This window comes from Silene latifolia, chromosome Y, assembly GCF_048544455.1.
Source record: "Silene latifolia isolate original U9 population chromosome Y, ASM4854445v1, whole genome shotgun sequence".
NCBI classification, from domain to species: Eukaryota; Viridiplantae; Streptophyta; class Magnoliopsida; order Caryophyllales; family Caryophyllaceae; genus Silene; species Silene latifolia.
This window is the reverse complement of record NC_133538.1, coordinates 484,505,317-484,577,405: the sequence shown is the minus strand read 5'-3', so window position 1 is coordinate 484,577,405 and position 72,089 is coordinate 484,505,317. Positions and strand designations below refer to the sequence as shown.

General features: G+C 40.0%; 1 long non-coding RNA gene and 1 other non-coding gene across 2 annotated transcripts; both read left to right on the top strand.

The window, feature by feature from the left end:
* The first annotated feature begins 36,513 nt into the window (after positions 1-36,513).
* Positions 36,514-36,620, top strand: LOC141634970 (small nucleolar RNA R71). The gene has a single exon (XR_012539684.1). It is a non-coding gene; the product is annotated as a small nucleolar RNA R71 (small nucleolar RNA).
* A 27,715-nt stretch (positions 36,621-64,335) lies between these two features.
* Positions 64,336-65,620, top strand: LOC141627306 (uncharacterized). The gene is made up of 3 exons (XR_012536872.1): positions 64,336-64,534; positions 65,244-65,306; positions 65,431-65,620. It is a non-coding gene; the product is annotated as an uncharacterized LOC141627306 (long non-coding RNA).
* Positions 65,621-72,089: the final 6,469 nt, after the last annotated feature.

Below are 72,089 nucleotides of genomic sequence, written 5' to 3'. Positions count from 1 at the left end.
GTCAGAGAAGATAACCGGGTTGCTCAAATCAGGGACATCCCTTGTCATGTGTGCTACCACTTCTTCCGGGGAGGAGGTAGAGGGCACAATCAGTTTTCCCAAGGCTTGTAGTAGAGCTTGTCGATGCTCGAAGGACGTGGCAATCAGTTGCCAAATTGAAATTTCGGCTTTTGCTTTCTGCAGTTGTTTGAGGATCGATTTCTCGAGAGCCTTGGGTTAAGTGTCCATCTCCGGGACAACTTGGTCATTCGTTGTTGAAGCGACCGTTGAATTGTTCGGGTTTTGGTAGGGGCGTCCGGACCGGATAAGATGAACGATCTCTTTCGCCTGCTTCACTTTCCCTGGAACAATATAGATATCTTCAACATCATCTCTCCAGATACCATTGATTTCGGGATCCTGAGGGTACCTTGGAGGGGTATTCCTCGGTGGGTAGTTTTTGTGAGGGACATGTTTGCGAGGGTAGTTTTTGTGAGGTTGGTTTTTGTGAGGTTGATTATTGTTGGGGTGATTATTGTGAGGTGCGTGCCAGAATAGTCGTGGAAGCAATCCATCCTGGTGAGGGTAGTTTTGGGTGCTTGGGGGACCTTCCCTCGGGCGTGGTGTTGGAGGATTGAAAATCAATTAGCGGTAAGTGATACTGTCGTTTCGTACCAAAAATAAAATACCTAAGTACTACTAACAGAAGTCAGCGGTAAGTAGGGTCGATCTCCACAGGGAGGCGGTGTACTATCTATTTGTCTATTTATCTGTCTAATGTCACTAATGGGGGGGTTGAAAGGTTTGTGTTAACTAAACTAAAGACTAAAGCAAGAGAAATAAAAAAGAGAAATTAACAGAAGAAAAGGGAGTATGCTAGAGTCGGTCCACCGTGGCGCTATCGATCTTATACTATCGGGAATACTAAGGCGATTAGACTATTGATAAGAAGAGCTATGGTCGTCACCTTTCGGTCCTTAAACCGCCCTAGAGCGTAAACAGCTTAACTTTCGCCCTCACTGCAATACCCTATTGTAATTAAGCAAGCCTTCCCTTCCAATCTTTCGATCTAGGTCGGGGTTAACTAGATTTATGGTCTCCTGCATGCATTCATTCGACCGGATAATAGTTAAATTGCCTAATACAATTCTTATCGCAGGGCTAATCTATTTAATACAATTAAAGCATGCTACCACGGCTTCCCTAATCCTAACATACTAGGGGGATTTAGCTAGACATGGAAATAAGGGAAACAAGCATAAAGGAAATAAGAATAGTAAACATTAAATTAAATTAAAGAGAAAAAAGGGAAGAAAGGATTACTGAAATAAATGATCCGGAAAATGAGGAACCAAAGTAACAGTAGCAATGTATCCGAACCAGAGAGAAAAGGAACGAAGTAAAGTGTGTGAGAGAGAGAAGAAGAGAGTTTATAATGACAAACTGACTTCCTATTTATAAGAAAATAGGATTAGGATTAAACCTAATGACGGAATTAAACCTAAAAAGCCCAAACACAAAAAAATCCACTCGATCGACTAACTAAAGAACTCGATCGAGTGATATTCCTTGGCATTCCTTTCGATCGAGAACAATTCCTCTCGATCGAGGACTTCTTTCTCTTAAATCACTCGATCCATAACAGGTGGCTCTCGATCGAATAGAAGTAGTTCTCGATCGAGCACTTCTCAGCGCGTAATTCCTGCTTCGCGCACTGAACTTCAAACGGCTGCCATTTCTTCGTTACTTGGTCAAACAGGGTGATTCCGGTGGCATTGGAAAGATAAAAGGACAAACTTTCATCTCCAATTGGAATCACCTGAATATCTGTTGTAGAACCCGAGATATGGCTCTCCAAAGTAGGCACTAGCAATTTGAAGCACTCTCTTGGCTCGCCTAACTTCCTTACTCCAATGCGCATCTCAAAATAGTACTTTCCAAGCTCCGACTCAACTCATCTCCTAAATGCATGCGTAGGGACATGTTTTAGGCTTGAATCTACTACTTTATGGTCCATTCCTGCAATTAAGACAAAATACACCAAAGTAGCATATTCGGGGCATTTCGTAGCATAAAACCACGATAAAAGCATAGAAATACGTGCATAAAATAGGCTAAAAAGGCTACATAAAATGCACGTATCAAATCTCCCCAAACCAAACCTTTACTCGTCCCCGAGTAAACTAAATGCAACTAAAGGAACGGAAAAGATAACTCAGAGCTAGCTACAAATGCCCACTTAAACCAATTTAATGCAAGCAAACTAACACTTATAGCAAGACAGTCAAATGCAAACGAGTTATAAGATGTTTATAAAAGTAGCTGAACCGTCGACCTTGCAAGACCTTTAATAATGGACTCTCACGGGTCACTCTTCTCTCATGAAGCAAAGGGTAAGCAAATGAATGTAAGAGAGAAGAAGAAAAATAGTCGCTCACCTAGACTACGACCCACATAAACATGCATGCAACTAATATGATAGACAATTCTAGCTACCGTTCATACATTCCAACCAAACAAGGTCCGTCACAGCCGAGGGCTTACAAAGATATGGTAAAGTGAGGCAATGGGTAAGAAAAGGCAAAACATTTATGGGAATGTGGAGGTATAGGTGATCAAGCTAGTACCTAAACAGAACCATATGACAACATCCAATTCTCAACTCAATTATGGAATAAGCACATGCCCTTCACTTGGCATAAAACTCACCAAACCGAACCAAACATACTCCTCATATGAAATAAGATAGAACATAGGAGTAGAAACCGTCAACCAAACAACATCTTTTTTTTTTCTTTTCTTTTCTTTCTATTTCTTTCGGTTTCTTCTTTTTCATTCCTTTTTTTTTTCATTTTTCTTTTTTTTTCGATTCTTTTTTTCTTTCTTTTTCACGTTTTTTCAACTCCTTTTCTTCATAAATACCAACTCCAAAACAATAGATACAAGCCAAACTTGATACAATGAAATATATACCGCAAAACAACAATCTAGACTAGCTTGACAAGGCAGGCTAAATTTGGATGTAGCTAAAGGGTCAACTGGCAAATTTGGCTAATGTGGAGTTAAATGGGTAAAAATGAAAGAAAAGGGAAATGTAAGCACCTCCCTGCATGTGACACCAACCACTAACCCGAATGTATGACGGCAAAAAGCAATTGAATTTCATATATGTGCAAATTAATGATACATGTTATGCAAGGAGTAACTACTCACAATCCTACATGAAACTGGTCACAAATGACACCAGTTTATACGGCTCTAAATCTTAGAATTTATAAGTAGGTTGCCAAAGTTTCAGGTCAAGTCTATTCGTTCAGCGAAATTAAACATAAACTCGTAGATATGCAATAAGACAATGCTAGAAGATAACAGTTTAAATGCAAGGCTTAAGCAGAAAGACAAATGCAGTGCAATTTCATCACGGAAATCGACCGTTCCGACTCAACCTATATGCAAAAATAAACATGAAAATTTTTGAATTTTAACAATTTTTTTGATTTTTATTGGAATTTTAAATTTTTATGAAATAAATAACAATGCAAACAGAAAATTAAACGTGATAACAGAAATGCAATAAAAACAATATGCAGACAGAGATATGGATGCATAACCTCCCCAAACCAAACCGTACAATGCCCCCATTGTACCAAAACATGGAAAGGAAAATGCAAACTAAAGGAGGAAGAGAGTAAAAGCGGAAAACTTACAAGACGCGCGAATAAGGGACCTCCCCAAACCGACCATGAAATGGGAGGTTGCTAAGGGCCCGGAAAACCGTCTCAGTAAGCTAATCCAAGTCAAAAGCGTGAAAGGGCATCCAAAAACTGCTCGATCGACTGGAATAGTGGTCGATCGAGTGGGTTTCTTCCTGCAGGTGGTCGATCGAGTAGATGAAATGCTCGATCGAATGGATTTGGCAGCAAAAGTGCTCGATCGAGTAGAAAACTACTCGATCGAGTGATCCTCATCGTATTCCTGCAAAAACGCAATAAGAACAGCCCGCAACTAACAAAGACAAGCTTAACCGAGATAGTCTGTGGTATAAAAACCATTTATTACAACTGAAGTGAAATAAAAACAAAAATAAAATCGCCGGGTTGCCTCCCGGGTAGCGCTAGCTTCAGTCAGGTCCCAGCTCGACCTTCTTTTTCTTCGAGCCTCTCTAATTAATCACAATCAAAACAAATCAAAGCGCGACATCTGTCAAATAGGCTGCGCATGTGCTACACAACAAAGATAAGTAGCACCATAGTGGAATAGCAAAGTAGGAAATAAAGATATGTAAACATTTAAGTCTAACAAATTTCCTATGGGCGCTCCTAAATTTATCCACAAAATATAGGAGCGCGGGGGCAATTGACGATAATATAGGGCTCCAATTCAGATTAACAATTTTATAATGATAAGGACGGTGAAAAATCGTTAATTTGTGCGTCCACATATGAGGGGGTATAGCTCTGAAAGAAACAGCGCGAGTCAAACGAGGCAAAATACTATTAGGGCAAACAATAATAAAATTATCGTTTACTACCTCAGATTTGTTGCTCTTGACCACGGAATCATAGGTAAAAGAGTTTATTACCTCTTCCGTGCTAGGAGCAATTACCGTCTCAATCGCTTCTTCATCAACCTCCTCGGTGGAATCCATCCCGTAAATCGCAGCTTCTTCAAGTGTATCCGACTCGGCCGTGAATAGGGAGGTTTACCGTAACCTTCATCATCGTCAGACTCGTCATCCAAATCAAACCAAAATGACGAACCAAAGCTCCCAATGGCCATTTCGATCGATCGAGCGAGAATAATCACTCGATCGGCCAACTTCCTCCCGCATCTCACTCGATCGAGTAACAACATCACTCGATCGAGAACTATCCTCCTGTATGTCACTCGATCGAGAAGGGATATTACTCGATCGAGGATCGTCTTCTGAAATTCACTCGATCGACCATTATAAGTCACTCGATCGAGTGATTCTTCCCGCATAGAGCTGAAATCTTCATGTGGGGCGTTGAAATATGAAAGGAACTCGTCGTCCGAGTCATAGAAGTCATCCTCATCATTGGGCAACATGGTTTCCTCGGAGAAAAACCGCTCTCGGAAGGTAAACCTCTTCTTCTTGCATCTCACCGGTAAATCGAGCTATTTGTGACTCCGATTCGGGGATTCGAGCGTCCATATATCTATCACTCTCTTGCATTTGTGATACAAGCATTCTCATTAAATATGTCACTCTGCGATCTCTTCTCTCTCCATCTCAGTGCTAATTGAGCAATCTGCACTCGAGCTCATCAAATCGCGAGACATATTCTTGCACTTGGAATGCAAGTGCCTCCATCAAGGATTTCAGCTCCGCAATGTCTTCTCCTTGTATATCAGGGGAATCTTGTTGCGGTGGCCATTGATAGGGCGGATGTGGCGGCACAACTACGGCTGCATTGTGCTCGGCCAGAACCACATCTCCCGCAGCGGATCACCGGCTGTTCCATATAATGGGACATCGGTGATGGGTCAAAGGTACTCAAGCCTTCCCTTTGATCTGTCTTTCACCTAGAACTGTCTAGGTAGTACTGTAAGGCCTATCAAAACAAAGACTAAACAAAAGATTAAAACGGCCTCAAGGAAAAAATCCCCGAGGCTAAAAACAGATAAAATTAAACAAATAAATAAATAGATTGCCTCCCCGGCAACGGCGCCAAAATTTGATACTGTCGTTTCGTACCAAAAATAAAATACCTAAGTACTACTAACAGAAGTCAGCGGTAAGTAGGGTCGATCTCCACAGGGAGGCGGTGTACTATCTATTTGTCTATTTATCTGTCTAATGTCACTAATGGGGGTTGAAAGGTTTGTGTTAACTAAACTAAAGACTAAAGCAAGAAATAAAAAGAGAAATTAACGGAAGAAAAGGGAGTATGCTAGAGTCGGTCCACCGTGGCGCTATCGATCTTATACTATCGGGAATACTAAGGCGATTAGACTATTGATAAGAAGAGCTATGGTCGTCACCTTTCGGTCCTTAAACCGCCCTAGAGCGTAAACAGCTTAACTTTCGCCCTCACTGCAATACCCTATTGTAATTAAGCAAGCCTTCCCTTCCAATCTTTCGATCTAGGTCGGGGTTAACTAGATTTATGGTCTCCTGCATGCATTCATTCGACCGGATAACAGTTAAATTGCCTAATACAATTCTTATCGCAGGGCTAATCTATTTAATACAATTAAAGCATGCTACCACGGCTTCCCTAATCCTAACATACTAGGGGGATTTAGCTAGACATGGAAATAAGGGAAACAAGCATAAAGGAAATAAGAATAGTAAACATTAAATTAAATTAAAGAGAAAAAAGGGAAGAAAGGATTACTGAAATAAATGATCCGGAAAATGAGGAACCAAAGTAACAGTAGCAATGTATCCGAACCAGAGAGAAAAGGAACGAAGTAAAGTGTGTGAGAGAGAGAAGAAGAGAGTTTATAATGACAAACTGACTTCCTATTTATAAGAAAATAGGATTAGGATTAAACCTAATGACGGAATTAAACCTAAAAAGCCCAGCCCGAAGCAAAAATCCACTCGATCGACTAACTAAAGAACTCGATCGAGTGATATTCCGTGGCATTCCTTTCGATCGAGAACAATTCCTCTCGATCGAGGACTTCTTTCTCTTAAATCACTCGATCCAGAACAGGTGGCTCTCGATCGAATAGAAGTAGTTCTCGATCGAGCACTTCTCAGCGCGTAATTCCTGCTTCGCGCACTGAACTTCAAACGGCTGCCATTTCTTCGTTACTTGGTCAAACAGGGTGATTCCGGTGGCATTGGAAAGATAAAAGGACAAACTTTCATCTCCAATTGGAATAACCTGAATATCTGTTGTAGAACCCGAGATATGGCTCTCCAAAGTAGGCACTAGCAATTTGAAGCACTCTCTTGGCTCGCCTAACTTCCTTACTCCAATGCGCATCTCAAAATAGTACTTTCCAAGCTCCGACTCAACTCATCTCCTAAATGCATGCGTAGGGACATGTTTTAGGCTTGAATCTACTACTTTATGGTCCATTCCTGCAATTAAGACAAAATACACCAAAGTAGCATATTCGGGGCATTTCGTAGCATAAAACCACGATAAAAGCATAGAAATACGTGCATAAAATAGGCTAAAAAGGCTACATAAAATGCACGTATCAGTAAGCATCGTCAAGTCGGGTAATCCTTTCGGAGAGAATAGTTATAGCTTCCTCGACTTGTTGGAGCATGGCAAGCATAGTCGCGACACTAAACACAAATACCCCGTCCGAGGCATCCTTCCTTAAGGCATTCACCTCGTCATTAATTGGCAGGATGAGGTGTGAGCAGTCCAAGGTTGGCTCATCATCGGAGATAACATGGATTCCTAAAGGGTTCATTTTGTTGTTCGGTTTAGTCGGTGGAGGCAAAGGTAATTCCGCTTTCTCGATCATATCTTGGACTATGTGTTTGAGCTTGAAGCAGGTTTCCGTGTCATGCCCTTCCCTTGGTGGTACTGAAAGTAGGCATTAGGGTTCCAGAAGCGGGATTTATTAGCATCAGATGGATCCGGGGTGGGTCCGATCGGTTGTAATTTCCCTTGGTCCATAAGCCTTTTTAGGGCGCTTGCATAAGTCGACCCTATGTTGGTGAACACTCTCTGGGGACGCTCAGCTCTCTTGGCGGTTGGTTCAAGGAGGTTGACCTCATCAATCTTGTTCGTCTGACCATAAGGGCGAGATCTTGTTGATGTGGATCCCTGGTAGCCTCTATCGGTGGTTTTGGCTAGGACGCCCTTTCCGAGGTCGTCTCCAATGCGTGTCTCGAGGATTTGCAGATCCTGGAAGGTCTTAATGTTTTGGTACCTCAGTAAGTTAGCATACACCGGGCGGAGATTGTTGACAAACCTTTCCACCAAATTCGACTCACTCGGCTTGCTGACCAACTGAGTGCTTACCCTCCTCCAACAGGTCATGAATTCGGTGAATCCCTCCTTGTTATTCTGGTTTAGGACCTCAAGAGTACGGGTATTGGGTTAGATTTCGACATTGTCGGCATATTACTTAGCAAATTAAACTGCGACCTCATCCCAGGTAGTGAGGTTTTTCGGGTCAAGGGAGTAGTACCATTGGCGAGGGATTGGTTCCAAGGATGATGGAAAGATCCGGGTGAAAAGTTCCTGTTAAACCCCTTTAATGGCCATGTAGTCTTTGAAGGCTCAAATATGATTGAGTGGGTCCTCCACTCCCTTGAATTTGGGCACATCAGTCAAGGTAAATTTGTTAGGTAGTTGATCCCCAACAGGTTCAAACCTTCGATTGTTCTCAAGATAGATATTGTTACCCCGGGCTAGGAGTTGTTATTCCAAGAGCTTGAGCCTTTTCTCAGTTTCAGTCAAAGGTGGAGTGTTGTGCTCTCTAGTTTCCTTGTTTTCCAGGGTGTCGATACGGGTCTTGACACGGTCCAGAGTGACCTTAAGAGCAGTGAGTAGACTGGCTAGCTGAGCAGTTGTGACATCTTTGTTGTTATCATTGTTGTTGTTGGACGAAGTTGAAGACGGGGCTATAATTCTGAGGCAGATAAAACGGCTCACATTACAACTCAATCCGACACGGTTCAAAGACTGAACGCAGACAACATAAAGGACGGGACAAAGATCAGACTCAATCAGACGAGGGTGACCGTGTGTGGTACCTCGGTGCTGACTCGATTTAGGACGTGACGGTGTTGACCGAACTTTTGACACGCGTCCAACGTAGCAGCGTGACGCCATTGGACGAGTCTCGTGGTGACACGACTCATAAGTAAAGACCCATAAGTACGTTTACTTCGACTCGATAGACACGAGGTGGAATTGGAGTAGTGGACTCAAGTTTTCGAAAATAAAAATTTTCAAAAAGATTCGTTTGTCCCTTTATGGACGGCTTCCAAAGATTGGGATTTCCGCAAGTCGGCCAGTTGAAAGGGTTGTCTTAAGTTTGCTTGCAAAAGACGGTTTGAGTTTGAGTCGGCTCGAAAAACAATGTACTGTTTCCCAAGACGGTATTTTGAAATTCAAAATTGCATGTTTTGAAAATCGAGTTTGAAATGTTTGAAAAGGTCTCGGGGACGGTGTATGGTCCTCGGGATCTCGAAAGTGTCTCGAGAAAAGGGTGTTTACTTTTGACTCGCACCGACAATGGCTCTTTTAAAACCCGAGAAAGGCACACACCCCTTTCTTGAGACATTTTCAAAGTCTCGAGGACCATACACCGTCCCCGAGACCTTTTCAAACATTTCAAAACTCAATTTTCAAAACATACAATTTTGAATTTCAAAAACCGTCTCTGGAAACAATACATTGTTTTCCGAGCCGACTTAAACTCAAACCGTCTTTCGAAAACAAACTTAAGACAACTCTTCAACTGACCGACTTTCGGAGATCCCTATTCTTCGAAAGCCGTCCATAAAGCGACAAACGAATTTTTATTAAAATCTCTATTTTCGAAAACTTCAATCCATCATTCCAATTCCGCCTCATGTCTATCAAGTCGAAGCAAGCGTAGTTATGGGTCTTTACTTATGAGTCGTCTCCCCACGAGACTCGTCCAATGGCGTCCGGCCAAAACCGTCGCGTTATAAATCGAGTCAGCACCGAGGTACAACACACGGTCATCCTCGTCTTGTTGAGTCTGATCTTTGTTCCGTCCTTCATGTTCTCTGCGTTCAGTTTTTGGACTGTGTCAGATTGAGATGTAATGTGAGCCGTTTTTCTACCTCAGAACCATGGCCCCGTCTTCAACTTCGTCCATCAACAATAACGACGACAACAGAGATGTTACAACTGCCCAACTAGCCAGCTTACTCACTGCTATCAAGGTCACCCTGGACTCTGTCGAGACCTGTATCGACACCCTGGAAAACAAGGAAACTGGAGAACACAACACTCCGCATTTTACTGAAACTGAGAAAAGGCTCAAACTCTTGGAAGAATAACTCCTAGCCCGGGGTAACAACATCCACCTCAAAAACAACCGAAGATTTGAACCCGTTGGAGATCAACTACCCGACAAGTTTACATTCACTGATGTACCCAAATTCATGGGAGTGGAGGACCCACTCAATCACATCCGATCCTTTAAAGACTACATGGCCATAAAAGGGGTCAAACAGGAACTCTTCACCCAGATCTTTCCATCATCCTTGGAACCGATCCCTCGCCAATGGTACTACTCCGTCGACCCGAAGAACCTCACTACCTGGGATGAGGTCGCAGTTGAGTTTGCTAAGCAATATGCCGAAAATGTCGAGATTCAGGGCAACACCATGGCACCACCCACCAGATGTGAGCACCACCCACCTCCACCAATCTCGAGGTCCAATAGGCCTCGGTGGATGCAAAGCTAATCGAGTACAATTGCTTTCTCATAGTAAGGTGACAGAAGGAATAAAAAGAAGAATCGGCCGGAGGCTCTACATACCTTAGCCTCTCCAATAGCCACACTTGGAGGATCCTTGGAGATCCAAACGAGGGGTCTTATCCATAAGAGCCCTTCTTGTCCAAGCTTGGACGATCTCCCCAAGCACCAACCATGACGGATCTCTACCATGCTCCATTTGCTCAACCACATGCACAAGGGTCATGCTACCATAGCATTTCGACCCCTCCTTCAAGGCATCAACAAAGAGGTATGCATGTACAAGGCAAAAGGCAAGAGCCCTTCTCCTAGCCACCTCCGAGACATTGGCATCCAACCGGTTTGAGAAAATGTTGATAAGAACCAACATATCCACATCATGAGGAGCAAGGAGAAAGTTGACTTGAGTTGTTGACAAGCTCAACATTGAACGGAACTTCTCCTTATAACACAACCAAATCGGGGGAAGCACCGAAACACAACCCGGCCACCCACCAATGGCACCTACGTCTTCGGCAAGAGGACAAATTTCGCCTTTCGGGAAAACGAAAACACGATGTTTCGAATCCCAAAACCGAGAGGATGCTTCAAGAAACGAGGATTGCACCTTGACTTGATGAAGTACCAACAATTAACCAACTCCCATGACAACGAGATGATATTTTTCGGGAGGTGACAAATCCCGATACCAATGCCGCAACCTATTTTCGAAAGCATCCATGAATAGTTTTGTGGAAGAACAAGAAAGGTATTTGTAGAGATGTTTTACGTGTTTCGGATGATGAAACAATGAAGCACAAACGTCCCTATTTATACAAAACAATCAGCGCCTTTTTTCCGAAAAAAGGGGAAGCTCCTTTTTATCGCCGATGGACTCCCGCCTCTTTGGGTTGTTGCTCAGGATTCCCACCTTGAATTGTCCCTTTCAAGTTGTGTTTCTTCCGGACACCTCAAACCTCCCACCACAGGATTCACGCCTCTTTGGGCCTACCAAGGATGTTTTGTGTTTTTCTCACACTCACATTCCCTTGTTTTCGCGTTTTACTAAATCCGACACGGTTTCCATAACGTAGCTTTAAACATACGAGTTTTTTTTATCTTTTTTAAAGGGGGAAGGGCTAGTCGCCCTGATCCGCGATGGATCGTTTCCATGTCAGTCGAAATTTCGAAAAATTTTCGCTTTTTCCACAAAAATCGAAAATCGATAACACGACGTTAGTTTTCTTCAAATTTGCAAGCTCTCTCAAATTCAAGACACGAGTTAATTGCTCAAATTTCAATTTCTTTTGAAAAATCCAAAAGTGATGACTTGTCGCGAATTTTCAAAATATCATTTCAAATTTCAATTTTAACTTCGAGTCATCGTGGTTAATTTTGATTCTATCAAATTCTTTTACGTGTTTACGTTTACGCGTACGTGCTACCTGTTGCCTGTTGTCTACACTAATGAAGCAGGAACTTGAACGAAGCAAAGGGGAACTAACAACCGACATCGCTTCTCCGAAACACAACACAAAAAAGACATATATACAAACCGCCTCACGCAAAATTTAAATATGTACAAATAAGAATCCAAAACACAGACAAACAACTACAACTACTCAGCGCCTCCCGTCGGACCACTCTCGGTCTGACGAGGAGTCGCGGGCAGGGCAGACACCACCTCCTACTCGGGCCCCCTCTCTAGAGAACTTTCCAACGTCTCGTACTCCATCGTGACGCGAAGCTCCTCCGCCGCAGCCAACTGAGCCCTTAGAGAGGCGATCTCCGTAACTCGGCCCAGCAAGCCGTCCTCGCGACGCTTCAACATTTCGTCTCGACTGGTGATCCCTAGCTCCTGGGCCTGAATCGTCGGCCTGGCTGTGTCCAACTCAGCACGGACCCGAGCAAGCTCTGCCGGATCCGCAGCACCCTGCAAAACACAATACAGATCATTGATATATAAAACCGTGAAATGCAACAGAAAAATACACAAAAACAACCTACAAAAAGTACCTGAGCGAGCCTAGACTCCCTCGCAGCCAAGTCACCAGCAAGTGTCGCCACCGGTTAGGCATCCGCCACAAAGCCTGATGACTAGCGGTCGACACCTACAAGCAGAGAGGTCCTTCAATATAACGCAAGGCAAAACACAAATGAGGAGGAGTATTCAGATCAGAAACTCACCCTCAAAACAGTCAACCTCCATTCCATGCCAGCGCCGGTCACCTCAACTACCGCAGGATCTGGCAGGTGCACCTGTAGCTCTTCGCCCCCTGGCCCATGAAAGGTGGTCTATGCCGGGAAAACTGGGGGCTGGGCCCTCATCAACGCATCGACCCCTTACAATTTGGGTCCACATCGAAGGTAACAAACCCTTCTATCGAAGGAGGAAATGAAAACAAAGAACAGAGGAAAACATACGTCGATCGGGTACCGGGCAAGCCTCGACAACCGGAAGGTGTCGTAGTTAGCCGCCCGTAACAACAGCTCCTCACGTACCTGACCATGAAGGTGCTCCTCAACCTCGTCAGGTGTCGATTCCTGGAACAACACCTTAGGCGGATCGACCGGTACCACGAAGGTCTCAGTAAAACACTGACGAGCTAAACGCTCGCCCAGGTACCAAACCGAATCGAGCGCCGTCTCAAGGTACAAACCTTGGGAGCTGCGAGTTCGCAAACGCTCCCTGACAGAGGCCGGCACGTCTGTGTAGTGTTCCCAAGGCTACCCGACAAACTGCGCTCGAAAAAGGGCTAATCAATTAATTGGGTGCTTTCAAAGCTACATAGTCATCTTATCTCTATCTGTTTCTACAAAACAAAAGGGGTAAGAGACAACAACTTACATCAGCAACTCGAAGGGCGTTCACCCGACGCCTGCAGTCCTCGTAAGTCGACTTAGTCGACTTTCTCCGAGCCACCGTCCAGGCCTTCACGGCAGAGTAGGTCGAAGGAACGCCACCAGTAGTCCCCGGGCGCAGATGGATGAAGTAAGCGTACAACCAAGCTTGTAACAAAACACAGCAAACCCAAATCAGCGAATTTTTCAAAAATTACCAAAATCAAACCACAAATCAAAATCAAAATCAAAATCAAAATCAAACTCAACAAAAACAGCAAAATGCTCGTACTTCCAAGATGAGGCCGGGACCGACCAAAGCGGGAGAACTGCCATCCCCCATCACCTCCGGACGTACCGCGGCGTGCATGTACCGGGTAAAACTCGCCAAAGCCGGCGTAAACCAGTCAATCTGACCCAAAGTGTCGAGGTCAGCAAGAAGAGGAAGTACCTTGGTCGACAAGCGCTCACCCTTGTCACCAAAGTACGTGGTACCCAAGAAGTACCACAACCACAACCGCGCCTCCTACGCGTCAGCTCTAGCCTCAGCCTCCGAACTCACCAACGGCGCTGGAGCGTAGCCCACCGCTCTCCCCCTGAAGTAATCCCTCATATATGAGTTCGCGATCAAGTAAGGAGTGATGTCAGAGGGTTCGGGCATAACACTGCCGATCAAACGCGTAACCGCATAGGAAGACACTCTCTCCGTCGTCGCCGAGAACTCAACGGGCGTCTCGCCACAGGGGAGGCCCGATACCATGGCAAAGTCCTCTAGGGTCACACCAACCCCCCCCCCCCCCCCCAAACTCCATGTGGAACGACGACGTCGTGTCCCAGTAACGGTCCAACATGGTGCGAATAAGGCACAGGTTCGACCTAATCAAAGCCCAGTGAATATCCCACCAAGCAGCCACCAATGACCCCAAAGCAGACCTCTCTATTAACACCGTCGTACCGGCTCGGACAATGTCGTAGAAACCCAGACAAGTGGAGAAGCCTGAAAAAGTCCTCATGGTACCAATCTCCTGGAATGGGTAAACAAACAACGTCAGAACACCTATTCAGGTCTGAAATGTCAAAAACAACAAAAACTCGACAAAACGGTAAAACTTGCAAGGCCCTCGTGTTCACGGTAGGAGAGGTGAGTGTCTAGCCAGAGTAACAGCTGGCTACCGTCAAAACCCTCAGCCCAACCAGGGGCCGCCCGCAGGTTCAGCCCCCGCGGGGCCGTAACCCGACTAGCCTCCCAACCCACGACGTGAGCGTCGCCTCAACCATCTCCGCTCTCTAACTCTTCAACCCGCGAGACTCCACACGATGGGGAGGCGACCTCTCAACGATCCTAATGACGTTCTGCAACTCCCGTCTTGTTGGCCGAGGACCCCTCCTCCCGGAGGTACCAGCCTCAGACCCTGTCTGAGCTCTCCCCACACCAGAAGCCTCAACAACGGGCTCCTTCCGAGCCCTAGTGGCTCCCTTAGCACCAACAACCCCAGCAACGGGCCCCTCACGAACCAAAAGGGCTCCCTCAGCCCTAGTAACCTCCTCGGCGGGCCCGTCCTCCTCGGAAGCGTCCTCTACTACCACCTCAGGTGCGCTAGCCGGAGTACAAGCCAGCCCAGTCCCAAACAGGTTATCCAAAGTCTCAGCAATAGACCTGGTGGGCCCCGAACACTCCCTAGCGATCAAAGGCAAGACAAGAACGTCGGCCGAAATTTCGTCATTACGACGGCAAAAAATGGACAAATCCTTAAAAAAATCTGCAAAATAAAATAAGGGCAATCCCGCCTAAATCCAACCAAGGACAAAACAATCCACAAAAACCACAAAAAAACGACTCGCCCTTCTTTTTCAGCAAAAGACGAGTCAAAACCACAACAACAAAACGGCACCTCGAGACCCACACAAGGTCCGCCAACAACCAAAAATATATTCCCGACACAATGGGGTATTTTCCACGGCTCGAAAAACGCAGTCTTGCCCTAATTCAAGCGCAAACAGGTCAAATTTTTAAAATACGACCACAAAAAAACAACGTGATTTATCACGTCTCAAAGCAGCCTAAACTACCAATAAGGTCCATTTCAAAACAAACTGACTCAATTGAGCTCAAAATGACGCTCCTTTTGACAGACATAAGACCGCTTCAAAGGCAAAAATTCCAATTTTGCCCACAATACCCCAACAAAGGTTCGATATGGCATACACGTTCTTCCCCGACTACAATACAACCTAGTGGGGCACACAACTCAAGCAAACAAACTTGACTTTGTGAAATAAGATGATTTTACCGTCTCATTCACGTTTTTCGAACATAGGGAGTGGGAACGGGGACCAAAATGCAATCCAAAAGCACCCCTATACTCCTAAACAGGTTTCAAACCTAATGTAATCACCAATTTCACTCGAAAATGGCTTAATCACAAATTCAAATGGATTCAAGAGGTGTTACATACCTTGAGATGACATGATGATAAGGGCATGAAAACAAGCCAAATGAGGTGGAAAATGGCGTCTTTTTTCGGTTTTTGTGTTTAAAACGAAGACATTGAAGAGAATGGGGAGCTTCCCATTCTCGCGTCTTTTCTAGAAAAAAGAGGGAAGCTCCCTTCGTTCGCAGATATGCTCGCGCCTCAAGATGTTCCATTGCTTTGTTCACCGAAATTTTGGGCTTTGGCCCAATTTCCCACACAAACTCTCAAATTTCAACGATGGCAATAAATACCGTCATTTCACAAACAATAATAGTGAAATTCAAAATTCACTATTTATTCAAATTTCAACGACGACAATAAAAACCGTCATTTCACAAACAATAATAGTGAAATTTAAAATTCACTATTTCTTCAAATTTCAACGACGGCAATAAAAACCGTCATTTCAAAACAATAATAGTGAAATTCAAAATTCACTATTTCTTAAAATTCTTTACGACGGTGATAAAAACAGTCATTTTCAAAAAAAATAATAGTGAAATTCAAAATTCACTATTTCTTCAAAGTTTAACGACGGCAATAAAAACCGTCATTTTCAAAAACAATAATAGTGAAATTTAAAATTCACTATTTCTTCAAATTTCAACGGTGGTAATAAAAACAGTTAGTTCAAACACAAAATAGTGAAACTCAAATTCGTTGTTTTCAAAATTTTGATGGCAGCATTAAAGGCCCCCATCTGTAAAAAAATATAGAATGATTCAAAACCGCTATTCTCACAAATTTTTCAACAAACATTCATCAATCTCAAATCATGGGAAGACGAAATTAAAGTCATACTCCTCAAACACACATAAAACGACAGAGTACGCATCTGCCCTTTCCCCACAAAACCAACGGTAATTAAAACCGCCATCTCTCTTCGATATTCAAAAATCACCTCCGACCACGGGGGCCAGGCTCACAAACATCTCCCTTTCCGGCACCACAAACATTGAATACAAACACCGAGATTCCCCAACAGGATATCAGAGGCTTCCTCACGAAGCCTGCTAATTCGAACGACTTCTCGAAATAAGCCGATCCAACACGGCTATTTCCCACGGTCGTTCAATCGACCTTTGATATGGCTAGCAAGCCTTACAATGCACATTCAATATAGCTGGCAAGCCTTACAACGCGCATTCGATATTGCTGGCGAGCCTTACAACGCACATTCAATATGGCTGGCGAGCCTTACAACGCGCATTCAATATGGATGGTGAGCCCCACAACGCAGCGCGGCTGGCAAACTCCTTTTATATACGCATCGCGGCTGGCGAGCCCTTTTCATATACGCACCGGTGGCGAGCCTCTTTCATATATGCACAGCGGCTGGCGAGCCCCTTTCAAATACGCACCGCGGCTGGCGAGCCCCTTTCATATACGCACCACGGCTGGCGAGCCCCTTTTAAATACGCCCCGCGGCTGGCGAGTCCCTTCATAACCGCAACGCAGCTGGCGAGCCTTTGTCCGCAAATAAGAAACGACTAAATGACATATCCCGAAAATGCCTCAAGTATGACTCCTTCTTATGGCTGGCGAGCCTTTGTACATAGTCTAACGGAGATTAAGCAACCCACACTGACAGGTCCTTGGCCCGAATCCTTTCGAGCCGCCTCGACGTCGCTTCGGTCTCCAGGTTGTAATCTTCGATTGACCTGGGGGCTCTACTTTGACTTTCGCCCTGTCCAAGCCTCAGTTAAAGTGGGAGCTCTGTAGATACCCAGTATTTGTTGAGTCTCCAATAAATACCCGATGATTAAAGGACTACAACATGCTTAGGAATCGAAGCGTTTAATCGACAGTTTGTGTACAATTATACGTCGGAAAACTTAAAACGACTTCGAAAATAAAACTTTTCAAAACTTTTCAAAAGTATCTGGAGTGTTTAATGCATGACGACGGGGTCGTAATGATACTAATTAGAGTCAAAACCGACACCGGATAAAAAACCGACTGAAAATTCAAATCCCTACTCCAACAACGAGTCAATTCAAGTCAAACACAAAAACAAACATTTCAAATACTTCCATGTTAAGGTTTCCCAGAATCCTAAATGGTCAAGTACAAATCAAGTTCTTCCAAATCCTAGGATAGAACAAATCATGATTACACTTGTGTGATAGTGACAAGACAACCGAAGACTCGCGAAATGGCTCGCGCCTCTTTGAGCAGCCATCCGGCCACGTCGCTCAAAACACACACAACCACCAATTTTCCTATAAATACCCCTCAAATGCCATCATTTGAGAGTTACACGAGTGTCCGCCCCCTCATTTCTCCCTTAAAATTCTAGACTCGACTTCTCAAGTCACGAACCGACCCGTGTTTACGACCTACCGATCATAAACACAAGCCTTACACATTGTTTGGTACCGTCATCGTGCATTAAATCACTTGACCGACCATCTCGTCCACTACACCATCACTAAACTAAAACAAAACACTCTTTTACTTGCTAAAACGGTTTTCAAATCGAGTTTTCCGGCCAAACAAGTTGATACACTTTCGTCGGTTTCCCGTCTCAAGCCTAGAATGTAAGTATGAGGGTGTAAAAATCTTCTTTTATTATGTTTTTCATTTGTTTCATGGCTATAACATGCTAAATCATGCATAACATGGTCCAAACATGGGATGAATGAGTCAAAACTTGATATTTGGTTTGAGGTAGGGACTGCTTATGTTGCAGGTAGGCTTGCGCCTAAAGCCCCCCTCACCTTCAATCCAAACCGTGTTTGGTCTCTTCTTCTCTTTTATTTTCATTTCATATTTGTAATCATTTTTATGACAAGTTTTTAACCATGAAACACTTTTCATCCTTGGTTCCTAATACCATGACGGTTTAATCCGTGTTTCGGTGATAATATTTGGTTAATTACATTATAAAAGGTATTTTAAAACCTTTTATTTCATTCTTTACATTTTGAAGGGTATTTTAAAGCCTTTCTCATTTCTTTACATTTCCAAAATAAATGTATTAGTCACCAACACAAAATCATCCTTGGTTCTACATACCATGTCGGATTTTAACCCGAGTACGGTGATGAACGTTGACTAATTACAAACAAATGAACTTAAAACAATTAGTTCATAATCATTTTCAAAACTATTCATGTCAAGCTTGCAAAACCGAACCCGACGTCGAAGATTATCAAAACAATGACGATTATTCAAGTCTCGCTCTTCAAATTAGCACAAAAGCGGCCTAAACGGCCTTTTTAAATCAAGACGGGTTTAAACACCAATATTTCAATACATTTTATAAACATTTTTAATGGTCAAAAGACGTCTTTCATCGTCTCTTGACCCGCACCTAAACAGGCCACTTATTTTTCCATTATCAAACCACGGCAGACCCATTTGCATCACCAATAGGCTCGCACCTCTTATGGCTGCCTGATGCAGGATCAGTTCCCATTGCAGCATTTAATTTGTCCAGGATGATCCGACTTAGGTTAACCCGAATACAGGATGGATCAGATGACAAATCTGCTCATTTTACGTCACATTTGCAAAACTCCCTGCGGAGACAAATGGATCACGTTATGCACCATAAACCTAATTTGGTAAATGGATGTTTAATTTCCGTCGTGCATGCAAATTAACATTAAATCCAACTTGACATCAAATACTTGATACTTGGATTAAACAAACCGACATAGAAAGCTCACATGTTAGGTTCAAACTAGTGGATGCGCATTCATGCATTTACTGGTTTTATCAACTTTTGCATTTCACCTCTTACTCAGAAACTTTGGATAGTGGACGACCTTATCCAGGGCGTACGAGAGTCATTCTAAAGATAGGATGCTCAAGAGGGATGATTCCTGATCTTTAGTACCTATGTTAAACACCGCATTTTGCCTTGGTTGACCTAGGTATAAAGTGGATTCGAAGGGTTCCAAGCATCCCACAAATGGTTGGTGGCGGCTCCGAAAATCTCTTGCATCGCTTCGAGATCCTTGCCGAGACGAAACCGACCGATCTAAAACGATCGAGTCGAAAGCATTTTCTACGCCGCTGAGTGTGGCTTTCAAAAAGGCTGTTGCCGTGTCCACAGATCGGCTGGGCATCCGCAGGTGGGCCATGTCCACAATATCAAGATAGTTTATTTCTAGCATTTTCATTTACATTTCTTATCACTAGCATTTTCACTGCCTCATATGTTATAATTATTTAATTTATTCATAATTCGTAATATTTCATTTAGTTTTATTTCCATTACATTCATGTTTATTAAATCATACTTGTTTAGTTTAATTTTTAATATGAGTGAGTAGTTTCATATGTCTAGGGATTAGTAAAGTCATGCATAATTGGTATTTGTAAAATGTTAAGTTAGAATGACATAATATTCTTTGATAAGTTTTTATCACATGCTTGTTTTATTTACTAATCTTTGTTAATTGATCACTATCGTAGATTAGTTTGTCAATTCACTTTTATAAGTGGTGAGACACGAAAATGAATTAGACTAAGCATCTTATATTTGACCGACCTAGCCATAGTGAGAGCTCGTTAGGACCCGTTCTATGGTTGACAATAAGGCCAAGAGGTGGTTATCATCAGACCTAAACAATTTGACAATATTATCTTTTTTCTAGTTTAACATGAATATCTATATATTTGCATGTGTGACCTGACTACCCTAGACTCTTTTATCATATATAATTTACATCATTTTATTTGCAAGTTATACCAACCAACCAACCAACCAACCAACCAACTGAATCAACCTAGATAGAATTCTACTCATAGCATTTTGTAACGCAATTCCGGTCTCCTTGTGTTCGACCCCTACTTTACCACATTAATTTGTTAGCCAAGTTTAGGGTATCTTTGTTAGGTGTGTGATAGCCTATGACTGCTTCATGCAAACTTGCCTCATCAACCTCTTCGCGAATATGCTGACCATGAACTCCAAGTTTAGGATGAGAATAGATTGAGAAGAATCAAGGGATGACACTCCTGTCAATGCCTCTGAGATGCCACCAAGGGACAATCCATCTAATCAAATGACCTCGTTCATTCTTTAGTTTTTTTTCTCAGTAGTTGCAAACTCGAGTAAAATCTACCATACATAGCCTTGCCCTCATCAGAATCGATCGTGATCGATATCTAGGCACATTAACTACTGACTCGATCAATCGCAACCTCTCCATCAGCCAAATCTGCAAAAGAAGATAAGCGTTAATACTCCTCCATCTCACATATAAAAAAAAAACGAAAAAGGACGGGGGCATTTTACCCATAAAATGATCGGACTTCCTATATGCGGGAGCTCACGATTTGCCTTTCGGTTTTCCAACCCTAAGATAGTCTCTCCTAATACCTATCAACCTCGGCACTTGCGAATTTCCATTTGCTCAATAGAACCCAAAAATCGCGGGTCACCTCTCACTTTCGCATCAACATGGCCATTCAAGACAAAGCAGTGAAGAAGGCAAAATCCAAAGTCTCTGCGCCTCGCAGCATAAGAAATGTACGAGTCTTCCCTATCTATGAAACGGTCTACAAAGTCAACCATTCGCACACCTTTAGAGGTTACATGGTAATCCACCTCATCTTCGGTCAATCCTAGAAGGTCCCTGAATTTATTTCTATATCCTTGGGATTTAGTTGGTAGGGCCGGAAGATTTTCTATATCACCCCCTCCAATGGCTGCAAATTATTCGGGAAAAGAACAAATTTCGCCTCCGGCAAAGGTAAAAACATGATAATCTGGATTCCAATATTCAAGACAAGTATCGAGAAACAGTGTTACCACTTTCACTTGTTTAAAGTTGATGATCAATAAAAAAATGCCCATGTCATGCTTCTCCGAGTTCGAAAAATCATTGGTCCATTCCTTGTGTCGGGATTCATGAAAATCAATTTTAAATATTTTTTTGGAGAGAATTATTATATTTGATAAAGCTACGGCGTCATAGAAGGGAGAATTGCAGAAATAAAAGCTAACCCGAGCTCTCTATTTATACTATTCGGCCTTTCCTAATTTTGCTCAGGAAGAGACCCGTTCCAGAAATAACGTAGCAAACGCTGCGCCCCTTGGAAGCACCGCAGCTCCTACTACGCCTCTTCCCCAACCATGTTTCCTGCTAATTCCACGAGGGTCTTTCCTATTTTGGTTTTAGGTTTTGTTTCCTATTCCTATAGGGTATATATTGGGTAAAAAAACGGAAAATTTCCTTACCAAAGTTTTTTACTTCTATTTTGCCGCGGAAACCGATTCCAACGTGGGTTCCCTTTTCGATACGATATCGACATTTCACATTTCGTCAGAAGCACACTTTCTAATGTTATTTATTTTTCTTATTTTGGGAAATCATTACGCTACCTGACTTTTTTTTTTTTCAACTTTTTTTTTACACTTACTTCCATTTTATTTATTTTTTTGGGGAAGCACTCCCGTTGTCCGTCACGCATAGAGTATTTTCATTTTTGCTCATTACGAAGCATTTTTTTTTCTTTTTCTAATTTCTACGTTGTTTTCGACTTAATCAAATTGCATTTTGTGCTGTTTGGCCAGCTTTACATTGCTACATGTGTTTCTATTTGCGATTTTCATGTGAATTTCGGCAGCATGATGGCGTAAGTTGTCAATATGCCAAACCTATTTCCAAGCTAACATGCATGTATAATGGATTTTACACCCAACAGCAGCAGATGGCTCGCAAGCCATTATATAAATACAACAAAATGTTAATATGTACAACAAAATTCGAGCTCATGTGCGAAAGCAAAACAAAATGTACAAAAATACAAGTCTAGCTACGACGATCAGCCAGACGACCCCTAAACTCTGCAACCATCACCTCAAGAATGGCGATGTCAGCATCTCGAATCTCCAGCTCCCTCAACAGGCGCGTCGTCTCCTCGCGTGACTCGTCCTGCTCACGCTTCCTCTGAACGGAAGAGAATGCTGATAAGTAACAACAAACAAGGCATAGAAAAGCAAATGCTCTGGAAATACAAATGCTCATCACAAAGAATAAAGGGGCGTTCATACCTGCCGACTCATGCCACCTCAAAGAACTTCAACAGCCGTCGCTTGCAGCTGGTTGGCCATCCTCCACAGCTCCGCATGCCTCGATGGTGACACATGCATTTTCACAAAAGTAACAACAACAACAACAACAACAACAAAGGTTAATATCGTGTTCTTACGTGATAATTTCAAGATAGATAAGACAAGTCTAAACTTGGGGCTTACCCTCCTCACGACGTACTGCAAATCGTCGAGTCTAGCCTCCGTCACCGCCTCAGCGAAGGACAAAATTTCCATAGACACTCTCGTATCAGCTGGGCCTGGGTACTCCAGCGTCTCGGGAAAAGCTGGGGGCTCGATGCCCACCACCACGATCTCCTGTGAAGCCAAGTTTGTTATTTCCAAGCTATGGTCAAAATAATTCATCATTTCCATTTCAAGCAGCCATGAAAGAAGTACACTCACCACGATCGGTTAGTACACCAGGCTCCTCCGTATGAACTCCGAGTACTCAAACTCGGGAAGGAAAAGTGTAACACCCCCATACACCAAGGTGCCTTACCAAGACCACCTAATGCATAGAAGTGCTAGTATCTTGGTTATCCAAGGCAATGTATATCAAAATGGACATAAAAGAACATAGTTAAATAAATGAGTTTAAGTGATTCCATAACCAAAATCCCAAAACTGTAAAATGGAATACATTTGTTCCAAAATATCAAAACCAACTAAAAAGAATTGTAAGTTCAACGACACAACGGAATACTCTAATGACATGTGGTGCCTCCATCCCAGATATCTCGTGCGCAATCCATCTCATACCTGCTTAATAACTGCTCACCATCCCCGAATGGATCACCACAGTTTTTAAAACAATTAACAGGGTCAGTTACTGAATACACAAGACAAGATAAGCAAGATAACAATACATACGATCACCCAACTCCATCACATCTCCACACACCTGACTACACACTAACGTATGTAGTCCTGGCAGAATATCCATCACAGCAGATATTCCACACCGCTAGTGGGGGATCGCAGCCGTTCCCACCTAATCCCCGCTCATCAACTCCGAGCGAAAAACCAAGTTCCTTAATGTGCACATCCCCCTTGTGACGGGAACCACAAGGGGAAAATCAAGGGCATGAAGCCAATCCCGCAATTGACTCCACTCAGCCAAGGATGCACATCGTGAACCACAAACAAACACATTCAACCAACTATACAACAGCAATTACCAATTACAATACCAATATGATAATGATCGAAAACATCATAACCATCACCAATCAACTATGAAATACAATTTAATTAATAATCGAGCAGAGAAACCCTACCTGGAAAAGCAATCACCAATATCGTCACAATCAGCTATTCAAAACCGCTCTTCTACGAAATCACCTCCTATAATCACACAATCATATAATTACTATCTAACAATTAAAGTACTCCCAAAACCCCCAAAATACCAAATTAGGGTTTCAACCAAAAACAATGAAACGACATAAAAATCATACTAGAACCTTACCCACGATACGAAGGTCTCAACGGCGTAAAGAACACTACGATCTGACGACTCTAGACCTTAGGATTTGAGAGCAATGAGAGAAGGGGAAGTTACGTAACTTTTCTCTTGTGTAAATAGTTTAGAAACATGGAAAAAGTAAAAAGGAATTGATAAAATAACTTTATATAACATTCTCACGTTGCTACCAAAACCCGGCGAAATAACTTGTAAACCCGACTTACTCGATTGAGTAAGTCACTTACTCGATCGAGTGCCCCCTACTCTATCGAGTGACACCTACTCGATTGAGTATCCATCAGACAGTACACTGTTTCGAAACCAAAACTCACTTACTCGATAGAGTACCCAACCGTATAGAAAACCGTAGTATTACAGTCTTCCCTCCTTAAAAATGAACTTCGTCCCCGAAGTTCAAACCTATACTAAAATACAACATACTAACACAACCATGACATAACCATGACACAACAACGCAACAAAACGCAAAACAAAATCCCAACCATAACACAAACCGACTCAAAACAACTACTAACTTTACAAAGACTAACATAAACCCACACTAAAACCTTATGCGATCATCTCCTACCCCCCTAAAGAAATATGGTTATGTCCCCGTAATAATACATACCTGATAAAAAAGAGACGGATACCGCTCCCTCATATCCTCTTCCGCCTCCCAAGTAGCTTCCTCAACCTCATTATTAGATCATAGAACCTTGAGTAACACCGTTTCCCTGGACCTAATTTTTTTAACCTTGCGATCAAGAATCTGTTTGTCACCTCAGGATAAGACAATGATTCATCCAACTCAATGTTCTCCACCTCTAACACATGGGAAGGATCACTCACATACTTCCGCAACTGAGACACATGGAATATATTATGCACCCGATCCAAAGCTGGTGGTAACACTAATCGATAAGCAACCATTCCCACACGATCCAACATCTCATACGGACTTATGAACTTCTGGCTCAACTTCCCTTTCTTACCAAACCTCATAACCCCATGCATATGAGATACTTTCAGAAGAACCTTATCCCCAACCTGAAACTCTATGTCAGGGTGATGTAAGTCCGCACAACTCTTTTGTCGATCCTGGGCCGCTTTCATCTTTTGTCTAATCACCTTAACTTAGTCTATCATCTCCTATACCATCTGTGGTCCTAAAATCACTGCCTCAGCTCTATCATTCCAGCAAATCGGACTCCTACACCTCCTCCCATACAAAGCCTCAAACGGTGTCATCCCAATACTCGTATGATAGCTGTTGTTATAAGAAAGCTCGATCAAATCCAACCTATCTTCCGAGCTACCACCAAACTCCATCACACAAGCTCGGAACATATCCTCCAAAGTCTTGATAGTTCTCACTGTTTGTCTATCTGTTGTAAGATGAAGAGCAGTACTCATCTTCAAGGTAGTTCCCATTATCTCCTGCAACTCTTGCCAAAACCGAGAAATAAACCTCGCATTTCTATTTGACACACATCGAGCCACGAACTCAGCTGTTTCCCTTTTCATCCCAAGCCACCAGAAAGTCTTCTTCAAATCTCTATGCGGCTTGTCAGCACTTGGATGTACTTAATACGGTGTGCAATGAGCCTCTGTCATGATCACCCTTTTCAACTCCTCATATCTAGGCACACACAATCTCCCATCAAACCGAACGCTCCCGTCTTAATGAGTAGAGAATTGAGACACCGTCCCTTTCTCTACTCCAGCTCTTCACTCCTGAATATTATAATTAAGAGCCTGCTTCTGGCGAATATCATCATAAAGATTTGGCTCCACTGTCAAGTCTTCTCTAGCATCCCCTTTTTGTATCATATGTTTCCCTATCTTTCCCACCTCATCTATCAACCTCATCAAGGACATAGATGTGCATAAGGAATGAACACTCTTCTTGCTCAATGCATCGGCCACAATGTTTGCTTTCCCTTATGGTACATGATATCCATGTTGTAGTCCCCTATAAGCTTCATCTACCTCCTTTGTCTCATGTTCAACTCCTTTTTAGTAAATATGTACTTGAGACTCTTGTGGTCTGAAAACACCTTAAAGGTCATCCAGTAAAGATAGTGTCTCCAAATCTTGAAAGCAAACACAACTACACCCAACTCTAGATCATGTGTCAGATAGTTCTCCTCATAAGGCTTCAATTGCCTAGAAGCATAGGTAATGACTTTCCCATTCTGCATCAACACACAACCCAACCCATTCTTTGAAGCATCTGTATAAACCTCAAAGTTCTCACACCCTTCAGGTAAAGCTAAGACTGAAGTTGTGGTCAAACGCTCCTTTAATGTTTGGAACGCCGTCTCACAACTTTTATCCCATCTAAATATGTTCACTTTCCTCATCAACGTTGTCATAGGTCTGGCGATATTTGAAAAGTCTTTCAAGAACCGACGATATTACCCTGCCAAACCAAAGAATCTCCTAATCTCCGCCACATCTTTGGTGTTTCCCACTTACACACTGCCTCTTTCTTTGTTGGATCAACAGATACACCATCTTTAGAATCACATGCCCCAGAAAGGCAACTTTCTCGAGCCAGAACTCACACTTAGACAACTTTTCATACAGCTGATTATCGCACAATGTTTATAACACCAACCTCAAGTGCTCCTCATGCTCCTCCTTAGTCTTGGAATAGACTAAGATATCATCTATGAAGACTAACACAAACCTATCCAAATCTGACTGAATACCCGGTTCATCAAATACATAAACACTGCTAGTGCATTAGAAAACCCAAACGACATCACCACATACTCATAGTGACCATACCTCGATTGAAAAGTTTTCTTTGGTGTGTCCTCATCCCGAATCCTCACCTGACGGTAACCTGATCTCAAATCAATCTTTGAAAAGACTTCTGGCCCAGTCAACTGGTCAAACAGATCATATATCCTTGGCAAAGGATACTTGTTCTTCACTGTAACCCTGTTCACCGCTGCAATCACTTTGACTTTTGGTTTGACAACAAACCCACGATAAGACACACTAACTCCCTTTGGACCTCTCAAAGAGACACTCTTTTGGTGAATCTATTCTAGCCTTGTACTTACCCAGCCAATCCATACCAACTATCATCTCAAATTCATCCATAGGGAATTCTAACAAATCTACTAGAAGGTGAACCTACCCAACTATAATAGATGCACCCTTATACAACCTCCCACAAGACAGTGACTTACCTGACGGTATAAAAACCTCATCTTTTACAGAATCAAACTCTCTCAAACCCAAAAGCTTAGCATGACTCGACGATACAAAAGTGTGTGACACCCCTGGATCAAACAAAACAAAGGTCGAAACATCATTAACAAGAAAGGTACCCGTGATCACGTGAGCATCATCTTCAGCAGCTTTCGTGTGCATCATGAATAACTTGCCACTGGACTTTTGTCCACCTCCCTTGACTGTACTAGATGAAGTAGATGGCTTGGCAGCCGACCCCTGATTGTTGTAAGCTGCCGGTTTCTGATAAGAGTTACCGCTGTTGCGGTTAGATCCACCGTTGTTGTTACTCTGATCATCTTGGTTAATCCATGACCCAGTCGGCCTGTTGGTAGCATAACTCTGAGATGGGCCCTGCGAAAGCTCCCCTACGATGGCCTCTGAAAACCTCTTCCCACGGCACTCGTACACTCATGTCTCTTGTGGCCCACACCGCTACAGTTGTAGTAAGAGATATTTCAGCTACTACTACTACTACCACAACCACGCCCATACGAAGCTCCACTACTAAAACCCGATCCCGATGAGTAAGCCCTCCCCTGGTTATGGTTCCCCCTCTTGTAACTGGACTGACCACCTGGTCGATCGCTTTCTTAGCTTAGATTTTGGTTGCTTGTCGTTAGGAGTACCTAGACCAAAACAATATTTATAATCTTCATAAATAGCTCTACTATTAGTAAAGAGGCAAGTAAAGGTCGGATCCCAAGGGACGGGTATTGATGTAGGATTTTTGATTGCAAGTAGTGGTATCTAAGGGTGTCACAATTTGGGTTGAGATAAGAAGATCACTAAACTAAATAACAAAAAAAGTAAACAAGCAAGACGATTAAAAAGTGGTGTAAACAATTGATTAAAAGCACTAGGGTGTCATGGGTTCATAGGGGATTCATGGGAATTGATCATACAACCATATTCTCAAATTATAAGCAAACAATTATTATTGTGATAGGATCGAGTTGGTTTATATCTTACAATCCTGGGAAGGTTTGGGTCCAAGAGCCGAATCAATTAGATTGTACAACACCTACAAGTCGACTTAATCCTCCCTACTCAACTATATGCATGGTCTAATGAGACTCGAGTTGGTTTATGTCTTACAAGTCTCATTGAAAAGGTAAGTGATGGGTAAAAATGCAAGGATTCATAGGCTCGCATTTCGTCAAACATAACATGTGCATAAGTTGAGATCACAGCAAGAAAGCAAATAAATTATGTGAACATATTAGATTAAGCATGAATCATCCCCCATGTTGGTTTCCCCTAATTCCCCATTAACCCTAGTTAAGAAAACTACTCACTCATTATTAAGTTTAACATGTTAACAAGGTTGTCAATCATATAAACAAAGCAAAACATGATGAATAAGAAAAGATGATTAACAATAATTAAAAAGGGATTAAGAGAATTATACCTAATGATGATTCCAAAATAATAAGCAAAGAAAAATAGAAGTACTTGATGAATGATTGGAAGGTTGTCAATCCTCCAAATAAACCCAAGTAATCTTCAATTACCCAAAATAAAGGATGAACAATAGAGAAATTAAGGAAATGAGATTTGTATTAATACTTGATTAAAAGTTGATTACAAGATTAAAGAAAAATTAGAATAATATAAACTACACTAAAGATTTATAAGATGAACATGATAATTTAATTAGTATAATGGGGAATTTATAATGGGGTTTAGGTGCACAAATTTGGGTTACTAAGGGCTTAAATGATGATTAAGTCCTTAAGAAAAGTGGAGGAAATGCTCCTCTCGAAGAAAGATGCGAGTGTCCTTTTTGCTAGTCTTTCGAAAATATGTGCATCCCGAGTAGAACAAGAAGAAGCCGGGCTGCACTGGAGAACAATCCGAGCGTTCAAAAGGTCGGGACGAGCGGATTGGGCAAGCGGTGGACGAGCGGCCAGGTAGGTGGGATGCTCGGATTGTGGCTCTTCGACGAGCGGCCAGGCAGGTGGGACGCTCTGATTGTGGCACTTGGACGAGCGTCCCGATGCTGGGACGAGCGGATTCCGGTCCAGTGAGCTTTTTCTTATTTCCTTCTTTTCTTCTTCCAACAATCCTCTAGGATCTTGTCGGAGATACAAGGATCTTCTTCATCATTGCCCATCTACTATATTATTTACAAAGGCCTTCTAGTCTTGTCTTCACTTTGATGCTTGGTCATTAGATTCGATCAATTTAGCTCTATTTTGCCATGAAAATGCAAGGTATGCACTCCTCTCCTACCAAGGGAATAAACCTCAAAGAATATGCAAAACAAAGGACTAAAGATAGTAAATGACCCAAGTATGCACTAAAAAGTATAGGAACGAGGCTAATTCGGGGACTAAATATGCTCAAATATTGGTCATATCAAATATCCCCAAACCGAACCTTTGCTCGTCTCGAGTAAAGAGGTGATAAAACTAGGACCCTTATTTAAACTAACCTACTAATATAGCCGATATGAGACAATGAGCGGGTCTCACTCCGCCCCTTCAACTCATAAGAAGAAAACCATGAGGTAGGATGCCTTCTTGCAAGGCAAGGTGGGTCTTGCCAAAATGGCGACACATCCAATCATTAAAGCACATAAAATCAAGTAATGGATGCATCTAAAAAGGAATAGCCACTTTCCTCATCTAAGTGACAGAAATTATCTAAAGGGGAAGCGATTCAAGGGTACACACTCCTTCATAGATATGGTTTCTTCAAACTACTAAGCCTAGAAGGATACTAATAAATCCCCTCCAAATTGTGTCAAGCTAGGGTACATTTGTCCTCAATCGTTAAATGCCTTTTGTCAAGAGTAGACTCCCTATGGTGTTAGAAACACTGGAGGATCGCGGAATTCCCCCTCTTGCCTAGGCAAGAAAAAGGGTCGTCCCCTCTCTACCATGCACACAGATGGATATGATGGATAAAGGGATCAATAGGATTTGAGTTTCATTTGGGAGTTTGCTTTTGTTGTTGTTTTTCCCCCCAATTTCTTATGGCATATAAAATTTGAGAAAACTTTATTTTTTCAATTTCTTTTGATGTTTGGCATTTCAATACTTTACAACTTTCAACTTTTTGCATTTTCTTTTGAACATTTTCAAAGTCACCCCAATTAGTAATGAGGGTGCCTTATATTTGAAGCATAGGAGTTTTTATTTTTGTTACCCCTCTTTTCTTTTGATGCAATTTGCAAACTTTTTAACTTTTCATTTCAATTCTTGAACTCAATATTTGAACAATTTTTGTGCCCATTCCCTTTGATGACAAAATGTGGTAGAACATGGATGATGGTTGCATGGTTTCAAGGGTCACCTTGGAATAAACGGTAGCCAATGAGTTATCACACCACAAGGTACTCTTGACTAGGCCTTAATTCATGGGTCAAAGGATACTAGTATGACACATCCTCGGGTGTTTTACAAGCATTCTAACAAGCAAAGTCTTAGAAAGAAAAAGCATCTACTAGGGCCTATGTACACTTGTCAAGCTTCCCAAATAGACGGTTTCGCAAAATTTTTCTAACATGCAAACTATATGCCATGATGCAACTAACATTTATACATCCTAATGCATATGCGTCTACCAACTAGTATGCCAAATAATCTAGATGCAATCCTATAATCACATTGTTTATACCGCATCAATCAAAATAAACCCACATAGTCATTAACATAAAGAGGAAAAAGGAGATTGGAAAGATCATACCATGCGGTCTTCTATATCCTCATGGCTCGGATGTGGCGTAGTCAATCAATGTGAGAAAGGATGAACAAACACAATATATACAAAACAATATATATACAAGACTACACTACAAAGGGAAATGAATTTATTTTTGGATTTTCAATTTTTCAATTTTGTTTTTTTTCGAAATATTTTTGATTTTTTTGGATTTTGTATAAAAGTCAAGTTAGAATTTTCCATCCCCACACTAGTATGGGCATTGTCCTCAATGGCCAATACGATAGGAAATTATGCAATGAAAATGCATGATTTTTAAACTAAATGCAAACTACACTAAACTACACTATATGATGCATGTGTTTTTGTTATGGCGGAGAGCATAATTTATATTAGCTCCCAATGCACATGCATGGACTTCCCCAAACCAAAATAGACATTATTTCTAATGTCAAGAATTTTGGGGGAGTTCATGCACATAGAATACAATGCATGAAACTAAAAATTGTCATTTTGGATTTTTCAAGTTGGGAACAATAAAAATGAACACCTTAATGATGCCAGGGTGCTATTCCTCCAATGTTGCTAGGACTCCAAAAATGATCAAGATAAAATAAAAACAAGAGAAGTAGACAAACCATAAGGGAGGTGTAAGAATATAGGAGCCTCCAAAAATTTGCCAGTCCTCACCCATCGTATCATCATTATCATCATCTTCCTTGCTTGAGGCATCATCAACCTCCATAGATGTGGAATCATGTCCAATCTCACTCTCACTTTCTTGAACTTCTTCTTCTTCTCTTTCTTGGTCACCACTATCATCACCAACCATTTCCTCTCCACCCGGTCTACCACCACTAGACGTGCTAGGAAAGAATACTTCCCTATCCGCCCAACTAGGCAAAGGACAAGATGGATCAAGAAGTCCTTGCCTATCTAGATGTAGAAGGGGCGGTTATTGGGCCTTGTAAGCATCAACTCTATCATTGTAAGCTTGTTTATGCATTTCCCTCATGAGTAGAGTCAGGTAATCATTTCCCATCTTGGCATCTTTGGGGTTGAACTCGTGGTACTCAAATGGGTAAGGTGGGGTGATAATGGAGGAGGAGGGCTCGGCAATTTTGTCCCCTTGGTGTTGAATGATGTACTCGGTCTCTTCGGAGACTGGGAGAAGGTAGTTCAGTCAGTGAACATTCAATCGGCAAATTTTGCTAGGCAAAGTGAAGGATCTAGCTTCATTTGTCAACCACCCAAACATATTGTCAAGAGATCGTTCTTGACCCACTTAAACTTTAGAATCATGGTGGGCAAATCGATAAGATGGCCACCTTTTACCGGTACAAAAGTGTTGTTCTTGTTGAAATCCCGGTTAAAATGCTTAGCCAAATAGGTAACTAGTCATCCATTGGCAATAAAGGCCGTGCCTTCCTTGCCACAATCAACATTAAGGCATCGATCAACCAAAAGTCGTAAAGCATTGTATGGCTTGGTAAATTCTCTCCTAATGTTCAAAGCCGGCTCTAGAAGGATAAAATCGAGTTTGGAAAGATGATTTGTGCCATTTCTAGCTATCAAAGTATTCCCAATGACCTTATGCCATACTCTAATGCCCGGATGGTGGACGAAGAGAGCATGACAATCATGAAAACGTGTGAATTTCCTTCCGGAAATTGCCATCCAAAGAGGAGCTGGGTCATACTTGGTAGGCATCTTTGAAAATTTTGCACTATCACTAAGGCCAAATATCTTACCCAATTCGTCATAAGATAAGCATCTATCAACATTTTCATGACGAAACTCAATAATGGTTCGGTTCTCCACCTTTGTGACTTTTAAAGAGCTCAAAAACTCTAAGGTGAGGGAGGGGTGTGTCAATTCTTGCATTGTAAACATTTTACTTAACCCCATAGACTCGAAAAAGGTCTTAGTTTGTTCAAGGACACCCAACTTTGACAATGCATCTTCACAAATAAACTTAGTAGGCATGATGACTTTCTTAGCAAAGAGAATGAATTTCTCCCTATGGGAGTCGGAAGTGAAAATTACCTCTGGATAATTGGATAATTGTTCAATGACCGGAGTTGAAGTAGTAGCTTCCATAGGGGGATTTTGTTCTTGAACCTCAAACCTTGCCTCATGGACTACCAATGCCTTTGATACTTGTTTTGCTTGAAGAGCTAATTGCCTTTTGGAATGTGTCTTCTTTTGGGGTGCCTTGTTTCCACCTTTTGTTCTTGCCATTCTCCTTTGCTTAATTTCACCAATGAAAGATTGAAATCTTCGATTTCTAGTAATGCTTAAATCGATTTAGGATGAATGAATGTTGCTTTGTATCCTAAAAATTGACTCAAAACTTGAAGATTTTGGTGTTTGAATCACTTGTTGTTGCAAAAGGACTATTTAATTTTTGTTGTGAGGAAGTTTGGATTTGATTTGGTTGAAAGAATTTGTTTTTGTTGATGGAGAGGATGAGGGTTTTGGGGTTTTGGGATTTTGGGTAGTGTTTGTGTTTTGAAGAAATGAGAATGAATGGGAGAGGAGGGTTTAAAAAGACCCGTTAGTTTTGAATCTGTATAGGGAGACGAGCGGACCAGGGGTCGGGACGCTCGGATTCTTCAAAAAATGGTTCGTAAAAAGACGCTACAAGACGAGCGGACCGCATGAAAGACGAACGAATTCCTTGAGCTGAGACGAGCGTCTTCTGCTTAGGACGCTCGGATTCCTTTCAAGGGAGAAATCCCAGAATTTGGCAGCAAATAGACGAGCATCTTTCTTGATGGACGACCGTCCAGACTGAGACGAGCGTCTTTCTGGCTGGGACGCTCGTATTAACAGTTAGACCCAAATTTTAATTTTTGCAGCTTCACCAGACGAGCGTCTGATGGCTTGGACGCTCGGGTTTCTTCAGGACGAGCGGATTATCCCTCAGGCCGCTCGGATTCTTCCTTGACCACACGGATTCAGGTCCATCCGTGGGTGCTTCGTAACCCGTGTCATTTCATTATTCAATTCTTGTGTTCTTCATTATAGGGGCACTACAAAGGCATGACTGGCATAGGCAATTGCTATCCCCACACTAAGTCAAGAACTACACATCAATAAATTTATAAGTCCCTCCCTCACTTCTCTCAAAATGATAAATATCTTGATCAAGGCACAAAAATGTAAATCCAAAAATTACAAAAATGCATTAGAAAAATTGAAATGCAAGTTAGGGAGTTAGAATATTTACAAATGGTGGTTTAGAGAGGACTCCACCAAACTCTCATCCAATGTGAGATGTCAAAGGGGCATGTTCAAGGTGTTGTTGATGTTACTCAACACCTTGAAGAAGTAGTCGAAAGCTTGCTCATTATCATGATAAAGATCCTCAATAGATCTTTGCACTTGTTTTTCTCCATGATGGTCTTGAGTCATAGCATTACCAATATAGGGATTGAATATCCCTTCAAACTCATCATCCCAAAGACCGCATACTTCATCAACTTGCTCACTAAAAAAGTCTTAAGTTGATAAAGACAACTCTCCTTCTTTCTTTTCTCGGCTAATGAGGCCTTCTTCTTCACTTGTCATGGGTGAGCTTTTCAAGCTCTCATTGTTGCAATTTACTTGCTCTTTTGATGGGGCGTCATCCACTTTCTTTCTCCATTGAAATTCCAACTTCTTCCTATCATCCTTCCGGCTATAGGGATCAACCATGAAACATTGCTCATGCAATCGGGGAGCTCTCATGGTCTTGTCAAGATTGAAAGTAATGTTTTCATCTCCCACTTCAAGGGTGAGCTCTCCATGCTTCACATCGATCACTGCTCCCGCGGTGTGCAAGAAAGGTCTTCCTAGATAATAGGAATGTTGGATTCTTCTTCCATGTCAACAATAACGAAATCCACCGGGATGAAGAATTTTCCACTTCTCACGAGAACATCTTCCCATACCCCTAAAGGTGTCTTTGTTGATCTATCCGCCATTTGAAGCGTGATGTTGGTGCATTTGAGCTCTCCCATTCCTAGCCTTTTGCTAACTGAATATGGCATGACACAAACACTTGCCCCAAGGTCACATAAAGCTTTGTTGATTGTAGTGTCACCAATAGTGCATGGAATGGAGAAGCTTCCAGGATCCTTGAGCTTTGGAGGTGAACTCCCTTGAAGGATGGCAGTACTCACCTTAGTGAAGGCAATAGTCTCAAGCTTCCGGATTTATTTCTTCTTTGTAAGGATGTCGTTCATGTATTTTGCATAGGCCGGAATGTGATTGATTAATTCCTTGAAAGGAATCGAGACTTCTAAATTCTTCACAATTTCCATGAATTTTCCAAGTTGGTCATCAAACTTAGGCTTAGCTTGACGACTCGGGAATGAAAGTCTAATCACAATGGGCTCCTTCTCTTTGGCCTTTTCTTCATTTTTCTTTAAAACTTTTTGATTGGTGGGTTCTTCTTCCCTAGAGTTTTACACAACTCTTTCCTTGTCACTAGCCTCGACAACTTCATCCTCAACTTGCTTCTTTAGCCCTTCATATCCTGTACCACTCCTCAAGTGGATGGCACTAACCGTTTCATGTCTTGGGGGATTACTTTGAGGTGGTAATTGCCCCTTTTGTCTTTGAGAGTTTGAAGATGCTAGTTGGGTATTTGAGTTTCCAACATATTTGTGTGGGCTAGGATGTTGTTGATGGTGATGTCTTTTGCTTGGCTATCTTTTTGCATTTGAGTGAAAAATTCTTGTTGATTCTTTTGCATTTGCAGGACCGCTTTTTGAACATCAAAACCTTGGTCATTTTGTTGATTGTATGGAGTTTGATTTTGGTAACCTTGGTTTTGGTTGTAAAAGGGTCTTTGATTTTGGTTCCTCATTGGGGGTGGTGTGTATGTTGGTTGAGGGTTTTGAACATTTTGGCTTTTGTATGAGAGATTTGGATGGAATTTGGTGTTTTCATTGTAACAGTTGGAATAAGGGGTACCACTTTTGTATGCTTGAAAAGCATTCACTTGCTCACTTGTTCCCCTACATTTACTTTGGTCATGTCCCAAAGTTCTGCAATTCTCACATACTCCATTTGGAATCGATGAAGATGCTACCATGGCATTAACATGTTGCTTTGGTGATTTTGAGGCTTCTTCAAGCTTAGCCATAACGTTTTCAAACTTCAAGTTGATGGTATCAATATGAGCACTAAGTTGAGCACCCAATTGAGTAATATAGTCCACTTCATGCTTTCCTCCTCTAGTAGCCTTGCGAGGTCTACTATATTGTGAATTATGGACCGCCATTTCCTCAATCTTGTTCCAAGTTTGATTATCGTCAACTTCGGTGAACATACCGTTTGATCCCATGTTGAGAATGTTTCAGGTGTCTTCATAAAGACCATTCCACAATTGTTGTACAAAAAACCACTCGCTAAGTCCATGATGAGGACATGAGCGACAAGTTCCTTTGAATCTCTCCCAAGCTTCATACAAAGATTCTTCGTTCCTTTGCTTAAAACCTATGATTTGGGTTCTTAGCATGTTAGTCTTTTCCAGATGGTAGAACTTTTTGCAGAAAGCTAGAGCCAACTTCTTCCAAGAGTCAATTCCAAGAGTAGCCTTATCAAGGCTCTTTAACCATTTTTTCGCGATATCAATTAGAGAAAAAGGAAATAAGACCCATCGAATTTTGTCTTGAGTCACTCCGGTTTGTGAAATCGCAGCACAATAGACACAAAAATTCTCTATCTGAGAATGAGGGTATTCACTAGGCATCCCCCCAAATTGGCTTCTTTCGACTAATTGGATAAATGCGGATTTTGCAATAAAATTTCCGGTTAAGTGTTGTGGTGTGGGAGTACCATTGGGCAGGTTCTCCTCGGTTGGTACAGAATGTGATGAAAACTTAGGCATTGTGGGTTGATTGTGTGGTTAATTTTGTGTTGGGTTATCCTCACCTTCTCTTGCAAAAGGGTTGATGAACTCAAAAGTAATTGGTTGAATATCTACAACCTCACCAATACCTCTCAAAGTATTCTAGCAAGTCTTCAATTGGTTGTCAAAGTCCTTTCAATTTCGTGTTCAATGGGTAACAAGTTAACTTGTTATCTTCTAGACATGCAAAATATCAAACAACTCGAAAACAATTAGAACAAACCTTGAGGACTTTTACTTCCCCAAGGAAAATAAAGACACAACTAATAACAATCAAAGAAAATCAAATCAAGTTAACACCATCCCCGACAACGGCGCCATTTTTGGTCGGTCGCTTTCTTAGCTTAGATTTCGGTTACTTGTCGTTAGGAGTACCTTTACCAAAAAAATATTTATAATCTTCACAAACAACTCTACTATTAGTAAAGAGGCAAGTAAAGGTCGGATCCCAAGGGACGGGTATTGATGTAGGATTTTCGATTGCAAGTAGTGGTGTCTAATGGTGTCACAATTTGGGTTGAGATAAGAAGATCACTAAACTAAATAACAATAAAGGTAAACAAGCAAGATGATTAAAAAGAGGTGTAAACAATTGATTAAAAGCACTAGGGTGTCATGGGTTCATAGGGATTCATGGGAATTGATCATACAACCATATTCTCAAATTATAAGCAAGCAATTATTGTTGTGATAGGACCGAGTTGGTTTATATTATACAATCCTAGGAAGGTTTGGGTCCCGGAGCCGAATCGATTAGATTGTACAACACCTACAAGTCAACTTAATCCTCCCTACTCAACTATATGCATGGTCTAATGAGACTCGAGTTGGTTTATGTCTTACAAGTCACATTGAAAAGGTAAGTGATGGGTAAAAATGCAAGGATTCATAGGCTCGCATTTCATTAAACATAACATGTGCATAAGTTGAGATCACAACAAGCAAGTAAATAAATTATGTGAACATATTAGATTAAGCATGAATCATCTCCCATGTTGGTTTCTCCTAATTCCTCATTAACCCTAGTTAAGGAAACTACTCACTCATTATCAAGTTTAACATGTTAACAAGGTTGTCAATCATATCAACAAAGCAAAACATGATGAATAAGAAAAGATGATTAACAATAATTAAAAAGAGATTAAGAGAATTATACCTAATGATGATTCCAAAATAATAAGCAAAGAAAAATAGAAGTACTTGATGAATGATTGGAAGGTTGTCAATCCTCCAAATAAACCCAAATAATCTTCAATTACCCAAAATAAAGGATGAACAATAGAGAAATTAAGGAAATGAGATTCGTATTAATACTTGATTAAAAGCTGATTACAAGATTAATAAGAGATTAGAATAATATAAACTACACTAAAGATTGATAAGATGAACATGATAATCTATTTAGTATAATGGAGTATTTATAATGGAGATTAGGTGCACAAATTAGGGTTACTAAAAGCTTAAATCATGATTAAGTCGTTAAGAAAAGTTGAGGAAATGCTCCTCTCAAAGAAAGATGCGAGTCTCCTTTTTGCTAGTCTTTCGAAAATATGCGCATCCCGAGTAGAACAAGAAGAAGCTGGGCTGCACTGGAGAACAATCGGAGCGTCCAAAGGGCCGGGATGATCGGATTGTGCAAGCGGTGGACGAGCGGCCAGGCAGGTGGGACGCTCGGATTGTGGCTCTTGGACGAGCGGCCAGGCAGGTGGGACGCTCGGATTGTGGCTCTTGGACGAGCGTACCAATGCTGGGACGCGCGGATTCCGGTCCAGTGAGCTTTTTCTTCTTTCCTTCTTTTCATATTCCAACAATCCTCCGAGATCTTGTCGGAGATGCGAGGATCTTCTTCATCATTGCCCATCTACTACATTATTTGAAAAGGCCTTCTAGTCTTGTCTTCACTTTGATGCTTGGTCAGCTTTATTTTGCCATGAAAATGCAAGGTATGCACTCCTCTCCTACCAAGGGAACAAAACCTCAAAGAATATGCAAAACAAAGGACTAAAGATAGTAAATGACCCAAATATGCACTAAAAAGCATAGGAACGTGGCTAATTCGGGGACTAAATATGCTCAAATATTGGTCACATCACCACCACCCTTACTCTCAGCCTTTCTCTTCTCAGGACCCCTCTCCTTGTTCTCTTTGACCATTTCGACCAATCTCTCAGCTCTCCCTGCTCGCTCATAAACTTCTTTAACATCTGTAAGGACCCCAACTGGTAACTTCACTATTATCTGGTAAGTCAAGCCCTTCTCAAACCTCAGTTCCAAGTTCTCCTGATTCAGCCCCATGTCCTCTACATATCTCGACTTCTCATTAAATTTATGATAGTAATCAGTTATAGTCATATCCGGAGTCATCTTGAAAGCATCAAACTCCTCCCTCAGCTTACTACGAACATGTTCAGGTACAAACTCGCCGGCGCATAGCTCTCTTAAACTCACTTCATGGTATAGCTGACTTCCCCTTCTTTAGATACAAATTAAAGGCACTCTTCCTTACCTTATCCCATCACTCTCAAAGGCATAGCTTATTCCACCTTAAAGTCATCTGCACAATGAACCACATTCAAGATGTTTTCCATCTCCCTATCCCAATTGTCGAGCAAAATTGGCGCGCCGGTACCCATTTACGCTTTTGGGTTGAAGCGGACTATCGTAGTGCTCATCTTGGAAAAGTCCACCCCGGTATCTTTGTCTTTCCCAAACTTCTTTAGGGCCTCGGTAAGCGCATCTTGATGCTCAATCATCCTTGCTATATCATGTAGACTCATCTTCTGCGCCCTAGTGTACAAAGCAGATCTCATTGGCGGCATATATTTGAGCTATAAAAGGAGAGACAAACGCAAGAACATAGCCAACGGCTAAAAATATATACGACCTATACAGCGCACACTCGATCGAGTATCCCCTAACATAGCTGTCGCAACCCTATCAAAAATAAACCAACCGACTCAACTGATATAGTAGAGGTAAGTCGGGTATCGTACTCCACAGGGAGGCTATTACATCTACTTGCTATCTAAGTCCGTCATGGTAACAACTGGGGTGTTTGGATTTGTTTTCTAACTACTAAATGAGATTAAGGCAGAGAGAAAAGAGCAATATAGATAGTAAAACGAAATAAAGTTGTGATCAAATATAGAGGGGAATGCTAGGAAGTCGGTTCACCATGGTAATTAGTCAATTCTGTCATAACGAGATCAGTCGGTCTGATGTGAGAAGGGTAAAGGAAAGGTCCTCTCGGTCCGCTATCCGCCCTAGAATACTACTAACTTAACTTTCATCCTCATTAGTATAGTCTACTATTCATAATTGGTTTGTTTATTCCAATCTCTCGATCTAGGTCTGAATTTAACTGGATTAACTAGTTTAGAAGCGTGCACTCAACTAAAGGATTACAATTAAATTGTTATTAAGCAGTTCTCACAGACGAAGTCGTCTAATCTAATTACAACAACATTAATTCAGTACCATGGCTCCCCTAATCCTAACATAAAAGGAGTTAACTACTCATGGAGATAATGAATAAAACAATAACAATAATGGATGAATTAAAGGAAGACATGATATAAAGCAAATGATTGATGATAAATAATAGAAACTAACAATAATACTAATTAAGACAAAAATTAATAACAAGAATTAAAGGAATGCAAAGGAGAATTAAAGCTTGAATAAAAGGGAAAGAAAGATTACAAAGTATTGAGATCCGGCAAATAAGAGAACCAAGTGACGTTGCAAAGGGAAATGAATTCTCTACTGAGTAACTAGGAGTAAAGTATCAGATTCTGAAGTGTTAAAAGATAGTTAAACCTAATGACGTCTTCTCTTTATATAGAGAAGATATTTTATTAACCTAAAACGAAACTTAAGATATTAATCCTACAACTAAAGGCAGAAGTTCTCGATCGAGTAAAATAGAACCTCTCGATCGAGTAACTTTCCAGCACAATCCCTCGATCGAACAGAATATGTCTTTGATCGAGTAACCTCAAAATACCACCTTTCGATTGAGTACAGCAGGGACTCGATCGAGCCTTGTTGACCACCCACATTCACTCGATCGAACATAAAAGGCTTTGATCGAGTACTTAACCACTGAACCAGCTTCCTTTCTTCGTTGGTTAGCTTTCGAGACCACTTCACACTTTCTCGGGGCAAAGGAAATTCCGCTTCAATTCTTCCATCTCCATAAATGCACACTACGAGGACTGAAAAAGGTATGAGATCGCTACTTTCGGATCTGTTCCTGCAAATAAAGCAAAGCGAACCAAAGTAGACTATTAGGGGCATTTCATAGCTCAACACTACGAGAATTACATAGAAATATGTGCAATAAAGGCTCAAAAAGATTATATGAAATGCACGTATCAAATCTCCCCAAACCGAACCATTACTCGTCCTCGAGTAAACTAAATGTAAACTAATGGAACGGAATAGAAAACTCAGAGCTAGCTACAAATTTTCCACTTAAACCAATTTAATGCAAACAAAATAACACTTATAACTACAACAGTCAAGTGCTAGCTACTCTCACGGGTCACTGTTCTCTCATGAAGCAAAGGGTAAGCATATGAATGTAAGCGAAGAAGAAAAATAGTCGCTCACCTAAACTACACCCACATAAACAAGATCCATCACAGCCGAGGGCTTACAAAAATATGGTTAAGTGAGGTAATGGGTAAGAAAAGGCAAAACATTTATGGGATTGTAAGCTAATAGTCAAGCTAGCTACCTGACTAAACCATACGAACCAATATCCGATTCTTAATCCATCAAAAATCAAGCACGATGCCTTCAAATTGCCACAACAACTCACTAACCAATAATATACTCCTCATAAGATAGAAATAATGCATAGGAGAAAACCCGTTTCATCCATATAAAACGAGCCAAACTTGGATCAATAGACAAAATACTGCATAAACACACTAAACTAGCTTGACAGGCAGACTAAATTTGGATGTAGTTAAGGGTCAAAAGGAAAATTTGGCTAATGTGGAGTTAAATGGGTAAAAATGAAAGAAAAGGGAAATGTAAGCGCCTTCCTGCATGTAACACCAACCACTAACCAGAATGTATGTAGGCAAAAAACAATTGAATTTCATATACGTGCAAATTAATGAACATGTTATGCAAGAAGCATACTACTCTCAATTTCTACATATGAACTGGTCATAAATGACACCTGTTATAAGGCTCTAACACTTAGAAATTATAAGTAGTTTGCCAAAATTATCAGGTCAAGTCTATTTGTTCAGCTGTATTTTTAACATTAACTCGTAGATTATGCAAATGAAAAGGCTAATAGGATGACAGTTTGTTGCAAGACTTAAGTGAAATGACAAATTATAGTGCAATTTTATCATTTAAATCTACCGTTCCGACTCAACCGGCTGAGGGATAGAGGGTGTGGGAGTAGGGGTAGGGATAGTCGTGGGCGTGGACGTTGACGTGGACGTGGACGTGGGCATGGGCGTCTGCCTAGCCTGTGTAGGTGTGGACCCCTCTCCAGCCTCCCTAACAGTAGTGAGAGGCCTCTTCCGCTTCTTAGAAGCTGGAGGAGCAAGGAGAAGGAGGTAAGAAGGTGGAGGTGGTGGTAACCTACCCGACACAATAGTCATGGGTAAAAGACGGGGTAGGTCAGGTGAAGGTAAAGTCACGGACGTGGATCCGACAACCTTCCACGTCTGTTGGTCTTTTGCTAACCAATGCATGGCAATCATGGCCTGAGTGTCGATGGAAACATCCTTGGCTAAATGCCTAAGACCACGGGGAATGTCGGGAAAAAGGCCACGGGCAATGCGAGTCACTAGCCCGCCACAAGTGATCGTGCCCGACGCTTTCTTCTCGAAAACGTTAAAATGTTGAGCCATCAAGTAAGAAATGTTAAGAACAAAAGGGTCACCGCAATCAATGTTTATGTAGCCCACTAAAATGGAGAGCTCGACATTGTTAACGTTGTTGGGCTCGTGGCATCCAAAAATCATTTCTCTTAGCAGTTAGAGAAAGTAACGGGCTGGGGGAAGGTGGACGTGAAGAACCTGTTGTAGACTGAAGGGAGTCTTTTCAAGTGTGGGCCAAAGCAGCTCAAGGAGCTTCACAGGAGACTCGCGAAGACCGTCACTAGTCAAACACAACCGTCCCCCAAACTCAGCTAAGGTCCAGGTGTAGTTCGTGTTAAACAGTCTAAAGGAAATACACTTGCTCCCTGTGTCAGTCGCATGGGTCGCGGGTGAGAAGGTGAAAGAGCTAAAAAATTCTAAGGTCACTTGTTGATAGGTTAGCTCTCTCATAGTGTTCAAACCCGACATCCCAGTCCCGTTGAGCAACTCAGCAAAGGGCTCAAAAATCCCTAACTTTTCTAAGGGTTGTCGACATAAAAATCGGGCCGACGAGATATCACAAGCCATCAAATGAATAAAACGAGTGTGATGGGGTGAGTTTACAATGCGTACCTGCGAAAACTCAGGGAGAGTTTCTAGGGAGGTGTCAGCGGCGTACCTGGTAGCGGTATGTAAAACGGCAGCTCTGAAACCCGTAGCTTCCACCCGTGAACCCGAAGCAGTTGTAGCAGCTAGAGCAGCAATAAAAAGGCCAGGGGCAGTAGCAGTGACTGGGGTGGGTACAAGGGCAGTGGAAGTGACAATGACAGCTTGTGTTGACACAACAGGGGTCGACACCGGAGTAAGAACAGTAACGACAACGGTGTTGGTAACAGTAGCAGGGGTAGTAACAGCGGCAGTGGTGACGGTAGTGACAGCAGGGACTACCGTCTCAGAAGCAGACGGAACAGTAGCAGAGGTACAGGCGGAAACAGTCGGTAAACTACTATCCATACTACGGTTAGAAGCAAATCCCTAATCAAAATGCAATTGTCAAATTTCGATTTTTCCCCATTTCTACATGTCGAAACCTTAATTTTGCAATTAGGCAGAAAAAATGCAATTAAACATTAAATAGTAGGGGAAGGAACTTACTTGTGACGATTACCCAACAAAGATATCAATTAAAATCAACAAAAAGCACAATTTGATCGAAATAAATCCCGATTTTTCGAACCTTAAACCCGCAAATTGCTTCAAACTAGTCTAAAATTAATGGAGTAATGAAGGGGAATTGATTTAACTGATGATAAGGAGAATATTTGGGCAATTAATTTGGTAATTTTGGGAAGAAAATGGTGGATTTGGGTTTGAGATTGGGGTTTATCGTGGAAATAGGGGGATATAGAAGATGAGAAATGAAATAGAATAAAGGAAGAGATACTCCCTCGTGTTCATATCAGCCAATGATGCTCGATCGAGGGGTTTTACAGTACTCAATCGAGAGCTTTTCTCGTTATGTTGCTTGATCATGAGCTTTGAAGGTGCTCAATCGAGGACTTCCCCCGGGCATTGAATTCTACTCAATCGAGAAATTTTCTTCTTCACTTTTGCTCAATCGAGTACAGGGCAACTCGATCGAGAACCCTTGAAAAATGACCATTCGATCGAGTTGGTAGAATTTCTCGATCGAGAGCTTATACCTGGGCAATGTGCTCGATCGAACGGAAAAAGTATTCGATTGAGGGCTTTCTTTTGGGCACGCTTTCCAATGATCATAAATCTCCCAAGACCTGCATAAAACACAGCAATTCTTCCCACAAAAATACCAAATTTACAGCAGCAGTCTATATTCGGTCTTACAATAATTAAACTAACTAAAACTATTTCTCAAAGAAAATAAAATGTCTAACGAAATCCAAATTACAAATTGTTTTTACAAATGGGATGGCATCCTGTTTCATCTTCTGAAACACAAGAATAACCCAAAAGAGGGCTTCTGACTGGAGGAGGTCGCTTCAGCAACGCGGACTGTTCTTTTTTACTTCCATGAACTTAAACTGATTGAAGAGGAATAATCTGCGTCAACATACGCTTTCACTTTCTTCTTTTCTTTGTTCCGGCCTTTGTCTTTGGCATCTTCTTTGGCAGTGAGCTTAAATTTCATTGTACCTTTATCACCGGGATATCCAATGTCCACTCCGCCTAAACCTGTAACAGTAGAAATGATAGAATGGTCCTCCATATTGCTCCCAATCTGGGCCGGAGGTGTTAATATAGCAGCACATGACTCAATATGATCAATTGGAGGTTTCGTGTCAGGGTCTGTAGAGGGTAGTGCATTGTAGGGATGGACTTGCATAAGAGCCTTGCGAACGCTAGACTGATAAAAAGTCGACTCCTCATCGCCTACCTGAAAAGTTAAAGTCTTTCCCCCGACATCTATTACTGCACGAGCGGTAAATAGAAATGGTCGTCCTAAAATGATAGGAGTATAAGAGGCTTCGGGGATGTCCAAGACTACAAACTCAACAGGAATAAAGAACTTCCCTATCTTAACAGGTATGTCTTCTAAGACACCTAAGCACCGTGATAAAGTACGGTCGGCCATCTACACAGTCATATTAGTACAATGAAATTTGGTCAAACCAAGCCTCTTAGCGAGAGACAACAGTAAGACATTCAGACTAGCTCCCAAATTGCATAATGCATTATCAATGAAATGGGTCCCAATGTGGCATCGTATAGAGAAACTACCCGGGTCAGACAGTTTCGGTGGGGTTTTATTTTGAATTAGGGCAATGGCCACTTCGGTTAAAGCCACCGTCTCATGGTCATTAATGTGCCTCCTACGCGTTAAAATTTCTTTCATAAACTTCATGTAAAAGGGTACATGGGTTAGTAACTCAGCGAATGGTACATTAACATGAAGACTTTTGAAAATTTCGGCAAATTTACCGAATTGTTGCTCGATCTTCTTGTTCTGCATTCGTCGTGGAAATGGGACCGTAATTGGGATAGCTAGTCCATCATTCTTCTTTGACAGTGTATTATCACGTTCATCATCAGATTTACTCGATCGAGTATCAGTTCCCCTCGATCGAGTAACTTTCTCAGCAACTTTGCTCGATCGAGCACTTTCAGTTACTCAATCGAGATCTCCTTCTTCAACAGTGCTCGATCGAGCACCTCTGTCTTCTCGATCGAGCACTTCCTCAGCAATATGCCTCGATCAACCGCCAGAAATCAATCGATCGAGGACCTTTCATGGTGTCAGCACTGTTTCGTCAAAAGATGACTGTTCATGTTCAGAAATTTCAGCTTCTGGGTTAGAAAGTTCAGCATCTTTACTTAGCATTTTGGGTCCTTTATAAGAAAGACCACTCCTCAGATTTATCAGATTTACCATCTCATGATGTTTCTTGTTAAGTTGTAATGGTAAATGACCTGGTTGCCTTGAAGCTTGATTTTCAGCTAGTTGAGCCATTTGGGTTTCGAGTGACTTAATAGAAGCATCATTCACTTGCTCACTCTTCTGCAATTGAATGGTCAGTGATTGCAGCATTGACTTTAACTCGGCCATTTCACTTATGCCACTAGAAGAGGCACCTTGTTGCGGCGGTGGGAAAGATGGAGGCTTTTGAAATCCTTGTTGTTGAGCTTTATGAGGGGGTACGCATGCTTGTTGTTGTTGCGGTGGAGGTGTAGGATGGACTCCAGCTTGGTTATTCTAATAGGAGTCTCCTTGCCTATATTGTTTAAAGGCAAAGACTTGCTTCTTCTCAGCTAACCAATCAATAGCGGTGTGACCATCATTACCACCACATCTTTCACATGAGATAGTCTCTTGTCTAGTCAACAAGTGAACAGTTTGTTGATCTCCCTTGGCCTACAACTCGAACTTATTAAATCTGGCATTCATGGCTTCCAGCTGAGCCACAAGTGCACTACTATCATGAGAAACAGTTCTAATTCCACTTCTAGGATTCCCATACTCAGCACAATGGGTGGCCATCTCTTCTATAATTCCCCAACCTTTGTAATCATCAATGTTCTTCTGGAATCGACCATTGGCTGCAGCATCTAAGAAAGGGCGGTGGTCATCGTACAACCCACTATAGAACTGGTTGCACAAAAACTGTTAGGTTTATATACCTATTACTAGACATTTCTAATAAGTACTAATTAAGATTTTAACTAGGTGATTTAAGATCTAGTACATGCATAACCAAATAAGAGATGAAAAATAATGTTCCTTACATTATATTTGGTTCGAAATTTTTGGGCACAAATAAGGACACCTTCCTTATTTGTTCTTGAGCTTAACTATAATGGATGTTCCTCTAAAAACCTCAAGGGTAGAGATTCTTCTCTTGTTGCACCCAAAACAATTACCCTTAAAACTAATATACTAATTAACTAGATAAATATATTACTGATCCTTAAATATTCTAATAATATTTTTATTACTACACTAGTAATAATATGATGTAGTATTAGAATTTGATGAACAATTTTTATGAGATCTAAAACTAGTTTAGAGAGAGTGAGGAGAAATATGTAAGAATAAAAATGCACGAATGAATAATAAAGAACCATTTTCTCTATGTTATAGGGGAGACCCGGTTTTGGGGGTCTTAGAAGGCCAATGCATGGCCTTCACCCTTTTGCTTTTGTTCTTCACAAGGAACTAGATGTAAGGCTACATACAAATAGGTTATGATTGTGTTTTATTTAACAATTAAATAAAACACCCACTAACTTATAAACCCTCCCCTTTTCGGTGCATACATAAAATGGACATCCATTTTATGTTTGTGATTTTGTCAAATGTTATTTGTTAGGTCATGTGTCACACACCTTGCCCATATCTAATTTTAATGCATATTTATTTAAATAGATATCATTTCTTAATAAATTAATTATATATGACAAATTAGCAAGTAATTCATGATCACATATATAAAATGGGTCATATAACTATAATTCACAACATTTTCTTTTTTTTTTGGGGGAAGGTTAAGTATATATTAATCAAAAAATGAGAATTTACATCAATAGTGTATCACTTACAAAAAAACATCAAGAAAAGAATAGAGCAAACTTAAAGATATTTGAGAAACCACGCTCTATCTCTACTCCTTAATGTCTGACTATTATGTTTCAAAAAACGTGATTTGATATCAGCAACAATCCTCAAGATCACAAACTCAGGTCTCCAAATGCTACCATCTACCATAGCTTCATTTCTGATGCGCCAAATCGAGTAAATCAATGCAACACAGTAGGCACCTATAATCCTCCTCTGCAATTTTGTCATTCTACTATCTGAGAACCAGGAAACCAAATGAAGGATATTGACAGTGAATCCAAGCTTGTCTTGTAACAGACGAAAATAGGCACTAGCATAGCTACACTCATATACCAGATGAGAGTGACTTTCAGGAAAAAGACAACAGATAGGGCAAACTGGGTCTACAACCAGTCCCATTCTAGCCAATCTGTCTCTAGTAGCCCACCTCTGATGTATGAATACCCAGAAAATAAAAGAACTTTTAGGTAAATTGAGGGAATTCCCGCAGCTAAACCTCCAGTCTACTTTTGGCTTATGCAATCTCAACCAATCATAGCCTGCAGCTACACTGTACTCCTTAGAAGAATGCATCCACCTGTTGTTAGTATAGGCTTGCTTAAAAAGGGACATAATATGAGTGATCTTCTTCTAGGACCACCTACAATCAGAAGGGGCCTTGTAGTCAGTCCAATCTTTGACTTTCATATAAACATGGTTGATCCAGCGAACCCAAAGATGGTCCTTTTTATTAGCAAGCCACCAAACGTACTTCCCAAGTAAAGCCGTGTTCCAAGTTTTAGCATCCTTAATCCCAAGGCCTCCCTCTTCCTTTGGTAAGCAACAAGTATCCCAGCTGATGTTAGGGGGACTTTGATAATCAGACTTACCTCTCCAAAGGTAGTTTCTACAAATATCAATAATTTTGTTCATAATCCCACTAGGAATCAGAAAAATAGTGGCCCAGTAAGAATGCAGGTTAGTACGGACAGCATTAACCAACACCAACCTACCAGCATATGACAAATGTTTGGCTCCACATCCTCTAATTCTAGCCACAATCCTATCAAGGAGCTTATGGCCTTCATTCTTAGTTAACCTCTTAGAGGAGATGGGTACTCCTAAGTATTTGAATGGGAGAGAACCCCTCTGAAAGCCAGAAACTTGAAGAATGGCATCCACAGTAGCAGAGGCAACCCCATTAAAATATATATTAGACTTTTCTCTATTCAAGCAAAGACCAGAGGCATCAGAAACAGTGACAAAAGCCCTCAGTAGCTACATAATGGATAAATCATTGCCTTTGCTAAAAAGTAACAAATCATCAGCAAAAAGCAAGTGATTTAACCTAGTATGACCACAGAGAGGATGAAATCTAAAGTCAGCCTGCTAAGCTACCACACCAAGGATACGAGATAAGTATTCCATACACAAGGTAAAAAGAAGGGGAGACAATGGATCACCTTGCCTTAATCCTCTCTTGCCTTTGAAGAAACCAAATTTGTTACCATTGACAGATAATGAGTAAGAGGGACTAGTGACACAAGCCATAAGGAGATCAATGAACTTCTGGGGAAATTTAAGAGCAATAAGCATTTGATATAAGAAATCCCACTCCACTGAGTCATAAGCCTTCCTGAGGTCAATCTTGATTAAGCGTCGAGGGGAGGCAGCTTTCCTATTGTATAATCTCACTAAGTCCTGGCAGATAAGAACATTCTCCACTATGTTCCTATTCTTTATGAACCCCCCTTGACTTACACACACAATGTCAGGGAGAATTTTACTTAATCTGTTGCATAAAACTTTGGCCAAGACTTTGTAGACATTGTTGCAGCACGCAATGGGTCTGAATTCCAAGACACTAGTAGGATTATCAGTCTTAGGGATCAAGGTAATAGAAGTAGTGTTCACCTGCTTTAGAAGCTTCCCAGTCTGAAAAAAGTCCTTAATTACAGCAACAACATCACCCCCCACAATCTCCCAAGAGTCTTTGAAAAACTGGCTACAATAGCCATCAGGCCCAGGGATTTGGTAGCAGGTATAGAGAAAAGACATTGTTTGATCTTAGAGTCAGTTACAGGGGAAAGAAGAATAGAACAGTGATCAAGTGTGACCAGTTTACCTTTCCTAACTGTAGGAACATGAACCTTAGAAGTATGCTTAGCAGTCCCAAGGAGCCCTATATAATATTCCAAGAAAGCTTTCTCAATCTCAGCACAGGAAGTATGAAGGAAACCATCAGCACCTTGAATAGAGAGGACCCTATTATGCACTTGTCTTGCTCTAATTTGGCTATGAAAAAACGAGTATTATCATCACCAAATTGAAGCAACTCCACCTTGGCTTTTTGACTTAAAAAACTGTGCTGAATCTTACAAAGTAACCTGTAGGATACAGCAGCTTCCTGTTCAGCACTGAGCAAAGTAAGATCAGTGGGATTAGCATGCATTTGACATTGGATTTCCTTCAAGAGAGCTTTAGCCACACCCACAGATTTCTCAACATCAGAAAACCCATTCCTTTTCAACAGCTTTAAAGGACATTTTAGATTCCTCAGTTTAGTCACCAGCCTGTACATCAGAGTTCCAGAAATAGAAGTACTCCAGGAGGCTTGTACAATATTTTTGTAATAAGGGTCAAGACTCCACATATTATAATATCTGAAATGTGATTTCCTCTTCTTCCCACTAATTCTCCTGTAACATACACAAGGATTGTGATCAAATAATCCCTCAGGTAGGAAGTGACTATAGGTATCAGGATATAACACCATCCAGTCATCATTCACCATGAACCTATCAATCCTTGAGAAACCTCTAGATGCAGGGACTTGTTTATTGTTCCAGGTAAAAAAAAGCTCCTTGTCCCTTAATATCCATAAGACCACAAAAATCCACACAAGCCCTGAACTCAGCAATGTCAGCCCAGACTCCCTCCCTTCCAATTCTTTCATTAAAGTGCAAGACATTATTAAAATCACCACAGACTCCCCATGGTCCTTGATAATTGCTTTTCATATCCTTCAAATGATTCCAGAGCTCCATTCTCTCCCCATCATCATTGGATCCATAAACAACAGAGAGCATAAAAATGTCACCAGAGTTAACTTCAGTGACCTGAACAGTAATGACCTGAGCATTCTTAGCAATAAGAGTAACTCTAAAAACTTGAGGATCCCAGATAACCCATACACGACCACCATGATGAAATTCATTATTGTTAATACCCTCCTAATGAGGTCCTAACCTACCTAAAACCATATCAAAATCCTGAGTTTTAATTTTAGTCTCAACAAGCCCACAAAGACCAATATTATTATGAAAAAGAAATTTCCTAACATCTAATTGCTTATTGGCCCCATTTATTCCTCTCACATTCCAACACCCCACCATATCCATTCGACATTAACCCAGGTGGTTCCTCCAGTCTCCCTTTTAATGACCCATCACTACTAGGACTTGTGAGGGCAGCAACATAGGTTTTTGCAGGTGATACATTGACAGAGCCACCATGCTCCTACCTGGAAATTTGCTGAACAACAGAAACTGGAACAACCACATCTGAGTTTTGATAAGTAGGACCACCAAAAGGAACTTCAGCATTTGTTGGAACTACTGCAGAACCCTTATTCCTCTGAACAGGCCTCCAAACCTGTTGTGGAGGTTTAGAAGGTTTAGTCACAGGAGCATGCACCTTTTTCTTCTTTCACATATCAGAAGTGTGTCCAATACCTTTACAAAGCCCACACAAAGAAGGTTTCCATTCATACTCAACCAAGATACTTAGTTCTCTTCCCATCTCATCCTTAAAGTAGAGTTTATCAGGCAAATTTTGCCCAATTTCATCGTCAACCAATAGACGAGCATACCCTAGCCTGGTTTTATCCTCTGTAGCACCATCACGCTTAAGAAATTTACCAATTAAACCAGCTAATTTCTCAAGGCAGTTCTTACTCCAGAACTTCAGGGGTAAGCCACAAAGGCGCAGCCAGGTAGGGACAAACTTGACTTTCTCTTTTAGCAAACTACATTCCTCAGTCGATGGTTTGACAACCAAGGGCTTGTTGTCAAACATGGGAAAACCTTGCTGGAGAACTAGGGATTGACATTCCTTAGTAAGGAAACGCACAATGAAGACACCATTAGGAAGGAAGGAGATTTTATCAATTTTATACGCAACCCATATCTTTCTGACAAAACCCTCTAACAGTTCCCATGGTGGATTTCCCCCCAAAACATAACAAACGACTGCTGTATCCCAGAATTGCAGTTCAGACTCAACATCTTCCTTAGGAAATTGTAACATGGGTACAGCCGTAGATGAAGCTTTCTTAGGAGATTTGGATTTCTTACCTGTAACTTCCGTCCATTCAGTAGAGTGCTCGACATCCTCCGGTGTAGGGACTTCCTCCTCAACTAAATTATCAACATCCTCCTGTGTAAGATCTTCCTCCTCGACTATATTGTCAAGATCCAACACCGGAATGCCAACAATTTCATTAACATCTCTCGTCTTATGAGCATCAGCAGATGTAGGAATAACAGGTGAAGATGACGACGAAGGATCCATATCCAATCGCAGATCAGAACAATTAGAGAATGAAAGGAGAAGCTTTGCTTTAGATTTAGTTTTAGTATTTTTTAATTGGGATTTTTTACGATTGATTTTCCTTGCCATTGTGCAAGTTAAAACCCTAGAAAAACTAGAGAGAAGTCAGAGCTTTCTCTCTCTAACCCCATTTTTTTGTGTCCAGAAGTCAGAACAATTAATTCACAACATTTTGCAATTATAATTAATCAATCATTCCAAATTCAATTGTTTCATAAACAACAATTAATTTTAGTAATAAAATCTTTAATTACTAAAGTGAATCTTATTTAATCAAATTACATTAAGATATTTATTCTTACTCACAAATTGTTCAATTTTAAGGAATTGATTAACTTGTATCGATATACAATTAATCAACTTATCTATTAAGGGAATTGTCCTATAGGTGTGACCTTAAGGGATCAACTGATCACCACCGTCAAACGACAGTAAGGTCAAACTCTAGTTAGCCAATCATTACTGATTAATGTTGATCAGTTGATTATATAAATGAATCATCCCTTACATATTCTTATCTTGAGATTTAAACGTGTGATCACACTATTAGTGAGGACACATACTCTAACAATCTCCCACTTGTCCGAGACAAGTGTGCGTCACCAATTCTCTGTCCTATTACAATCTCCAATTCAATGCAAGGTATCTTATAGGTCATACTTGCATTTGATCATAACTTGACTGATTTCCTCGATCTGGAGAGTAATTGTCTGACCGGAATTATCTACCGTATATACCTTCCGAGCGTGGCCACGCTGTAACACCCGCGAATTTCCCATTTTGAGATATAAAATTTATTTAACCGTTTAATTAATTTATTTTATATATTAAAATTATTTAATTTAATAATTCATTTTTAAGCACGAATTTTATAAAAAGAATATTCTAAAACTTAATTTATATAAATATAAAAAATACGTATTTTAGTCAGACAATAATAATAGTGACAATAATGATATTAGTTTCCGTCTTAAGTTAATATAGACTCAAAACATTATTCCGACTAGCTTAGACCGTCACATTTCCTTCTAGCAAAGATCGTCGCATTTCTCTTATAAAACTATTTCAATTCGGACCAACCCGATTCCGACGACACACTCTCTTACCCTCTAACTTAATAATTATTATTATTATTATTATTATTATTATTATTATTATTATTATTATTATTATTATTATTATTATTATTATTATTATTATTATTATTATTATTATTATTATAATTATTATTATTATTATTATTATCTACCGCCCCCACCCCCCCAAACTTCACATCCCCTTCTTTGTTTTCACGCAGCAAAGCAAACAACAACAATGGAACAATCCCCATTTTCATCTCGACCTTAAAACCTCAGATCCCGCCTCTATTCTCGACCAAATTCGATAAATTTTACACCAATAGCTTCCTCATCTCGTCCTCCTCCTCTCAGATGTAAGAAAGAGCCGGACTTTCTTCATGTTTCTTTTCGTCCGTCTTTCAAAGGATGCGGTTTTCGAGCTTTTCTGTACCATTTTTGGGTTTAAGATCATCCTTGGGCGATTCCTTGGACTTTCAGAGATCAAAAACAGGTAACGGTGATAGGTTACTCGACAAAATTGTCGAAATTCCGTCTCTATGTCGTTTTTCATGCCTTTGTATGTTAAAGATTGGTTCTTTATACTTTTTCTCATTTGTATGGTAATTTCCGTCTTAATCTCGCCTTAAAAGTTTTAGAAAGACTCGGTTACACAATGATGAAACATACAAGAACTACGTACTGCAGCGCGATTTCGATACGGGTTATAACTAGTTTCCTACTGCTAAACGGGTTTCGGCAGCTTTTTCATCTACAAACCAGGTCGGCTTGCCCCATCTTGTATCAATTTGTCCACTCTGCAATAAGAATGAAACAGTGAGTATTGAGTAGCGTTTCATTGGAAAGTTTTTTTCTCTAGAATGGTGCTAGGCTAGCTAGAAAAAGTATTTCTGGAAGTCCGCTTTCATGCTGAACCACTTGCTTTTGGTTTTGTCATGTTACACCAGAACATTGCAATAGAGTTGGTTGGTGAATTTGGTGATCAACAAGGTCTAAGAAGTGAAAGTGTTGCTTTTTCTACGGAGTTGACATTACCTTCGTGTTTGTGGTACTGTTTTGGGACGGGAATAGGGTGTGCGTTGTGCTGTTTGGGACTGTTTTAAGATGGGAAAGGGTGGTGCTCTTAGTTGCTTTACTCGGTCTATCTTTGGGCAGCCATGTTAGTGCTACCTTGGGCAGCGTGAGAGGCGTTCGGAAACCCGTGATTGACACGATTTTTGGGTGATTCACCCGATTTGGTACCCCTTTGTTTTCCCTCCTCCCTTTGTTCAAATTTTGTTTGTTTTACATTTGGGCTTGCACATATATTTTGTGTTATTGTGTTATTGGGCCGCACTTATAGTTTGGGTACTTTGGTGTCAAGTTTGCTTTATTTGATTTATTTAAATCCCGACGCGTGTTTAATATTACGTAATTCGTTAAATATCATTCATTATTATATTCTTCTCACATGATTTATAATTATGAAACACATTTATTAATTATTCCATTTGTCAATGAAATGACATGTTTCCATTTTCATATGAGTCCAATATAATTATTCATGTCTTGTGAGTGTTAAATGATTTATCTTACATTTGAGTCGTTTATAATTGAATGCTTGTTTTGCTCATTATAAATGGTCCGTTACTATTTATTTATGTTCTTAATCAAATGACAAGTAGTGAAGAAATGGATTACTTATTTACATTCATGAATATAATTTGGCATGAAATGTCTTATTTAGATTATCATCGGCTAATTTCATTATTAGTCTCATTCCAAGTTGATTCGTATCGCTTGGTTGAGTCGTATTCGTATGATATATTTTTACGCCTTACTTGTGCCGTTCTGCCAAGTATTGGTTTACGCCGCTCTCGTGCCATTCTGCCGGGAGTTGGTTGATTTATGTTTTTCCCGCCTCTTTCGGACTGTTCTGCCGATTGCGGGTTAGCTCATATCGTATTCGGGTGATAATGCCTTTATGCTATACCGTATTGCTTGACTTATCTTTACGCCTCTTTCGGACTGTTCTGCCGATGGTGGGTTTAGCTCATATTTTCCGCCTCTTTCGGACTGTTCTGCCGATTGTGGGTTCTCGACTTCCGTTTTGTCGATCGAGTTATGGATGCGGACTGTTCTGCCGCATGTCGAATCGGGAACCGTTCTGTCCCGAGAGTCTGGCCAGATTCAGACTAGGACTGAGTCTTGGGAGTACCATTGTCGTCCTACCAGGGGAATTATATATTGATATATGAGTAGTAAAGGTCTTGCTTGGTTATAGATATTGGTATTTGTCTGTTGTTTGTCTTGGTCCTATCGGACACTAGGGGTGAGCTATAGGCCCTCTAGTTGCGATATGATCGTCGGGATTGATGTTCCCATCCGTTCTTATGGTGAGATGCAAGACATAAGTATGAATGTGACATTAGTAGCCACGTCCCGTATAATATCTGCCAAGTGGTTTTCCAAATAATGGCTACCATTTTCTATTCTTGTAAATTGCATTGAATGATCCCTTCCTTAACTGCTTCACATGATTCGGATTCTAACCTCACATCTATGTTGTATTTCCTTGAAATGCGTGCTTTGGTATAGATTGCCGTATTCTTGCCTTTCATATTATTTAATTGTCTCACATGAGTAGTTTAACCGTTATCATGCCAATGTTGATCTATCTTGTCCCATCTCATTTAATTACCATGTTTAAACATAAACTTGATATCCATATTTCTATAAGAGTCTTACATGACTTACCTGTTTTAGTTCCTTGTTATGTTCGTTTTGACATTTTGTGGCTGGGAGAACCTTGAGTTACTCCCCACTGACTGTGGCGTTCATGTTTACATGAATGACAAGTATTAGTGATGCATTCATGGGGTGAAGACATGTGTGAGCTAGCGAGCACTTCGGCCTAGTAGTTGGTTTATTAGGATTGTTTGGACCTACCTTTTATTGTATTGTCATTCGAGGGATATATTTTCCCTCACCTCGACTATCACGTTTGTATAATTTAAACCTTCTTTCCGCATTCCTTATTTATGTTTTGGATTTTAATGAACCCGCGCTTTAAATTTTAAAAGTTTTAAAAATTTCCTAATTTCCGCTTGAATTTATAAGTTATGTTTTCCGTTTTATCGCGGGGTGTCACAGTTGGTATCAGAGCCTATGTTGCTCCCGACGCACACACGTGTACCCCAAACTTAAATGTAAACTTGACCTTAAATAATGAATGAGAGATGGGTAGACTTAAGGACCTAAGGTGGTAGTCTGTAGTGTGTTTGCTCTTTGTTAGGTCCTAACATGTTTGTTGATTGTCATTTAATAATTGTTATGCCGTGGATCAATGACCGTGAACTTACCTACACGAGGATCAAGATTTGGTGCTTATTGCCGGGGATTGAAGAATTGTTCAACCTTTGAAGAATGCTTCTACTTCCTCAGAGATATTTCTCTTTCTTTGTATACCTTGCCTTACTCTTTATCTCTTGGTGTTTATCCTTCTTCTAAACTCTCTTTTGTTTTACTTTGAAAACAACTCTTGTATCTCTCACCTTGTCCTTTGTCCCTTGCTTATCCTCCCTTAACGCCTTTTTGAATAGTTCTCTTTCTTTTGTGAGATATTAATTTTGGCTGGATAATTTGGCTTTGTGGAGTTTATTTGTGATTGACCCATAACCCTTAGTTTTGAGAGGTTGTGATGTTAGAAAGACTAGATAGTGTGATGTGACATGCTTAGTGATTCTTATACCTAGTTCCTTGAATATAATTGATCGGTGGAATTCTGTGTGTTAAGTGTGACTTGCCTATGATACTAAGGTTATGGAACTTCGCCATGTTGTTTATACTTGGAAGTTTGAGTTGAGCTCGAGGTTAGCATAGTCGGTATACTTTGTGAGTGTTGCGATGGTTACATAGAAACCTTGTTAGGTGAGAGTTGCAGCTAGTTTTGAAATCTCTTTTGGGTATCCACTTTGCGGTAATGAGGATTAGTCACCAGAGTTCTTGAGAGGTGATTATAAGTTAGGACCGATAGATGTTGAGCTGAGATGAGCCAGATGTTTTGGGTGGTTGTCTCGTAACTTAGAAAATGTCACCATCTATGCTTTAGGTCTCGAGAGTATAACAAGATCTCTTTGGGATGATAGAATGTGCAAAAGAATTTTTGAATTTGGAGTTTGATTAAAGGTTGTGCCATTCAGAGGAACATAGTTGACACTAGTGGGATAGGAGTATAACTTTGTTAGAAGCCTTGAACCTTGATCTTGTGGAAGTTGTTTGTAGATGTTTGAGGATTTGGAATGGTGAAATCGCACTTATGGTGAAGTACCTTGTTACATGGAATAACTTAGGATGAGATAACGTAAATGATTTGAGGAAATCCTTGGTAGTGATGTGGTTATAAATTTTATTGTTAGGAAGTTTTTGGAACCGTTTAGGATGATGTTGTTGTTTGAGGTTTGAGTACCTGGCGTTTCCTTGTTGTCTAATTCCTTTCTTCTTTGACCATAAGTGTTACCATTCATACCTCTATTTCTCGCTTCATCATGCTCCTCTTTTAAGTTTGAAACTCGTAACCTATGAAACTCTATCTTTGACATCCTTGTTGACCTTACTTCAATTCTTACCAGAGGAAATTCATCATAGCTCTTTTGTTAGTTAAGTTTGGATTCTCTTAGTGTACTTGTTTTTATGATGTCTAAGTTACCGTCATTTTTGTACAACTTCTAATCTTTCAAGCTAACAGTTTTGATTCGTTGTTAAAAGTTGATGTTACTTTTGCAAAAACCTTGCCTATTTTAAAAAAAAAATTGAAAATGAAAATTTGATGTAGTTCCCTATTTATTCCATGAGTATAAACTCATTTATCATGATTTTAATTGCTAAACCCGAGATTTCTTTAAAGTTTATCCAATTTCTGTTAATTTTGATCTATTTATGATTTCTTTGTCAAAGTTTAATATTACATTTTCAGGAATTTGATTCCCTTTTTAGTTTAAAAGTGAAACCTTTACCCCTATTTTGGTTTTTGTAAAAGAAAATTTGAGTAAATTTCCTTTTTCTTTTGATTTTAACGTTGATCGGATGTTAGAACTCGTTATTAGAGACGTTTAATAACTTGTTCTACGCTTGTCGGCGAATGATTTTTGTTTTAAATGTGTCTTTGGCTTGGAAAGTTTGCGTTCTTGTGTGCACGACAAGAGCAATTTCGTTCCATGGATGAGACTTATACTTTTGAAAACTCTTTATTAATATTTTGAAAACATTTTGATTTTTGATTTATACCAATGATTTACCTTTCGATCGAGTTCTGTCGGAAAATTTTATTTGAAACTTTTGAAAGAATTTTGATTCTTACGATAAGTAACCTTTTAAATGTTTTGGTTACCGATTCCAAAATTCCAGTTTTATTTTATATAACCTTTGATTTCTACTTTCAAGTTTCGAGGACGAAACTTTTTAAAAGATGGGGTGATTGTAACACCCGCGAATTTCCCATTTTGAGATATAAAATTTATTTAACCGTTTAATTAATTTATTTTATATTTTAAAATTATTTAATTTAATAATTCATTTTTAAGCACGAATTTTATAAAAAGAATATTCTAAAACTTAATTTATATAAATATAAAAAATACGTATTTTAGTCAGACAATAATAATAGTGACAATAATGATATTAGTTTCCGTCTTAAGTTAATATAGACTCAAAACATTATTCCGACTAGCTTAGACCGTCACATTTCCTTCTAGCAAAGATCGTCGCATTTCTCTTATAAAACTATTTCAATTCGGACCAACCCGATTCCGACGACACACTCTCTTACCCTCTAACTTAATTATTATTATTATTATTATTATTATTATTATTATTATTATTATTATTATTATTATTATTATTATTATTATTATTATTATTATTATTATTATTATTATTATTATTATTATTATTATTATTATTATTATTATTATTATTATTATTATTATTATTATTATTATTATTATTATTATTATTATTATTATTATTATTATTATTATTATTATTATTATTATTATTATTATTATTATTATCTACCGTCCCCACCCCCCCAAACTTCACATCCCCTTCTTTGTTTTCACGCAGCAAAGCAAACAACAACAATGGAACAATCCCCATTTTCATCTCGACCTTAAAACCTCAGATCCCGCCTCTATTCTCGACCAAATTCGATAAATTTTACACCAATAGCTTCCTCATCTCGTCCTCCTCCTCTGTATGTAAGAAAGAGCCGGACTTTCTTCATGTTTCTTTTCGTTCGTCTTTCAAAGGATGCGGTTTTCGAGCTTTTCTGTACCATTTTTGGGTTTAAGATCATCCTTGGGCGATTCCTTGGACTTTCAGAGATCAAAAACAGGTAACGGTGATAGGTTACTCGACAAAATTGTCGAAATTCCGTCTCTATGTCGTTTTTCATGCCTTTGTATGTTAAAGATTGGTTCTTTATACTTTTTCTCATTTGTATGGTAATTTCCGTCTTAATCTCGCCTTAAAAGTTTTAGAAAGACTCGGTTACACAATGATGAAACATACAAGAACTACGTACTGCAGCGCGATTTCGATACGGGTTATAACTAGTTTCCTACTGCTAAACGGGTTTCGGCAGCTTTTTCATCTACAAACCAGGTCGGCTTGCCCCATCTTGTATCAATTTGTCCACTCTGCAATAAGAATGAAACAGTGAGTATTGAGTAGCGTTTCATTGGAAAGTTTTTTTCTCTAGAATGGTGCTAGGCTAGCTAGAAAAAGTATTTCTGGAAGTCTGCTTTCATGCTGAACCACTTGCTTTTGGTTTTGTCATGTTACACCAGAACATTGCAATAGAGTTGGTTGGTGAATTTGGTGATCAACAAGGTCTAAGAAGTGAAAGTGTTGCTTTTTCTACGGAGTTGACATTACCTTCGTGTTTGTGGTACTGTTTTGGGACGGGAATAGGGTGTGCGTTGTGCTGTTTGGGACTGTTTTAAGATGGGAAAGGGTGGTGCTCTTAGTTGCTTTACTCGGTCTATCTTTGGGCAGCCATGTTAGTGCTACCTTGGGCAGCGTGAGAGGCGTTCGGAAACCCGTGATTGACACGATTTTTGGGTGATTCACCCGATTTGGTACCCCTTTGTTTTCCCTCCTCCCTTTGTTCAAATTTTGTTTGTTTTACATTTGGGCTTGCACATATATTTTGTGTTATTGTGTTATTGGGCTGCACTTATAGTTTGGGTACTTTGGTGTCAAGTTTGCTTTATTTGATTTATTTAAATCCCGACGCGTGTTTAATATTACGTAATTCGTTAAATATCATTCATTATTATATTCTTCTCACATGATTTATAATTATGAAATACATTTATTAATTATTCCATTTGTCTATGAAATGACATGTTTCCATTTTCATATGAGTCCAATATAATTATTCATGCCTTCTGAGTGTTAAATGGTTTATCTTACATTTGAGTCGTTTATAATTGAATGCTTGTTTTGCTCATTATAAATGGTCTGTTACTATTTATTTATGTTCTTAATCAAATGACAAGTAGTGAAGAAATGGATTACTTATTTACATTCATGAATATAATGTGGCATGAAATGTCTTATTTAGATTATCATCGGCTAATTTCATTATTAGTCTCATTCCAAGTTGATTCGTATCGCTTGGTTGAGTCGTATTCGTATGATATATTTTTACGCCTTACTTGTGCCGTTCTGCCAAGTATTGGTTTACGCCGCTCTCGTGCCATTCTGCCGGGAGTTGGTTGATTTATGTTTTTCCCGCCTCTTTCGGACTGTTCTGCCGATTGCGGGTTAGCTCATATCGTATTCGGGTGATAATTCCTTTATGCTATACCGTATTGCTTGACTTATCTTTACGCCTCTTTCGGACTGTTCTGCCGATGGTGGGTTTAGCTCATATTTTCCGCCTCTTTCGGACTGTTCTGCCGATTGTGGGTTCTCGACTTCCGTTCTGTCGATCGAGTCTTGGATGCGGACTGTTCTGCCGCATGTCGAATCGGGAACCGTTCTGTCCCGAGAGTCTGACCAGATTTAGACTAGGACTGAGTCTTGGGAGTACCATTGTCGTCCTACCAGGGGAATTATATATTGATATATGAGTAGTAAAGGTCTTGCTTGGTTATAGATATTGGTATTTGTCTGTTGTTTGTTATTTGTCTTGGTCCTATCGGACACTAGGGGTGATCTATAGGCCCTCTAGTTGCGATATGATCGTCGGGATTGATGTTACCATCCGTTCTTATGGTGAGATGCAAGCCATAAGTATGAATGTGACATTAGTAGCCACGTCCCGTATAATATCTGCCAAGTGGTTTTCCAAATAATGGCTACCATTTTCTATTCTTGTAAATTGCATTGAATGATCCCTTCCTTAACTGCTTCACATGATTCGGATTCTAACCTCACATCTATGTTGTATTTCCTTGAAATGCGTGCTTTGGTATAGATTGCCGTATTCTTGCCTTTCATATTATTTAATTGTCTCACATGAGTAGTTTAACCATTATCATGCCTATGTTCATCTATCTTGTCCCATCTCATTTAATTACCATGTTTAAACATAAACTTGATATCCATATTTCTATAAGAGTCTTACATGACTTACCTGTTTTAGTTCCTTGTTATGTTCGTTTTGACATTTTGTGGCTGGGAGAACCTTGAGTTACTCCCCACTGACTGTGGCGTTCACGTTTACATGAATGACAGGTATTAGTGATGCATTCATGGGGTGAAGACATGTGTGAGCTAGCGAGCACTTCGGCCTAGTAGTTGGTTTATTAGGATTGTTTGGACCTACCTTTTATTGTATTGTCATTCGAGGGATATATTTTCCCTCACCTCGACTATCACGTTTGTATAATTTAAACCTTCTTTCCGCATTCCTTATTTATGTTTTGGATTTTAATGAACCCGCGCTTTAAATTTTAAAAGTTTTAAAAATTTCCTAATTTCCGCTTGAATTTATAAGTTATGTTTTCCGTTTTATCGCGGGGTGTCACACACGCATTTTCAGTTCACTACTCCTCGAGTGACCCTGAGATTTTAAACAACCCTCACTAGTAGAAAAAGTAGAATAGGCTAGAAGAAAAGGCTACGGTTCCTGTTATTAACCGTAGCCTTTTATAAACGGCTACGGTTGTTAATAAACAGCCGAAGCCGTAACTTTGGGTCAAAGGAAAAGGGTACGGTTCCATTTAAAAATCGAAGCCTAATATGAAGAAAAGGCTACGGTTATTGTGAACCGTTGCCTATAGTTCTTACATACGGAGTAATAAATACGGCCTATTAGCATAACACTCACTGCATCTCTAAATCAAACTTCACATGCCCATTTTTGATATCACCTTGACATCCATTTCTGTACATCCTCTTCCATTAATCAAACCCTTCATTTCTACTTTCAGATTCCTCTTCTTCCTCCGTCTAATTTACCCCAATTTCTCTCATTTTTCTGGTATTTTAAAACAATCTTATCACGATTCCGTTTTCTAGGGTTTTAACGATGTGGAAGCAGTGGAACTGACCAACCCGATGGTGGTGTAACCTTTGGTGCCGCCAGGTTCTGCGATCTCTTTCACTTTATTTGCGATTTTTTGCAGTTTGACGGTGAAATTGAAAGAAAAAGAAAGGAAATTGGAATTGATATTTCTCGATTGTTCCAATTGCTTATGATTTCTGATCCGCAAAGGTAATTGCTTTTCTGATTTCTATCAAATTATGTTAGTTTTGTTTGATTTTTACCTTTTAGGGTTTATGTTGAACGGATTGTCATTTATAGACTGATCTCTTATGTTAGGTTGCTTGAAAGGCTTTGTATTTGTAGTGGGATTGAAATTATTGCTTTGTTGTTGCTTGCGATTATTTCCCATAATCGTCCCACCCCAAACAGATTTGGGACTTTCAGGTACAATTTTTATCTAGCTTTTCGATTTGGCCACACATCTGATGCATACTCTCCTTTCTTGTATCTAGCCTCACTTTTTTTAATAGAATCGCTTATCCATTGATGATAGATAACAATAACTTAGCAAATTATAGAATATGAGGCTGTGTCTTCAATTTTGACACTCTTATTAGCTACTTTGTACAAGTATATAATATTGTTCAATGACGAATAATTTTTTATCTCAGTTAAGTTTTCAAATTGAGATTCAGCCTCGTTGTTCTTGTTTCTTTTATGAAACAAACTATCACTCTCATTACCTTATTTGTACAGAGTACATGATTTGGGTATTTGACCCTTTGTCGAACAATATTTGTATAGTTTATAAGACAATTTAATTTTCTAAAAGTTGAGTGCTATTACAGTTGTTATATTTCCTCACATTTCATGTATGTCTTTTTGAAGAGTCTGGGGTGTATATTGTGTATCCATACTTGTTTGATGCATTCGTTTCATGTCTTACTGATTGACAAGTTTCAAAATATAAATGTTTTCAAGTGGCTGATTTTATTCTTTTTTTAAGTCAATTTCAATACAAACTTGCAAGTGATGGCTTTGGATTTCTAGCTAAAGTGGTTTTGGGTTGAGAAGCATTCATAAGTTATTAAGTTACTCTGATTCTATCAAGGATCAATAAGAATAGGGATCGTGTAGCTAAAGTTTGTAATTTCATAGCTTGGTTTAATATGAATTTGCCAATGCTACTCCGTAGTAGTTTCTTACTTTCATATAGTAGATCTCGTAGAATTAGACGTTCCATTAAGAGATTATATTATCTATATGATTCTGTCCTTTTCCGTGACTTATGATTATTGCGAGATTTGCTAATATGAACGCTTTCTTGTTGCAGTGACAGTTTCTTGTAGAACCAACCATTCCGATGATGGTAACTAATTATCGAAATTGGGTTATTGAGCTACTGAAAGAGTATCCTCCAGCATATCCATGGATCTCGCGCACTTCAGAACTAGGTACCGTCAATATTATCCTCCGAATTAATGGCCGTGTTAGGGTCTTCATGATTGTGGAATTAGGTTCATTTCGAACTTGTCTTGGTCAATGAGCATTAGGGACCAAGTTATGATGCTAGACTTAGAAATAGATGGCGATAATAAACACTTGATAGTGAATGAGTTAATCAGCAAGCTAACATTTGCTAGACGTAGCAAATAGACGACGATAATAAACACTTGATAGTGAGTGAGTTAATCGGGCCAATATTTGCTACACCATGTTAATGAATTTAACATTGCTTTCCGTATCTGCAGTATTAACATACTTTAGGCTTGGTCAAGTATTGCCTTATCTCTGAGATGAAATATAGCTTGCTTGTACAGTTTGTTATACATCACAGTCGTTGATTTTTAATGCATATTAGTTCTGTGCACTTTGAGAGCGAATTCAGTCTGTCATAAGGTTTATAAATTTTGTTGGGATATAGGTCATTTGTAGCAAGTGACTGCGGCACGTATATTTGAATTGTTTCTTCTATCTATGGCATGGCCTTATTATGGTTCCGTAAGTGTTGTTTTCAAGCATCTGAACCTACCACTACCATAAATTTTGGCATCTTATATAATTATGATATGGAATTTTTCCTTTTCTGAAACATTCATTAGTCAATGACATAATTCTTAGGCTCTTGAAGGGCTCTTATTTATTCTCTATCTGGTGTGATAGGGGACAAAGGGATGTTCGATGCTGCCAGGTTTCAAGCCTAAGTGTACATTAATCATACATAAGGTAACATTAGCTGTATAATGCACCAGATTCTGTTTCTAGATAAACCAAGTGTTCTGTAGGGTTAAAAGTGTTTAAAATGAGTGTTAAATAGTCCTGTTGTTTTACTTATGCTGTGAATGTTTAGGTGTGGGATGATGCAATCATTGACACAGCCTTGAAACGATACTATGGTTCAAATTTGACAAGCCTGATAGAAGCAATCAAGAGAAATATGACAGTAAGCTTCTTGCCTTTCTAGTATACTTAAGCCTTCATCGTCTAAATGTTTCTTTCCATTAATCTTCATAAAATGTGAACCATAATGTTTACTTGTAGTTTAGTAGTACAGAACTTGTACCCCGTATAAAATATACTTCTTGATTTAATTACCGAATAAGCTTTAAGATGATAAGATCATAATGTGCTGCTGAATTGAGATGTATTTATATTAACATATACTCGTCTTTGATAGTTAACGATTCCTTGTCATTAAGCTGCATGGATTAGGGGTTTGGTGAGAGGAAATATGATGCATTTCTGAATGTGTCTTCTAGCAGAACTTACACTTCTAAAACTTTGAAATTTAGACAATCAGTTTTGCAATATATCATTATCTTGACGTCTTTTTTTAAACTGGTTGTTTTAATTTCCTTACGCATTTAACCACTGGTATGTTTATGGGCGAGCAGAAAGCTTTGCATATGGACATAATATCAAGTCTTCATGATTAAATTTGGCAGGCCGGGAAACATGTGATGTATAAAATCAAGTCTAATGATGCTACTTGGATCATGGAGAATATCGAGGGCTTCAGTTGTCCGAGTAGAATATGATTATTTATTTTGTTTAACTTTGTATATTAATGTTGATTTGCAATGGCAATTGTAAGTTAAACATTGTAATTAATTATTATCTTTATAAAAAGTTTACATTCACCATAAAAAATATATTGGAAATAATTTTTTTTTTTAGAATTTTAATTGAGAAACGGCAACGGTTGTTAAAAAGGCCGTAGCCTTTTATCAACTTATGGCTACGGTTCCCAGATATAACCGAAGCCAAAAGTCACTTTAGGCTACGGTTCCTAACCGTAGCCGTAAGTACTTGATCTAAGGCAACGCCCCGATTTACTACGGTCGAGGGACCGTAGCCTAAAGCCTTTTTTAACCGTAGCCAAAAGCCATTTCTGTACTAGTGCCTGGTAATGGGGTGGACAATTCGTATCGCACCATTCCCTTCATATAGCCACAGTTCATCATGACCCAAAATATACTCATTTGACTTCAGCTACGACAGTCTTAGAGTATAAATCAAAGCCAATCAAAAACTTGTGCCAACTTGGGAGAATAGTCTCTAGTCAAAAGAATTGACTCATAAGAATACTATAGTAGCTCTTGCCACGACCACGCTATATGAATTTCCAGAACTCTATAAGCGGTCACTACCTGAAAAAGTGTCTCATTGAGTCTATCTATGTGATCAACTAGTCATCCCACATGACCCAATGGCAATTGAACTTGCAATCAATCGCATCACACTCTAGTTACTTCGAGACATCACTTCCTATAAGTAACTAGGAGCGAATCTTATGTCAATCCAAATCCCTTTAATAGTGTTCAACATTGTCTCAACAACCTATTTGGATATAACAAAGTGATAAATAAATGAGTTTTCATAAAGAAACTCAAACGATAAATGCGATTAGCATATATAAACAAAAAACAAAGTTTTTCATTTTATATCTTATAATCTAATACAAACTTGTCATGCGTTTCAGACCCATAGAAATAATATGTTGGTCATGCCTAGCCTGCGATAAAGGCTTGGTTAAAGGATCAGCGATGTTATCATCTGTCCCAACCTTACAAATCGTTATTTCCTTCCTTTCGATGAAATCTATAATTACATGAAATTTTCTAAGTACGTTTCTAGACTTGGGCTCTTTAGCTTGAAAGATAGCCCCACTATTATTACAGAAGATCGTGACAGGATCTTTGGCAGTAAGAACTATCCTTAGCCCCTCCAAAACTTGCCTAATCCACACGACTTCCTTGGCAGCTTCAGATGCTGCAATGTACTCAGCCTCCGTCGTAGAATCCGCAATGACCGACTCTTTGAAGCTCCTCCAGCTAACCACCCCACCATTAATCATGAAAACAAAGCCAGCCTGTGATTTCAAATCATCCCTATCAGTTTGAAAGCTCGAGTTAGTGTAACCCTTCACACTTAGCTAGGAATCTCCTCCAAACACCAAGAAGAAATCCTTAGTTCTTCTCATGTACTTAAGGCAATTCCGCTTCAATTCTTCCATCTCCATAAATGCACACTACGAGGACTGAAAAAGGAATGATAGCGCTACTTTCGGATCCGTTCCTGCAAATAAAGCAAAGCGAACCAAAGTAGACTATTAGGGGCATTTCATAGCTCAACACTACGAGAATTACATAGAAATACGTGCAATAAAGGCTCAAAAAGACTATATGAAATGCACGTATCAAATCTCCCCAAACAGAACCATTACTCGTCTTCGAGTAAACTAAATGCAAACTAATTGAACGGAATAGAAACCTCAGAGCTAGCTACAAATTGTCCACTTAAACCAATTTAATGTAAACAAAATGACACTTATAGCTACAACAGTTAAATGCAAACTAGTTGTATGATATTTATAAATAAGCTGAACTGTCGACCTTGGAAGATCTTTAAAAATGGACTCTCACGGGTCACTCTTCTCTCATGAGGCAAAGGCTAAGCATATGAATGTAAGAGAAGAAGAAAAATAGTCGCTCACCTATACTACGCCCACATAAAAAAATCTATCACAGCCGAGGGCTTACAAAAAGATGGTTAAGTGAGGTATTGGATAAGAAAAGGCAAAACATTTATTAGATTGCGAGGTAATAGTCAAGCTAGCTACCTGACTAAACCATACGAACCAATATCCGATTCTTAATCCATCAAAAATCAAGCACGGTGCCTTTAAATTGGCACAACAACTCACTAACCAAAAATATACTCTACATAAGATAGAAATAATGCATAGCAGAAAAACCGTTTCATCAATTTTTTCATCAATTTTTCTTTTCTTTATTTTTCTTTCTCACGATTTTTTCTTTTATGTTCTCTTATTTTTTTTCATTTCCAACTTCATTTTTTCTCATTCTCCTTCTTTCTTTCATAAATTACCAACTCCAAATCAATACAAAACGAGTCAAACATGGATCAATAGACAAAATACTGCATAAACACACTAAACTAGCTTGACAGGCAGCCTAAATTTGGATGTAGTTAAGGGTCAAAAGGCAAATTTGGCTAATGTGGAGTTAAATGGGTAAAAATGAAAGAAAAGGGAAATGTAAGCGCCTTCCTGCATGTAACACCAACCACTAACCAGAATGTATGTAGGTAAAAAATAATTGAATTTCATATACGTGCAAATTAATGAACATGTTATGCAAGGAGTATACTACTCTCAATTTCTACATGAACTGGTCATAAATGACACCTGTTATAAGGCTCTAACACTTAGAAATTATAAGTAGTTTGCCAAAATTATCAGGTCAAGTCTAATTGTTCAGCTATATTTTTAACATTAACTTGTAGATTATGCAAATGAAAAGGCTAATAAGATGACAGTTTGTTGCAAGGCTGGAGTGAAATGACAAATTATAATGCAATTTCATCATTGAAATCTACCGTTCCGACTCAACCTATATGCAAAAATAAACGTGAAATATTTTTTGAGTTTTTCGAATTTTATGTATTTTTTAATTTTTTTGAAAATAAAATACGATGCAAATGGAAATGCAATAAACGTGAATGCAAAAACAGTTGCAAATGCAGACTCAAAGGATGAATTACCCTCCCCAAACCAAAATGGACAACGCCCTCCTTGTCCTCCAGCATACACCAGCAGAAAAATGGGGGGTGGGAGAAATACAACCAATATGTAAAGAAATGAAATAAATGAAATGGAGATGAAAAAAAAATAAAAGAAGAAAATATTTGTATACGAACTTCCCCAAACCATCCAGAAAACTGGGAAATAAGTAGACCAGTAGCTACTCGTCAGCCTCCTCCTCGTCAACCACCGTAAAGGTGGGGTCCTCCTTTTCCTCTCCTATCCTCCTCTAATGTCCTCTAGCAGTAAGGTCAGCTATGCACCTCTCCTCCCCCGCAGCAGCGTCCTCCTCGCTAGCAGGCTGGGGGTACCCCTCCGCCGGGAACCGATAGAAAGAAGGGTGTGGCCAACCGTCAGGAATAAGACGCCCTCTCATCATGTGGTACTCATATAGAGGGAATAAGGCAAGTGCCTGATCCTCCTCTATACGAGCCACTCTCCTGCACATCTGCAATAAAAGCGCATCACGACGCCCTTGGTCCATGGCCTCGGGCGCCTCAAAAGTGGGACGAGCAACAAAATTAGCCGAAAAAACCGACTAAGGGACAGAGGGTGTATGAGTAGGGGTAGGTATAGGCGTGGGCGTGGACGTGGACGTGGACGTGGACGTGGACGTCAGCGTCTACCTAGACTATGTAGGTGTGGACCCCTCTCCAGTCTCCCTAACAGCAGTGGGAGGCCTCTTCCGCTTCTTAGAAGTTAGAGGAGAAAGGTGAAGGAGGTAAGAAGGTGGAGGTGGTGGTAACCTACCCGACACAATAGTCAAGGGTAAAAGACGGGGTAGGTCAGGTGAAGGTAAAGTCACGGACGTGGATCCGCCAACCTTCCACGTCTGTTGGTCTTTTCCTAACCAATGCATGGCAATCATGGCCTGAGTGTCGATGGAAACATCCTTATCTAAATGCCTAAGACCACGGGAAAAGTCGGGAAAAAGGCCACGGGCAATGCGAGTCACCAGCCCGCCACAAGTAATCGTGCCCGACGCTTTCTGCTCGACAACGTTAAATTGTTGAGCCGTCAAGTAATAAATGTTAAGAACAAAAGGGTCAGCGCAATCAATGTTCAGGAGACCCACTAAAATGGAGAGCTTGACATTGTTAACGTTATTGGGCTCGTGGCGTCCAAAAATCGTTTCTCTTAGCGGACAGAGAAAGTAACAGGCTGGGGGAAGGTGGACGTGAGCAACCCGTTGATGACTGAAGGGAGTCTGTGAAAGTGTGGGCCAAAGTGTAGATACCTCATTTCTGCACCTCCCACAAAGCACCCGGTGATGATTGGACCGCATGTTTGGTACACGGAACGATTTGTGACAATTCGTAAGTTTATCGTCAAGTGATCGCTCAAACACTTGTGTCTACCTCATAGTCCTCATCTACGCGCCGATACGGTCGTTTTGGCAGTAATTAGAGTACATTTGGATTCCGGGTCAAAAACCGTCTTCATTTTCTAATAACCGTTTAAAATGCCGAGTCAGAATGTTCTGGAATGTTTCGGATATTTCTATTCCATATTTTCCAATCTTTTAATCTTTGAAAAAATATATCGCGAAATTATCATATAAAATATTAAGGAAATAAGATTAATCCGCTATTCTATAATAGAAACACGGAAATCTTTCTTCCGCAGGAGGAACCCACTGAGGAAAAGACGCAGCAGGTGATGCGCCTCTTCCAAGAGACGCAGTGCTTGCTGCGCCTCTTCCTCAGTCCTTTTCTGCGTATTTTTCGTATCTTTTCGAGATTCATTTCCAAAGTTTCTCCGAAAACCCTAATTTCTGTCGTGTGATTAGTATAAATAGAGACCTTCGGTCTCACATATTTCTCACGCGAGTGTCCGCCCTTCTCTTCTCCCTTTGCATTCTAGACCACGTTCTTACTTTTTGGCGTTTACGTGCTTGAACTTTCGACCACGTAAGCTCGGATCCTTCTAAGTACCAGCCTCGTTTTGCATGACTGACCAATTTGACCAACTCCACAATCAACCAACTTAATCAATCTTGTTCGTTCTCCTCTTAGAGGGCACTTTCGTCGTACATTCGAGTCGAGCATCACTAAACGTTAACTTAGTTCATCTCGTTTCGTCAATCATGTAAGTCTGAGGGTGTAAATCCTTCTCTTTTAATTATTGTTCTTTATTTTTGTAATCATTATTGTAAGATTTATGTCGAAAATAAGCTTAAAACCGATTTGTAAAACCTTATTTCAAACCCTTTTTTACGGATTATCAGGAGACAAACGTCGAGAAAGCACTCAGCAACTGTTGCGCCTCTTTGAAGGGACGCAGCACCTGCTGTGCCTCTTCCTGAGGCTGCCGCAGTTCCTGCTTCCTTTCTTCTTCCTTCGTCTTTTGTTCGTCTATATGTTTTATTTTGCTTTCAATTGTTCATGTTTCTTTCAACACAATAATTCTAATATGATAATTTTAACCTGTAATTCATTAATATTTATTCATCATTAACATCCCGACTTAAATCCCTTATAATTCATATTTGCGGGTTTTCGTCATTTAAATCAATTCGGGTTTTTAGAGGATCAATTCACCCATATTGAGTCTCTGGAATTCATCTTTGATATATTTTCATTCGTTATTTATCGTGCCATCATTAGTTCGTCATTAATAACTTGTTTAACCCAATTAATTTATTTAGTTTGTTTAATTTGTATTTGTAATTAACCTTATTAATATTGTAATTAATTCATCCTAATTAGTTTTTATCCATGTTTTATCGTTTTTATGACCTCAATCACATGTAAATAATCTGTTAAACCACTTCTATCCGAGTCAAATAATATAATTAAGCATTAAAATCACTAATGAATATTAACGATTTGCAATTCCGGCTTCACAGCCAGAACTGAGTTCAGGAACAGACGCAGCGTCTGCTGCGCCTCTTCCAAAGGACG